Source organism: Brachypodium distachyon, chromosome 3 (genome assembly GCF_000005505.3).
Source record: "Brachypodium distachyon strain Bd21 chromosome 3, Brachypodium_distachyon_v3.0, whole genome shotgun sequence".
NCBI classification, from domain to species: Eukaryota; Viridiplantae; Streptophyta; class Magnoliopsida; order Poales; family Poaceae; genus Brachypodium; species Brachypodium distachyon.
Genome location: NC_016133.3, coordinates 58229491 through 58290597, shown reverse-complemented (window position 1 = coordinate 58290597; position 61107 = coordinate 58229491). Strand labels below are relative to the sequence as shown.

The 61107-nt window shown below is 46.7% G+C and overlaps 7 protein-coding genes and 1 non-coding gene across 13 annotated transcripts; 3 read left to right on the top strand and 5 right to left on the bottom strand.

Moving 5' to 3' along the window:
• Positions 1-405: 405 nt before the first annotated feature.
• Positions 406-3252, top strand: LOC100833394 (HVA22-like protein a). Of its 2 annotated transcripts, XM_024461231.1 has the most exons (7): positions 448-501; positions 585-681; positions 1424-1450; positions 1538-1660; positions 1959-2199; positions 2722-2868; positions 2977-3252. In XM_024461231.1, the coding sequence occupies exons 2-6, from the start codon at positions 620-622 to the stop codon at positions 2839-2841; spliced, it is 573 nt and encodes a 190-aa protein (XP_024316999.1). In that variant the 5' UTR covers positions 448-501; positions 585-619; the 3' UTR covers positions 2842-2868; positions 2977-3252. The 2 variants fall into 2 exon arrangements, with proteins under 2 accessions (XP_003570651.1, XP_024316999.1); XM_003570603.4 differs by having other exon boundaries at positions 406-681.
• A 256-nt stretch (positions 3253-3508) lies between these two features.
• LOC100833081 (AP2-like ethylene-responsive transcription factor PLT2) lies at positions 3509-8572 on the bottom strand. Of its 2 annotated transcripts, none has more exons than XM_014901079.2 (9): positions 8129-8572; positions 7325-7953; positions 7111-7193; positions 4705-4713; positions 4529-4617; positions 4383-4456; positions 4258-4308; positions 4090-4166; positions 3509-4010 (listed from the first exon to the last, which is right to left on the bottom strand). In XM_014901079.2, exons 2-9 carry the CDS (start codon positions 7900-7902, stop codon positions 3853-3855), a joined length of 1119 nt encoding a protein of 372 aa, XP_014756565.1. In that variant the 5' UTR covers positions 7903-7953; positions 8129-8572; the 3' UTR covers positions 3509-3852. The 2 variants fall into 2 exon arrangements, with proteins under 2 accessions (XP_014756565.1, XP_003570650.1); XM_003570602.4 differs by having other exon boundaries at positions 7325-7957; positions 8129-8571.
• Positions 8573-16254: 7682 nt separating this feature from the next.
• On the bottom strand, positions 16255-17655 carry LOC100832248 (transcription factor ILI5). The gene is made up of 2 exons (XM_003570600.4): positions 17239-17655; positions 16255-16994 (listed from the first exon to the last, which is right to left on the bottom strand). Exons 1-2 carry the CDS (start codon positions 17350-17352, stop codon positions 16839-16841), a joined length of 270 nt encoding a protein of 89 aa, XP_003570648.1. The 5' UTR covers positions 17353-17655; the 3' UTR covers positions 16255-16838.
• A 3058-nt stretch (positions 17656-20713) lies between these two features.
• Positions 20714-21003, top strand: MIR7737 (microRNA MIR7737). Its single transcript, NR_127023.1, has one exon. It is a non-coding gene; the product is annotated as a microRNA MIR7737 (primary transcript).
• Positions 21004-25064: 4061 nt separating this feature from the next.
• On the bottom strand, positions 25065-29216 carry LOC100831957 (RINT1-like protein MAG2). Its single transcript, XM_003570599.4, has 4 exons — positions 28788-29216; positions 28586-28690; positions 27192-27289; positions 25065-27112 (listed from the first exon to the last, which is right to left on the bottom strand). Exons 1-4 carry the CDS (start codon positions 29077-29079, stop codon positions 25247-25249), a joined length of 2361 nt encoding a protein of 786 aa, XP_003570647.1. The 5' UTR covers positions 29080-29216; the 3' UTR covers positions 25065-25246.
• Positions 29217-32416: 3200 nt separating this feature from the next.
• On the bottom strand, positions 32417-35887 carry LOC100832557 (F-box/kelch-repeat protein At1g74510). 2 transcript variants are annotated; one of them, XM_003570601.4, is made up of 2 exons: positions 35556-35887; positions 32417-34214 (listed from the first exon to the last, which is right to left on the bottom strand). In XM_003570601.4, the coding sequence occupies exon 2, from the start codon at positions 34133-34135 to the stop codon at positions 32852-32854; it is 1284 nt and encodes a 427-aa protein (XP_003570649.1). In that variant the 5' UTR covers positions 34136-34214; positions 35556-35887; the 3' UTR covers positions 32417-32851. The 2 variants fall into 2 exon arrangements, with proteins under 2 accessions (XP_003570649.1, XP_010236116.1); XM_010237814.3 differs by having other exon boundaries at positions 35561-35887.
• Positions 35888-45552: 9665 nt separating this feature from the next.
• LOC100831647 (uncharacterized protein At3g28850) lies at positions 45553-49570 on the bottom strand. Its single transcript, XM_003570598.4, has one exon. It carries the CDS (start codon positions 47004-47006, stop codon positions 45798-45800), a length of 1209 nt encoding a protein of 402 aa, XP_003570646.1. The 5' UTR covers positions 47007-49570; the 3' UTR covers positions 45553-45797.
• Positions 49571-49726: 156 nt separating this feature from the next.
• LOC100831043 (putative ribosome biogenesis ATPase nvl) lies at positions 49727-60205 on the top strand. 3 transcript variants are annotated; one of them, XM_003570596.4, is made up of 24 exons: positions 49728-50402; positions 50499-50623; positions 50693-50787; positions 50859-51092; positions 51523-51610; positions 52624-52675; positions 53484-53549; positions 53958-54109; positions 54192-54262; positions 54443-54640; positions 54723-54764; positions 55312-55419; positions 55622-55711; positions 55849-55924; positions 56629-56725; positions 56817-56886; positions 57006-57182; positions 57807-57929; positions 58566-58649; positions 58795-58979; positions 59066-59204; positions 59295-59354; positions 59460-59531; positions 59612-60205. In XM_003570596.4, the coding sequence occupies exons 1-24, from the start codon at positions 49951-49953 to the stop codon at positions 59723-59725; spliced, it is 2970 nt and encodes a 989-aa protein (XP_003570644.1). In that variant the 5' UTR covers positions 49728-49950; the 3' UTR covers positions 59726-60205. The 3 variants fall into 3 exon arrangements, with proteins under 3 accessions (XP_010236115.1, XP_003570644.1, XP_014756572.1); XM_014901086.2 differs by having other exon boundaries at positions 50261-50402; positions 50746-50787; XM_010237813.3 differs by lacking the exon at positions 53484-53549 and having other exon boundaries at positions 49727-50402.
• Positions 60206-61107: the final 902 nt, after the last annotated feature.

Here is a 61107-nt window from a genome sequence, read left to right as displayed (position 1 = left end):
TGCAAGAGTCAAGCTAGCTAGCTGCTCTATATTTCTCATCAAATTTCTTTCTTTTCTAAGTGTGGTTTTTCATCTGAGTTTTTTGCTGCTCTGTTCGGGAATTTTGATTTTTAAGATTGTTTGTTCGGTGGGCATGACCAAAAGATTGCAGCCCGTCTCGAAAATTCTCATCGAAGCCCAAGCGTCCAAGGTTTCGTTTAGTCATTACTACCCAGACAAGATTGCAGCCCACCTCCAAAATTCTTCAAGCCCAAACGTCCAACGGTTTCCCATGATCCACATGGGCTCCTTCCACACAAACTAACATGGGCCCGGCCCAAGTCTCACGCGCTTGCCCGTCGGCCGGGGAAACTCCACGCGTTCTGATTCTATAAAAAAAAAAAGAACTCCACGCGTTCTGACTTCTGACAAACGTACACCGGAAAGACAGTCATCAAATCTACCAAGGCGTGGGTCGGATGCTGGAGGAAGGGTGAAGGAACAAGAAGACGAAAAAGTTTGGTAGGTGGCCTCCAAAACCAGACCCCGCGGCTCGAAGAAATCAGCGTTTCCTTCTATCTACTTCCGCTTTCCCTTCTTCCCAGATTCGCTGTTCCGGAGAGCAGGGTGTGCGGCAGAAATGGGGTCCGGATCTGCATCTTTCCTCAAGGTGGTGGTCAAGAACTTGGACGTTCTTGCTGGGTACTGCTTCTTTTCCTGATCTGGTTCCTTTCTCTCTCTCTCTCTCTCACTCCCCTTGGATGTTCTTGGGCCGATTAGTTTCGATTTCTTGGTGGGACTGATGTGCCGTGGTGCTATTTCACTCGGGAAATTCCTCCTCTGTGCTGTGTTGAGATGGCTGGGGAAAGCGTGCGCGGATGGTTGCTTCGCACACTTGAATTGTTATCCAAAAAACAGTCTCGCTCTAAATCTTGAATTGTTTACGGTAGGAACTTCGGTTGGGGAGTACTTAGCGGGGAAATTTTGCATAGATGGTTGGATTCAGGAAAAAAAAAATTGATGGAAGGGTTCAGGGTTTTTTGGGGTTTCAGACATCAATTTTTCTGAAGGGATCTGGATTATGTAGATTCTTTGCTCAAATTCTTGTGGAAAGATCGCTTATAGTTCCACAGCAACGTAGGATGCCGACCTGGCATACAGTTCACCTTGGACGAAATTTTCGTACCATTCTACAAATGGAGCTTGCTCTTTTGTATTTATGATTTTACATTTTACCTGCATAACCTACTGGCATTTTCCAGCATAATAGTATTATAATCAGGATATCTTTGCATTACATAAAACACGAATCTGCTATCTACTGAATATGGGTAAATAATGATTAGCAATGCGATAGCGCTTTAGCTGCAGTTAGCATTATTTCTGTTTGTTATAAGTGCCAAGCACTGAGGTGAATACTGAGGTGCCTTTTTTTTTTTGGCAGGCCCATAATTTCACTGGCTTATCCTCTGTAAGTTGATGCATTCTCTTATTAAATAGTACACACTTAGCTGTTCCTTCCATTTTACAAAACTGTTTTTCTGTTTCATGTTTACAGATATGCGTCTGTTCGTGCAATAGAAACAAAATCTGCTGTTGATGATCAGCAATGGCTCACTTACTGGGTGTTGTACTCGTTTATCACTCTGTTTGAACTTACATTTGCTCCAGTAATTGAATGGTAAATGGCATTTCCCTATTTTCTGAGACTTTGTAAAAGAAGTCATTTGGTATTCCTTGTTACATAGGATTATATCTCCGATCTTCTTGCTATATTCAGCCGTGAAACCTTGATTTTTTAGAACCTTTTCAAAATAATGATAGGAAGATTTGTCATGTTTGTCAAGTGAATTTATTTGCTCTTTACCTTCTCTATTTTTTTAGCGCACTTCATGATTTGAGAGATTTATGTTAAGTACATCAATAGAAGTATGTATATGATTACTAGTTTACCACAGACTAATCTTTGTCCTTTGCAGGCTCCCTTTCTGGTCTTATGGAAAACTGTTTTTCAATTGCTGGTTGGTCTTGCCTTACTTCAATGGTGCTGCGCATGTTTATGAGCATTTTGTGAGGCCAATGATTGTTAACCAGCAAGTAGTGAACATTTGGTATATTCCCAAAAAGGAAGATTCAAGTCAATCTGATGATGTAATCTCAGCTGCACAGAAGTACATAGAACAAAATGGATCAAAAGCATTCGAGACTCTTGTTAACAAGGTATTATCTATTTTTTTGGTGAATTCTCCAACTCTCATTTGGGAATATAGTAGCAACTAGGAAGTTAGCAACAGTTCCCCTTTCTAATAGTTTGACATAAATTTTTGTGTTGGTCTTGTGTATCCGGAAGGATGGAGTGCTTGTCGTTCTGCATTTCAAGAGAACCTTGTAACCACTTTGCCTTGCATACCCTCTTTGGCTATTTCCAGTGCCATATGTTAGTATCGCTAGAGTAATAAATGACCTGATAAGGAGTGAAATGCAGTCATTTCTACATGCTTTGTCATTGAATTGTAAATTCCTAAGACATGATTGAGTACAGTACTTTATATGGGATGATAGATAGAGTGGAAATAATTGTTCCTTAGTTTATATTTTCTTATGCAATTAAGATTTTTTTGTTGACACCAGAGATCTGTTCGCTTTTGAAATCAGCATGCTATTTGTTCACACCAGATACTACAGTGTGCTTGCGTGGCTTAATCTAAAGCACATAATAATTTTCATGTATCACTCGTGCAGTTTAAGGCTTCCAACCCGAGGCGATCAATCTTGGAGGAAGTAGAGGTGGAAAGGAGGGCCAGGGCTCAACGAGAATCAGAAGCACGGGATGTGAATCCATTCTTCCACCAAAATTACTGATACCAGACTATTTTGTTCAGACGTCAGGTGAGCAAAATGTCTCTTCCCCTGTTAACCTGCCCGTTTATTTTAGCTTACATTTAGGTCTTTGTCCTTGCATGTTTGTGTAACGTCCACTTCATTGTCTCGATGCAGGAATTGACAAAGACCAACTTGAAGGGAGAAGTCTAGAGGATGATATTTAGGTTTAATATTATGTAGCTGAAAAATCATGAGATGTAAATAGGTTCTGGCTTTGGATGGTTGTAGGAGTCTGGGTTCTGTGATGTTCATGTCATGAATCTGTTAGAGGTGACTGAAATTTCAGTGTGCATGTCATTGATTATTTGATCTCGAAGGTTCGTGTTTCAGTGGTTGCTTTACCGTTCAGTATTTGTAAAAAAATAAGACCTATACCTGAACTATAGCTCAGCGTGTCAAGGAGTGCCAGTTCTGTGCAAGAAACTCTTGCTGCGTATCCAAAAATACTGGAAATGGTCTTTGGTACTCCGGCAATCAGAACCAATGTTCTGTCTTGCGTCATCTGAGGATGAGTGACAAAATGAAAGTAATGGATTTAAGAGCTGGCTCACGGGAATGATTGAATGTGACATTAAAAAACCAAGCATTAAAATATGTTCCAATGGCCGAACGAGTTATTTTCCAGTGAGACCAGGACACGATGCCGTTGAGCGGAGCATGAAAATTGAGTTGGCATTCCAGTAGAACATTTTCCAGCAGAACTCCAGATTACGGACCCTATAGATACATGAAAATTGGGCTGGCAACATTTTCCAGCGGAACTCTAGATTACGGACTCATATAGCAGTAACAAATGCTCAAAATCTTTTTCTCAAAACAAAGTTTACTAATAAATCAAATTTCTCTCTTAAAAACTATAATTTGAAGAATTGTAAAGCAGCAAATAGTGACAGGCTGCAACCATTTCTCCTATCTGTATGTACCACTAATTCCAAATATGGCTTGACCAAATCTGCTCCATATAAGATGCCACCGAAACAAAATGAAGTTCTATTCTGGTTTTGTTGCCAGCAGCTTCAAGCCCGCCCCTTCTATACAATGCATGCCCTTGTCGATGTAGTTGTTTCGGTCGAAGTTGGTCACTGCATTTTTGCCACGTATCTCAATGGCAGCAATATCATAGGCTTCTGCAGCTTCCTCCTCAGTTTCTAGTTCAAACAAGAGAATATTCATCAGGAAAAATGTCTTTCATGAGAGCTAAAATGGGTCAGAATTAGGCATGCATACTGAATGTTCCAAGGTAAATGTCTCTAGTTCCAGCAATCAGTCCTATGCGTGCTTGCCATCTCCCATCTTTCTGCCTTCTATAATAGGGGCATGGTTACAGGTGAGTTAGACTAGTTTTAGAGAGGTAGCCCTTTGAACAAGCTGAACAAAATGAAAACGAGAGTGCACCTTGTAACTCCTCTATACACAGAAGCCCCTCTTGAGAAGCAGCTACTCCTCCTGCAGGACAAAACAATTCCCCAGGACAGTCATTTCTCCATTTAGAACACTGAATGAATATATTGGCGATGTACCTTCTCAAGTATGTCACGCATTCCTCTGGAGACATGTCCTTTGTTTCCTCCAGTTCCTTTTCGTATTCTGAAATCTGGAAAACATTGGCTCATAAGATTATCATGAACCAGGAAGCAGAATGAAAAAGGTAAGAAGAAAGACTAACCGAAAAGTTTAGCTTTGTATTTAGGCCCCAGTACTTTAGAGCGGCAACATCATATGCTCTGGCAGCTTTTAGCTCGGTATCATAGCTTCCTGCATAGTAGGAAAGTCAGAAACAGTAAGACATGGGTACATAAGAAACTCAGGCATAATGACAAAACTGAAACAGATAATGCTTACCTAAATAAACTGAACCACCACCATATGGGAACATCATTGCAAGAAACCATTAGTAACCACTCAGAAGAGAAAAACAACAAGGCTACACGACCACAGATCAGAAGAAGTAAATTGAATGTGGAGAGATAGGTGATATTGGTTAAACCACTCAGAAGAGAAAAATACGTGATATAGGTTAAACCATCTTACGGTTAGGACAATGAATGCACAGCCTAAATTGAATCATTTCAACCAAAGGCCCTTAGCGATCTTTAATACTTATTAACAAGATCCCAGCCCAGGCATAGATTTAAAGCTGGAGAAAATGGGAGATTTTGTTGTGGAAACCAAGGTTGGCAGTATACCCAGTCCTGCTCATGCAATCAAATTTTTAGCTAAAAGTTGCAAAAAAATAAATGTAGTTAGCTCATTGAGTTGGTACTGAACCCCACACCTCACACTTGCAAGGGAAGTGCGCTTCCAGCCATGGTTTTTAAGGCGTCGCCTAGGCGTCGAAGCGCCCAGCAATTTCAAGGCGTCGATGTCGCCTTAGGTTTCGAACTAAAGCATCCAGGGTCGTCGCTTAGGTGCTGAAATCATCGTTTCGTTCGTTTCGGGACGCTCTCGATAGGAGATCGAGCGGGAAACAGCATTGCGGCGGGAGAAACATAAATTGGCAGGAAAGGAAGAGAAATTGGGCGCCGATAGAGGGGAAAACAGAGTCCGGAGAGAGAGAGGGGAACACGCCAGTGGTTCCAATCAAGGGGAAAAGAGAGAGAGGAGCTCTCTCCTCTCAGCCGCCAGGAAGCTTCCCGCCAGATCCCATCCTCCTCCACCGGCCTCTCCCTCTCTGGCCAAGCTCCTCCTCCGCTGGCCCTTCCCCTCTCCGGCCAAGATCTTCCTCCGCCGGCCCTTCCCCTCTCAGTCCAAGCTCCTCCTCCGCCGGCCCTTCCCCTCCCCTAGCGCTTTGCAAAAATTGACTAAGGCGTCGCCTCGCTTCGCGCTTTGAGCGCCTAGGCGTTGAGCCCCCCCAACGCCTTAGAGCGCCTCGACGCTTTAAAAACCATGCTTCCAGCTGACCGACACACCTTAAAGTGACGTCCAAGGCAAGAGAAAGCTATAATCTTTTACAATTATTATTATTTGACAGTTCTAGAAATTGTTTCCAAACTAAAAACAATACTACAACGGCTTGTAGCCTCAGCGACTATTAAACATGATAGTAATATTTAATACTTCTTAAGGAGACCCTCTCCTAGTTTCCACAAAAAAAAACGATCTCCTAGGCTTCGATTAAAAACCATACCAGAATGGCGATTTTGCCAGGAGAAAACAAGGCTGGCACCATACCAAGTTCATCTCACGCAATCCATTGTTCAGAGATAAAATGACAAAAATAATTTTTGGTTCCTGGAGTTGGTACCTATCCACACCTCATGCTCGCAAGGGAAGAACACTTTCCCGTAAAAAAAGGAAGAGCGCCTCCAATCTATCTACGCCCATTGACATGACATAGTATGATACGAAGCAAGAGACAACTATAGTATATATGATCTTGTTACAACTATTATTACTAGACATTTTAGACATTGTTTAAAAAACAAAACAAAAAAAGGTGTTCAAATATAACTACTTATAACTGCAGGTTTGACTATTAAATATGTTTAACAATCTTACAGTTAGGACAATAATGCTCTGTCTGATTTTCAAACAATTCAAACAAATGCCCTTAGCGATATTTAATACATTCCATCTAGGCATTGATCTTAAACTGGAGCAGATTGGCGATTTTGCTGGGAAAAGACCAGGCTGGCACCATACCCAGTCCATCTCACTCAACAGATTGTATGAGATAAAATGCCACAAATAAATTTGTAGTTCGTTCACGGAGTTGTTGTCAAAGCTCACGCCTCTAGTTCATAAGTAATTATAATACAGGGTACTATTAACCTCTTATGCTTCTCTCTGTATACCAGCAATTCCTGGTATTTATACTACTTCAGGAGCTATTAATTTTTTTTCCTTTGAAATACATCTTGTCCGCTAGTAAATTATACTACTTCAGGAACTATAATTTTGTTTCCGTTGAACTACATCTTGTCCGCTAGTATTAATTATACTACTTCAGGGGCTAATAAAATGAAACTATTCTAACTCGATTATAGTAGTACTGTTTTTTCTTACTTTTTTTGTGAGTCAGCGGATTTTATATCTCGAATTGTAACTTGCAACTCCTATATAAGAAAAGGTCTTCAACAACAAAGACAAGCAAGAGTTATAAATCCATCTATTTATTACTCATGCAAGGCTATAAGACTTAGCCATGCAACTGCGGGACTACGCTATTCAGGAACAGGTCGTGCAATAGTCAGAAAAATGTATATACTCCTGCTTTGATAGCTCCACAGTAAAAATAAAAGTATATACCTTGCTTTCCTTTTCTTCTCCGTCCTTCAACTCTGCAAGAACTGTCCCACAAATGAGCTTCATATTTCCCACTCCACCTATGCCTGCACGACAGATGATATTTTGGTAGGCAGTTCCATCTATGAGTTGCTCAGTCAATAACTTAATATGGCAAAACAGATTGTTTTCTTTCAAGAGATGAACTAAAATTGTAAGGACACAGAACCGAGGTTACCTGGTCACACCATGGAAACAAGATGACCGGGAGGCAGCAGGTCTCACCGCAGTAATTCCAGAAGTAGAACCAACCGCACCCTTCTCCTCTCTATACCCCGCAACTGTTACAGGATTAATAGAATTACCAATCTCCTCCTCAGACTCATCCTTCTTGACAACACTGAGAACTTGAACTCGCTTATGATCACCGCCACCATCAGCACGCCCTTCGTTATGCAGCGCATTTACCGAAGCATCCTTCTCCTCAATACGGTTCTCGCTATTCAAAGGTTCCAGTAAGTTGTTCCTTACATCCGCACAGCCCTGAACTTCACCTTCATCAACCTTTTCATTCTTTGGGACCAACTTCTGATCAACACCACTGAACCCATCTCCATTCACCTTGCTTGCATCATTGCCTCCTGACTCCACTGTACTTTGCAGGACTCCAACCTCTGTTGTGCCGGCAGCCATTGGTGGCAACGAATTGAGATTGATAGAAGGGCTCCGCTGTATCTTCCCCTCATCTCCTGGTTCCCCCGCAGCCTTCTCCTCCAAAGAACGGTCCAAGTTAACTTCTTCCCCCGATTTCATCATCTATGACGGAAAAACAACTCCCAGAACCCTAACCACCACCCTATTCACAAACTATCTGAAAAAAAAGGACAAGAAAAACCATCGCAAAACAAGAACAACAATCGTACAGTTAGATCCCGACTACACAATAATCATTCCGTCGCTCACGGAAAAACAAAACCTATGTCGTTGTTTCGCTAGAATCGGAGAAAATACGGAAGCGGCGGTCACCGGCAGCCAGCAGTACCTTGAGCCGCCGCCGCCGCCGGCAGCGATTGACGGCGGTAAGCGAAAGATCCGGGAGTCCTCGGAAGATCGAAACGCACGCCCCAAGACAGCAAAGAACAAATATCCGGGGCACAGGGCGGGGCGCTGGCGGATATTAACACGGCCAGGCAAGAAAAAAGCAACGAAAAAAGGCTGGGAAATGGTGGTATCCTTGGCAAGAAATAAATATCGAGGGGGGCGGCGAATTTCGGGAAGGAAACGACGAGAGAACCAGCGCGGGCTTAGTGGGGAGTGATGCCAGGAAACACCAGACTAATCGCTGGTGGGGAGAACAAAAAATTTCCTGGACAAATTAATCAAGCGAGGAAAGCAAAGAGACTAGAGAGGGGAAAACGCGGATATTTTCCCTCGATCTTTTTACTGCTCCTCCTGCCTTAAGCGGCCGCTGGTATTAACACCGTACGTAATACAGTGCCTGACCGGAGATTTGCTGGCGGTAATAAAACTTGGCAGGTAGTTAATCCTCCTGCTTCGTGGGCGGCGACGTCCTCGTGACGCGTGCCAGCCTGGACGGCGGGTCCGGAGTCACTCTGTGGCTGTCGCGAGGAAAGCTGGACGGCTGTGATGGAGTTGCTAGTTTAGCCACGTGGAAGATCTGGGCCGTTGGGCGTTACGGCCCTACGAGCGGGCTCGCTGGAACGTCCTACAGGCTACAGTACAGCACACTCTCTCTAGGTGATAACGGCAGGGAGTTAATCTCGAGGCCTGTAGAGTCCGCGTTGGACGGCTGGGAGAGGCGGACTGTTCGAGGGCGTCTAGGATCCTGCGGCTGCTGCGTTTTTGCTAGTTTAGCACCTTTTTTTGTGGTACACGTCAAAAGCTGTTTAAAAATGCATAAGTCAAACTTATTTTCTTCAATGAGAAATGGAAAAATAAATAAAAATCTCAGTGATCCGACCTTACTTTTTTTTTTGCCATGTTCAAACCTTTCGGTTTTTTTAGAGCAATGTTCAACCTTTCATAGATGTTCGTTTAGTTCAGATTAAATGTTTTGGATCAGGCCATAGGGTGACAGGAACTTCCAGTGGGCTTTTTCTTTCTCTTGAGAAGCCACGAATGGGCCTTAGCTTTTCTGTAAGAATCACACATGGGCCTAGATAGTAATACATCTACATAACGGGCTTTGGGCTTGTCGCCACGGCTCGGTGGACTTTGGTTTCTTGTTACGATTGCTATACTTTACTCTCTGGGCCCTGCGGTACTATGGATATCGGTGGTAAGGCTCGATGGAAACAAGGTTGTAGTGCCATGGGCTTACCGCCCCTTGAGCCCATCTAGGGAGAGACCCTATTCCGCTAGCCTGTGTAGAGTTCCGCTAAAAAAATCTCGAAAAAAAAGTTCCGCTAAAAAAAATACTGCCTCCCATTCATATTGCTTGCCTCGAATCTACTCAAATATGAATGTATCTATGTTTAAAAAACGTTTAGATACATACACTATTTTGACAAGTAATTTCGGCCGGAAGGAGTATGTGCAGAGTGGATTTTTGGTTCTGGCATACCAGTGTTTCCAAAAGATAACTTTTAACCTCTCGCGGAAACTTTTTAAAAAATCCCCACTTTCTGGACATGGAGCAAAATGGAGCACAATAGTAGAGTACATAAAGTAAGAGGCATTTGCAAACGCAAGAATCTCACCGAAAATAAAAACACTTAACCTGGGCCGAAAACTTTTAAAAAATAGCCCCCAGTTTCTGAGCGCAGGTCTTGAGCTACAGTACAACACACAATCCGCGGCCGGCCCCAACAGGCGTGTCTGCGGCCAGCACGTTCACGGCACGAAGCGAGCACAACAAGGGAAACCGGAAGTCAAAAAACGACGGTGTTCCTGCAACGAGCCCATCACCGGCTGCTCCTAGCACATACGGACCCTGTGGATCAAAACGGGCCCTCTGCCGTCAAAGATTTCCCCGGTGTTTTTATTCCGTAGGCAGCCGAATCATGTGAGATCTTCCTGCAGCAGGAAACCGGTCAGGTTGCGATTGGGGAGCAGCAGGGCATGGAAGTTTCGGGTCCGTTACCTGACACGGAGCCGGCACACCTCGACTGGCTTATTTTTTTATCGGTTGTACCGACAGGCCAACGTGACTTCCACGATGTGTACGTGTGTGCGCGCGTGTTGACGTGCTATCTTTCGAGCACGACGATTGATCCGGTTCCTATCCCCGGCACATGCATAGGGAGATCGATGGTACTATGATAACGGAGAAAGTTTGCAACGTGCAGCCGTGCAGCACCGAACACTTTGCATTGCCCCAGAAGCTGCTTAGACCATACTACGTGTGGTGTACTTTCCTTTGGCAGTACGGCATTACCGCAGTGCCAGGGAGCATTCCGTATAACTACTCGTACGGCATTACCGCTCCCCTTTTACAGGTTCCGGAATCCGGATCCGTGCGTACGCACAGCGCGTTGCAGTACGTGACAGTGAAACCTTTCGCTGTAGCAGAAGTTTTCAGGCGAGACTTGGTCGCCGGCCTGCGAGACACCGGATACCGCGTGCTCTGCTTATTTACACAAGCAGGACATGACTGACTGCAGCGCAATAGCCTTTTTTCCTTTCGTTTCTCTACAGGGTAACCCCGTTTAAACTTCGTCCCGGTTCCAGTTCCACCCCTGCGGGTCTCTAGCGGCCCGTAGCCTTTTCCCGTGGCTGTCGCAGTAGCCGGTAGGGGCAGAACCGGCCACTCGAGCAGAGCAGCAGTGAACTAGTAGCGCCATGGGACGCGCAGTAGTACTCCTCCACTTGTGGTTGGCGGACCAACAGCGAACACAGCAGAGCGCAGGGCACGTACTACGTGACCGGTCGACCGGCGGTGGTTTTAACTTTCAATTGTGCTTGGCGGCAGGCCGTTAAGAGTTCTCTCGTGTGTACTGGGGGGCGGGGGAAAGCTGCCCGGTCCTTCGATCTCCCGCGAAACATTTTACCCGGCCGCTGTTCCCTGGCTCCCACGATCCTACTGAGCAGAGGAAAGTGAAAAGGAAAGGAAAACGCCTGGGGGCGCCACACTAGGAATTGCCAGCCACGGACCAGCCTGCCTGCCACTGTCCTAGATAGCAGTAGCACCTGCAAGCTGCAACGAACGTGCTAGTACTACATGCGAGAATGCGATGCAAGTACTACGTATCTGCAATGTGTAAGAGCGTAACGTACGTGTATACGCACATGGATATGCCCTTGTTGACGGACACGTTGCGTGCGTTCCGATCATGTAGGAAGGCCCGGGCAGCGATCGTCGACGCCCGGTCGGTTGTCTTTGTTGGGTGGTGTGTGTGGGGATGCACAGTAACACCCGTGTACTGTAGCTAGTCGCCTAGTCCAGTGGTATGGGAGTAGCTAGCTACGTGGTAGTGCCAGTACGTTGGTTGAGTCAAAGTATGGGCAATCATTTCTGGTTTTGAAAGCTGCAGCCTGTGCGCATGCAGGGGGGTGGATCATGGATATAGCTGGCGTCAAGACTTTTTATAACAAAACTGCCCCCCTGTGTGTCAGGAATATCGTTTACAGCTGCTGCATGCGATTGCGTATGCAGATTTTTGGTTTTTGGGGTGAAGATTTGATACGACGCCGCACATTTGTGTATATAGCCCGATCGATCTGCTTGCTATTCGCGTGCAAAGACCGGCCGTCTTGGTCCGATTCGACGGATATATATATAATACATACATGTCCTGTCACGTGTGTAAGTTTGTGATAGGCTGGAACCCGGAAGGGACTGCTGAACTGCAGCTGCTGCTACTCGACGCCCCTGAAATCTTTGCGGACTCACCGTGTTGAGTGCACTGACGAAACATGGACGGTACGACTATAGCTGCCTGATAGGTGACCTAATATATGTGTGTACCTGCAGACAGAGATTTTTCTTTTTCCTTTTTGCCCTTTTACTATACCACTACACTTTCTCATGTGAAAAGATGCCTCTGGCATGCAGTGGTGGTTAACTTTGTGTGGTCAGATCTTGACTAGCTAGGTGCAGCAACGCTGGTCGTCCTTGTCATTATTTTTGACCGTGCGGGCCGGCCGGCCAGGCCAATCCCGCGTACGTGCAATAGTTCTATTCACTCGAGATGTTACGCACGCATGACACTAATATATACATGCTTCGCTCCTGATTAACGGCGTACCGCGTACGTACGTGCATGTGTTTATGGATCCGATCCAAGTTCTGAATTTCTTTTAGTAATTTATTACTCCATGCACCGCCCTCTAGCAATTAAGCTAGCTATATTGCTGGTCTCTAGCTCGTACTTGCATCGGACAACGCATTATGCAATGCACCGGCCGTGATCCATGTGGTGTGGAGTGCTAATTTGGCTTACCTATAGCTTCCAACAAACAAAGCAAGCCCTTGGTCAATAGCCGTGCCATTCCACTGCTACAGAGAGGCTTATTAGTAACGGTCGAAAAACAACATCAGTAATGGTTGGGGCCGTCGTTGCTAACTTCGTGTGTATATATATCAGTGGCGGGCGGACCGACACGACCGTTACTGATGTAGCCATGTGTCACCTGGCATGAAGTATTTCCATTCGCGAGGAAGTCATGCACGCAGGTCAGAAGCGCTGCTCTCATCGTGAAGTACTCCCTCATGTTTGCGTCCCAAACCACTCTGCCAGGATTCCAAAGCTGCTTCAGATCATCCTTCACTAGCTGCAGATACATATTTATGTCAGCTCCCGGCTGCTTTGGACCCTGTATGAGCATGCACATGTGGATGTACTTTCTCTTCATGATTAATCATGGAGAAAGGTTGTAGACAAACAAAATTACCAGCCATGTGCTGTGCTTGTTGTTCATGTTTCCGAAAAGATTTATCCCGTCAGTGCTGAGACCTAGCCTCAGGTTTCTGGGCTCTACCCCGAAATCAAGAAATGCCGTGTCGAAGTTCCTTTACTGAGTCCCATCGGCAGGGTGTCTTAGGACTCCAGCTTCCTCCAGATGGTAATACCCGTCAGGATCGAATGCAGCTTGCGCCGGATCGTGATAGACGAGATACCTCGTGTCCTTAACGTTCTGTATCCAACACTCAACTCGGCCACCTGCCGTAAGATACCAGACAGTCTTTGCCGGCCTACCCATCGTCACTTCTTCCCCATCGTCTTCGCCAGCTCTGGCATTTTTTTTCTTGTATCTCGATGCACCGCATATGTGGCAGCTCTCATGGTTCTCGTACTCTCCAATGTGTAGCATGCAGTCGTTTGGACATGAATGATGTTTCACGCAATCTAATCCAAGCGGGCATGTAATCTTCTTCGCCTCGTATGTGCTTTTACGCAACTTGTTTGGCTGTGGAAAAATCGTAGCAAGGTAACTCAACAAGTTCGTGAAGCCCTTGTCTGACCAGCATGATGCTACCTTCAGCCTCAAAAGTTCGAGCGTCACTTTGAGCACGTTGTTTTCTTCGCCAGCTACATCATACAAGCGTGTGTTTGCATCCTCCAACAATTTTTTGAACTGAGCAGACTCTGCCTGATCTTCAAGGTCCTCCAGTTGGTTCCGTAGGTACAGGTCATCTAGCCTTTCGGCAATCCTGCCACGTGGAGCTCTTTCACCTTCCACATTAGCCTCCTCATTGACCCTTGTTTCTTCCTCGGAATCATTCGCCAGATCATACCGCAGGACATCATCATCTTCGCTACCGACATCAACCGCATCCTCCCCGTGACAAGTCCAGCGAGAATAACTTTTCACAAAACCCGATGCAAGCACGTGCATCTGAACATCTTCAGGCTTCATCATGCATGTGTTTCCACATTTGCGACATGGACAACACATCATCACAAGTCTTTTTCGTTCCATATCACCTTTCGCGACTCCAAAAAAAACCATCCATTCGGTTATCCATCGAGCATTGATTCTTTCCTTGGCGTACATCCAAGAACAGTCCTTCGATCTACAACACAATACACAAGAAAACAAACAAAGCAAAATAGTTAGCCTAATCATTGACAAGGGGATTAAGGTGTTAATTAACCGAAGCTAACTAAAAATTTGAAATTAGAGACGTTCGGAGAGAAATTGCAGGCCGGTGAGAAAGATCGGGAGGGAGAGAGAGCTCGCAAGGGAGAGGGAAGTTTCGGGCGACGATGAGGAGGCCGCATTTTGGCCGGCGGCCGGAGCTCAAAAATTTGAAATTAGGGAACTTCGGAGAGAAATTGGAGGCCGGCGAGATAGATCGGGAGGGAGAGATAGATCGAGAGGGAGAGGGAAGCTTCGGGGTCAAGAATCGGAGCTCGCCGGCCGGCTGTCGGCCATGGAAACGGCGGCCGCTGGCACGGGGGGGGGGGGGGGGGGAGGGGAGAGGAGGAAGGGGGGGGAGGAGGGGCTACCTGGGCGGCTCGCCGGCGGCCATGGCGCCGTCGGGCAGTGCTTCGCTGTCGCTGGAGAAGAAGGGGCCGCAGCTGGTCTGTTACGACGCGCAGCGCGACCAGTTGCGGCTCTGCTTTTCGTATTTAAACCGCAACGATCATCAGTGGCAGTTGGAAATTGGGCGACCATTACTGATAGTAGTGGGTGCATCAGTAACGGTCGCGTTAGAGCGACCGTTACTGATGCGTGGTTCATCAGTGGCGGTCGCGACCGCCACTGATGTATCTTGCGAGGTATGATGGTTCATCAGTAGCAATCGTCCCGCGCGACCGCCACGAATGTATGGCTGGGCGGGGACGGGCAGACCCCGCTCTGTTCATCAGTAACGGTCGCGGCCGCGACCGACCCGTTACTGATGTGCCGTTGCATATAGACCGTTTTGTAGTAGTGTTTATTGCGGCAGGCTACTTAGCTTGTACCCAATGGCCCCACAAGACTGAGAAGAGATGATTAAACAGAGCGCTACGGCCGGCGGGCTAAGCTAGACCGGCATCCATGCAGTGTGTACGTATCATATACTACTGTTCCGGGGTAGCATAAGCAAATTAGCATGCATGTGGGTTTCCTTGCAGAAGCTAGCAACGCTGTCCGCCCCATCATCAGCAATCAAACGAACCTAGCCCAGCTACCCGGCCGGCTGCACATTGTGATAGATAAGGGCACATGTATGTGCGTGACACCTTTGCCCGAGAAGCTTGCACAGGCAGATGACTGTTCGTGCAGAGGATCACGCTTCCCTTGGCCGCGCCCAATGCACGTTAGGCTGTTGCTCTAGATATGGGCTAGCTACCTATAACTTAGCGTGCAGAGTCTATACATACTACATATATACTGATCGGGAGCCTGCACGGAGTCAAAAATCTCACGATCGAAGTTGTCGCGGTAAATTAAACTCACCGAAAGTCATATATAACAAATTAAGTTGAGTTCCTTTGTAACTGCAGGAATTCAAACACCTAAGCAACATACTCCCTCCGATCCGTAATAGGTGTCGCTGATTTGTACTAAATTTGCGAAACTTATCATGGATCGGAGGGAGTATCATTGAACGAGTATCATTGAAGCTATAGAAAAGGTGACGACTTGATCGGCCGCCCAGCTGGGTCGTCGTCTGATGCACCGATGGAGATATATATATATATATATATATCGATTGTAACATGCATGTGGGGTGCGCGGGTACGTCGCAGAGGAAAGAGAGATAGAGGATCGACAGCATCCACACACAGACACACGGCGGCATTAACAGACGGGCGAAAACAAAGGCAGTTGACGGGAACCTTTTCCTGATCCGATCCACTCCTCCATTTCTTACGGAACTAATTAAAGAAAGGACAAGCCCAAGTGGAGACACACATGCACTGGCGCCCAGAGAGAGATCGAGACCGGATGGCTCATGGCTCCGGGCTAGCCAGCCAGCACGCTTAATTGTCACAAGTCTGTTGGCTCTGCCGGCCGTCGCAGTAATAGTAGTACTTTCGCTAGAACATAGCCGGAGCTAGCACAACTGGGCCATGCATTGCATGCCAAGTTCTAGCTACCAGTACTGGCTCTTCCACAAGCATAGCTTAATCAGTTCATTACAGGCAGCTTCTTTTTTATCTCATGTAAAAACTCCACCGTTGCATATCTTAATTAACCATGTCAGCTGAAAAAAATTTAGTACTATACGAGTAGTACGTAGCCCAACAACGTACAGTACTAAATTAAAGTAAAAGCGCAGGAACAGTATACAATGATGATGATATTAATTTGCTCTAGGTAGGAGTACTCCCGTAGTGAGTAGTAGTAGTGGTCGGTCGGTTGTCTATAGAGGACACAACTCGATCCAAGGCCACCAACTAATTAAAAATTAACAGATCGAGAAAGGGACAACAAAGAAGCTAGGGGGGAGACAGGATGAGGAGATAGATCGTGCTAGCTCCGAGCTACTAGCTATAGTAGTAGAGAGTAACACATGGAGGAGCTAAAGAACAGAGAGACGACGTACGTAAGAGCTGAATTAGCCAGGATAAGCTTTGATTTGGCCCTAAGCGCTAGTACTTAATTATGCCCTACTTACCGGGTGAAGCCTTGATTAGGATATACGCGTGGGCGTGGCTAGCAGTACATTTTCTCGATCTAGAGAGACGATCAGATCTAGGCAGAAAGGCAGAAGAGAGGAAAAGGAGGGAGATAGTACACATTTAAATATGTGGATATATATACCCTAGCTAGCTAATTTAAGCTCTCTCGTGGCTTGCCGGAGATCGATGGAATGAACTTAAGGCGCTGCCGTTTCTCGATCGATCGATCGGTGATCATGAGCGGAGGATGCTGCGGATGATCTCGGCGCCCGGGCTGTTGTGGTCCATGGTTGACATGAGGTCGGATAGCCGGTCGCTCAGGTCGTCCACCTCCCTGTGCAGGCTCTTGATGTAGCTGCAAGTCTCCTTCAGCAGCTTCGTCGTCGACGCCTGCATTTCATATTCCATCCCACTGATTAATTGATGCTCATACTAGCTTAATTGCTCGTTCGACCATTTCGTTAGTTGAGTACTATAAAAACTTTCACAATGCAACCACCTACGGAACGAATTGGAAGGATCACCGGCCGTGTATATATATGTGGACTGGAGTAGCTAGCTGGCAATGTGCGTGTGTATCGACATCGAACCTTGTCTGTTTGCAGTTGGTGAGTGAGTTAACTAGTTACAGTACCTGGCTGGAGCCGCGGCGGCGAGCGTTGGGGAGCAGAGACTGGAGCTTGGAGATGAGCTCGTTGATCTCCTCCTCGGAGATGGCGCCACGCGACGACCTTGATCTGCTCGACATCGTAGAGACTCGTTGCCGTCCGGGATCGATGCGCGCGCGTGCGAGCTCGCTCAGAGGCCGGCCGGCCGGCTAATGAAGAAGAAGCTAGCTGCGTAGAGTGTCTATGTGTTGCTCAAGAAGCAAGCTAGCGCAGGTGAAGTACACACCGGCCCGGCTGGATGGTTGATGGAAGAAGCTCTCTGGCTGAAACGAGCTGCTCAAAGGGCACTTGCTACTGGGTGGCTAAGCTCGATCGTTATGCAACCGCTGGATGGGAGTGTGTGTGAGGGAGACAGAAAGGGAGAGGGTGTCTTTATAAGGAGGCGGATAGATGGCCGGGCGAGAGAGATCGTAGAGTAATTGTAAGCAACACCGGCCGTAGCTGCAGGAACTTAACGGATCGAACAGACTACGGGGAAAAAAGGGAGCTAGTGGGTTGGGCTGGGCCAGCGGGAGTGTCTCTCTCTGTCCCATCGGCGCGGCCCACAAGGTAGGCAAAGGCAGCTGCTCGTGTGGGCCCTGCTTCGTTGAGTAACAGGCGATGACCACCCGCCACTTGCCACGTGCCAATGCCGGCTCTAAAAGTTCGTGGCAACTGTTTTTACCGGCAAAAGGAAACCCAGCTGTTTTGCTTGCTTGCAGGCTTGCAGCTAGCCTCGATCGCGGCCATGTTGACTGAATGAGATGGAATATTACGTCCAGGAAATCGAAAAAATCCTCCGTTCCGTCTGACGTTGTGAGTGATTTGATGCTACCCAAGTCACTTTCCCTGGGATCGGTCACTTGACACGGGCTTTTGATGCTAGTACGCTAATAAGCACGCTGTATCCACAAAAGATTAACTGTAGCTTAATTAGCATTGGGTATGATGAGGCCATGATGACAGACCAAACCCCTGTCATGTGTCAGCATTGCCTACTTAGCGCACACATGTGTATGTCGATTAGTCCAATCTGATCATTGGAGTTAAACCTAGCTTAATTAGCTCCCTGCATGCATAGAGTAAAATAAAACAGGGGACGATATATACTGGATCGATGTACACCACCGCTTATCTTGCGCATATCTTTTCTTGTACTCTTGTGGCGCAAACGGGCAGGAACGACAACTATTGTATTCCACACATACGTGCAGTACAACAACTCTAATCAGCGGGGAAGTCTTAAATTAATTAACCACGCCGATCGAGCGTATATACAAATCAGAAAACAAGTCTAACAAGACTGAAAGATGCCCTTGTCCCCGGCCGGCCGGTTCCCCCGGAGACGATCGGGAGACCGCGTATGTTTACATGCATGCACACACACTCCGTCCCCTTGTCCTGTCTGCGCGGTGCCTCCACAGTGTCATGACAATGATGCAATTAACGAGAAGAGTTTATGTTTATGTTATGATCAACGCACCTAACACGCCTGAAATCTCCTCACGATGATTGAGGGATCGAGTCGGGGTGTAACACGTACGCGAACTAATAAGTTTGTTTACGCATGCATAAATTAATGCATGGATTAGCAGGAACAGTGGCTCCACTCAAAAAAAGAAGAAGCAGCTGGAACAGCGGTTAAGAGTGTGGTTTGTGCATGCAGCCGGGTCGGGTGGGCTCGATTTGGCCGGGTGTGTGTTTACCGGACGTATAATAGGAGGTATAGCAGGACGCAAATCTGGGCCGAATGCATGATGAATCGATGACGCGAGCGGATGGAATGGAGCCCGGTGCGGCGCTGCCATGTCGGAGATCGGGCGGGGTATCCACCGGACAGCCAGACAGCGTGCGCCAACCTTCACGTGACCGTCGCGTGTTTAAGTCCTGGCCTCGCGCCGTCGATCCATGTGATGTCTGCCCCGGCGGCCGGGATATAGTCGAGATCACCGATTATATATCGGATGATCCTCGACACGCGGGGCCTGTCATTCGGTGGTCTGGTCTGGCACTCGGCTGGCTGGCCGTATATATGCATGCCCGTGATGCGACCCACACCGTGTCCCATCCAACGATCGACATCCGATAGGGCGCGAGTGCATGTATATATACTGCATGACTATCGATCTAGCTTGGCTGCCGCACAGGAGCGTCCATCGTGATCCGGTTAACTAGCACGCGAGCAACCGGCTGACACACGGCCGCGACATGCATGTAGTGTTGGCTCGGCTACACGGCTGCTGGCTAATAGTTCGGCACGATTGAGATGGCGAGATAGGTGCCACACGCAACAGACCAATCGATCGTTGTATGTAGAAATGCCGCCGGCGGAAGTTGTGAGGCGCGCGTTTTGGTAGGGGGGCGATCGAGAGGTGAACGGGCCGGCCTAGCTAGCTTATCATGCCGTGCGATTACGTTACACGGCGCGTACATGTGCCTAGTGGCGCCGGCCGGCCGATCTATTATTAACAAGCGTCGCTCTTAGTACTTGGGAGTACGTGCGTGTGTGCAGACTACAGAGCGAGAGCTTCTGCGGGCATGTTTATTGCTGACTTTAGCCCCGGTCGGCCGGCCGCCCTCCCTGTACAAGCTAGCTCTCGAGTCTCGATGCAGCAGCTCGGTGCCTCGACCGGTATCTGTCCGTACGGTATCGTACTGCAGCTAGCTAGTGATAGGTTACACTGCTGCATGCTTGTACTACTGTTGCTCCTGCTTGCTTAGTAGCTAATCTGTTATCGAAATGTTACATGTATTTAGACATTTTTTATGAATAGTTACATTCATATTGGGTAGATTTGAGACAAGAATTTAGAATCGGAGTGAGTAGCGTCGATCTCCGTTTCCCTCTAGCATCTCTGTATATTTCCATGTCCGCTAGCTCTCGTGATCGACATGATGTGACCAACCGAATAAACGGCCGATCGTTTGGCAAGCAGATGTAGGAGTAGCTACTAGCTAGTACTCTTTCGTCGAAATTAAATGGACATACGGAACCACGTGTATAGGCCGGCCGCTCATGGATGTGAAGATATCTAGCCACAAACATGCATGTAATTGATCATGACCAGGGGTCCAGGCCCTGTTTTTAACAAAGAAACGGCTGGCTGGATCGTAGATGTAGCTGGGCGCGCGACGGCTATACTGGCTCCTCGATCACAGGGCAGGCCTCCAACAAGCTAGCTATATAGTGGCTGTGCTGTGTGCTCCGGCCGGCTTCGGGGGATGCATGCCGGCCGGTACGGGTGCTTTCTGGCTCCTATCCTTCTGCTGTTGCCAAAACCGGCTTTCGGGCAAGTACGTACGTCGCGCGCGGCGCAACCTGTGGCTAGCTAGCTACTCGATCGATATTAGCCTATAGCTCATCGATCGGGCAGGGATTTCTTCTGTCCTTGCTTTTATAAATTTCGGAAAAACACACAGTTTCTTGGTCTGTTGTTTCGAGTTTTTGCTCATTAATTTGTCCGCGGAACGATCCATTTTCGGTCAATGTATTTCAAGCAGTCCAAATCACTGATTTAAGTCTGTTTGACATGATTCTTTACAAGTGGATCCCACCCGTGAGGTGCCAGGCCGACCTGTTAGCCTGCTTTGCCCACATCTATCCCCCCTCTCCCTTGGTGGGGTCAGGTTTAAGCCGACGTGGCATCGACAACGTGAGGCCCATCTGTCAGGAATTTTATTAAACAGGCTTAATCCAGTATTTTGGTACTACTTGAGACGGACTGTATTAAAAATGAGTGGTTCCGCGAACAGCTCAGAAAACGGTGGTTCGTTCCTTTAAAGGCAGGCGATCATCTCTTGTCATATCAGTAAGTGCTGGGCCTAGTACTACATAGCACTAGGTAGCTAAACACTGGAGAGAGCTGGGGGTACGGTAAAGTTAAGAAACAGTCGCGGTTGAACATGTTCGACCCATTGTCCTCGATCGATCACTGACAAAAGCTTCAGAAAAGCTAGCCGTCCTGCAGAAAAAGAAAAAGAAAACTTGTAGCCTCGCAGGAGCTACTCCACGTAGGAGCTGGTGATTGATATCTTGGCCTAGATTGGTACCGCGCGTGCATGATATCGAACCTGCAGCCAGGGATCGATGATAAATTAAAGCTGCATGTGCATCATGTAAGTACGTACTAGTAGTTCGTAGGACTGGGCAGGCAGCTAGACAGCCGTTTTGCATGTTGTTTAAGTACGTGAGATCGATCGTACGTCGCCGTTGCGGCCGGTGTTTATTGCTGCAACCCCACATGTGCCTCTACCCGACGCCACAGGCAACCAACTCGATCGTCCCAAGGATCGGCGATTCGGCGCCCTTCGCCGCGCGCGCATACGTAACGTTATTAACTACAGCACACATGTCCATGCATGAGCCAGCATTTGTACGTGCGTACGCACACACCTGTAAACGTGACTATGTACTCCGTATATGTCTCGATCGACATCTGGGCTCGGCACAGTCCGGTAGTTAAATTGGTTTGTGTCTCGTCGGATGCCGGCCCCAGGAGCCGGCGGCACGGGCAACGTGACAGGGTATCTCTCGATCCAGTCTATACTTAGTTCTTATCTGACCGAGATGAAGGCGCGCGGTAATAATGAAGGGTTTGGTCGCAAGTGCGTGCACTGTGGTTCTTGTCATGGAATCTTGTGAGGTCACCGCTGACTCGATCAAGCCAGCGTGAGGTTTCGTTTCGTTTCATAAGTAGGCGACTCAAACATTACATGTAATATTTTATCACTTAAATGAGACGAGTACGATAATCGAGCACGTAGGACTACAGTAATTTTATGAACGTACGAGCGCATAACCAGCTGCTTGGGCGTTTGATCCAAGAAAAATTGTACTCCACTCCGCTTTGTCTTCGGTTCCGGGGAGTACGACTCTAGATTATTCACGGGAATAATCAACGGACCGGCTGGCAGCAGCGTCGAGTAAAAATAAGTGTGTGAATCCGACCAGACAAATACACGGTGCCCCGGCCCACTTGACTCGACCCCTCTGAGCACTATGTGTGACGACTTCCAGCGAGCTCGGTGCATGCATCTGAATTTTCGTCATGTCATCTGACTAGCCGACCGTGCATTTTTCATACTGCAGTGCTTTTATTACGCCTGTCTACTTAACTTAACCTGCTAGATACTTAAATAGATGCGACCATGTTCAGGATAGACCGTACGTACGTAGTACGCGAATCCTAGGCAGAGATGCAAGATAATATTGGTATAATCCATCATTATTATTGATGAGTAATAACACCAACCATGCAACAACTTGTTTCGCGCAAACACATATTCATAGAACAACGTGAAAATTGGGGCCATGTGGTAGTACATCAACTTGGACTGAGGATTGAATTATGGTCAGAGAGGCTTCAGATCACCATGTGTCACTGCCAGCGTGGCAAAGTTGTGCGCCATGGCTTGTTCATTTTTACAAAATAAAACCTTCGTTCAATGAAATCGTACAAAACAAACATGTAATATGGCTGCAAAACGCCTTTCTTCACCCTCCCATGCCATGGCTTTGTTCTATCTCTGAATTTACAAAAAAAAAAAGTCGTAATTTGGCCGCCGTCTTGTTCGAGGTGGGAGAGAAGGGAAGACGGAGAAATGATCAGGAGGACAGAGGAAAGGAGAGGATACGAAGGCGTACGGAAGGAAATTGGAATATAAAGAAAACATGGTTTCTTTTGCATATTTCCATCGCAAAGGTCGCATGGGATGTAAACCAAAGACGTAAAGCACAAAAAGACATACTGCCTTAAGATCCAGTATGACTGACACGTGTCGCAATTCAAACTAAATCGATCCCTAATCACCCAATTAACAAGTTGATGTACCAAATGGTCTCAATTTTCAAGTTGTTGGATGAAACTTCTCGCTTGAGACAAGTTGTTGTATGTCCCATGTTATTACCTCATTATTGATTATGATTTGTTGGCATAAAATTCTGTGCTGGCCTTATAAACTGGACGGAGGAAGTATTACATATATTGAGGTTTTGGCAGATTTTTAGGTGTGACAGCCGCCGGACCATGCCATACCGGTGCGTCCACCATGGAGCTTATTCATGTATTTTTGGTTAACTTGTCCACAACCTCGCTCTCTCTACTCATTTGTTCTCCGTCACAAGTCACAATGTCGAACAATCGCACACGGCAAATTTACCAGACAACTAGTAAATCTTTCAGGTGGGAAGATCAGAAGATGACAGTAAATTTGTGCGGGTTTGTAGATTTCACGTGAATCAGATGCACTGACGTACTGTTAGCATATCATGCATGGAACGAGGAAAAATGAAATCTCTTCGCTGTATACGTTGACAGAGTGACAGACGATCGAAGAGATCTAACGACAATGTACAAGCTAGCTAGCCATGCCAGGACCATGCATATGCGTGCAGACGCAGGTGATGTTTTGTAACGACGTACGTGGCTCTGCGAGAGCTGCAGGAACTTAACGAGCAAAGCGCACAGTACCGTGAAAACACAAAATCTTTGGGCAGCTGGAGCGGCAGGACCAGCCTCGGAGATCTGCTGGTCCTGAACCTATGCTACACTACATATGTGTCTAATTTGGTTCGGTCCCAAGATAGGAAGCTGCACGACGGCCTTTTCTTACTTTCAGTGGCGTAGTAACGAATCATTAACCCTCGCAATGCAAGCTCGGTCGCCAGCTATAGATGGATGGCATGACATGAACGGTGAAGAGTCAACCGGCGTCAGAGCCAATCACGAGCTTTAGCGCAGTTATCAGGCTGTCAGGCCACGATTTCGGTCGGTTTCGGACCGGCGCTGGTGGCCTCTCTGACTGCACGGACATCTGCGCGTGCCGTGCACCCTACCTTTACCTTAACTTAACCCCTGCATCCAGCCATTCCACCCCCACACAACGATCATGGAGATTAGGTGTGATCCAAACGTCTCTCTCTCTGGATCACTCACTCGTTAATCTGTGTCGAGGCCCAGGGGTTAGGTAGGTGGCCTGGGTGACAGCGTTAACTAACCAGAGAAAGTTTGGGGCCGGGGTCGAGGGGAGGCACGCAGGCAGGGGCCGGGCATGATTGAGTTACAGCTGCGAGGGATTTGATTGTATGGCCGGAAATTTGCGGCCATCGAAAATAAGGTGGGTGCCGCCACTCCCTCATTAACGGTTTGGTTGCGGGTGATCAGACAAGCATGCCCTCCTACGCTGCGGGTGAGAGGAAGCAAAGCTACGCAGGACGAGTCTGATCTGGGGACGGGGAGCTTCACAATAATCGCGGGTAAACGTTTAGGTCATACGTCACTTAAGGTTATCGTCAAATAAATTTGATTGTGCATAAATGTACCGAGGTTTTAATTCTTAGCAGAAGAAGAGTCAGCCTTATTCCGGCCCTATCCGATCTCTCACTTCAACGTTATTTGTTCCGTTCCAAAATACTTATTGCTCGGCAAATATTCAAATAAAACCACGGCCGCAACGAGAGGAGCACAAGAACAGAGAAAAAACGAGCCTGCGTTTTCAACGGAGGAAAAATAACGCACGACATGAACGAGTCGTAAAGCACTCGAGTAGGCCTTTCAATAGATCACGAGATACAACTGTTGCATTCAGGGAACGACTGGGGAGGACCAAGAAAAGGGAAAAATGCACGGCTTCCAGTCTGTCCGAGGAGCAGAGGACCGAAGCGCAGTGGTACCGCTTAGCAGGCTAGCAGCTCTCCTGCCAACATTTTCAGAAGAAGAAAAAACAGTGGTAAAAAGCTGCTTTCTTGGTCAAAAGTCTGTCAGGTAGGCGGCGGGTCAGTTTTTCTCGTACAAAAGGGCAAAGAGGCAGAAGCTACACAATCTCATGACACAATCAACCTTCACGTACTTCTTGGTTGTAGAGTACAACAATCGACAAGGATAAATATGTAAACAAGAATGACACAAACTTGTATAAAGGAAAAGAAGTGTAAACTCATTCCAGTTTGACAATCCAATTTTGATCCTCAAGCCAGATATCTACCATCTCATGTAATCATTCATCATACACCCTATTTTTTATTATCCTTTCAGCCTCAGCAGCTGTCAGATGCCTAACACCAAGCTCCCTTAGCCAGTTTTTATCTGTAAACGATCTATCTATAAGATGCTTCTCATCAACCTTTAGCAATTTCAAAACTTCGGACAGTCTTGGGAAGAAGCCTTCAGGCCTCAGACACCAGGCTGAAAATACGGCAAACAGAACACTCAGATCAGCATGAAGCTTTTCGACCCCACCATTACTGAACTTTGGGCTTCCTGTGAAAATTCCTGCGAAAAGCAGCTGGTCTACTCCGTTTGCCACAACTCTCCATACTGATACGAAATCCAGGACATTTAGGCTATCTTCAAGCTTAGATAGCCTCCCCTGCATGTAGCCTGAAGATTCTATGATGGCCCTGGACGGTCCTTCTGAATGCTCCTGCCACTGCCTCTTATTTCTCAGATAATCCCAGGAGCGAGCATCGAATGCCCTAAGAATGACAGTCGAAATCTTATCAACCCATTCTGCTCTGAACTCTTTCAATTGATTTATCTCTTGTTGGAATATACCCCCACCTTCACCGCTTAGTGGTAGACTTTCCATTTCAAGAAAGAACATATCCTCACACCATTCTGTCAATGTGGATTCCAAGTATCGAGCTGCATTAATGGACTGTGATACTTTGAACACAGCATTATCATCTGCCAGAGCAGTTAGCCCCTCTGCTTCTTGGCACCTCCGAAACATGCAACCGAGAAATTCTGATATTACAGGTGAAGCAGAAATCCTAATGAATTCTGCCCTAAGTGAAATGTTAGGAATGGGCCTAGCACGATCAATTAGCAAAGACAAGCCTTGTTGAACAGCACAGGTAATTGCTGGAGATTTGTAATCCTCTGATCCATACTCAATCATTGTTCCTTCAATCCTCTTACTCCAATTTTTCTCATTCTCCATTGCTGACTTCAGGTTACCAAGAGTCTCGTGTCTCTCAATCTCTGCCCATATTTCAAGCCAGTCTGGCCGATCACAGAAGACAGAGAGCACTGAGATCCTTTGCCAATTGTCATCATCCTTTACTGAAAATTGCAGTCCTGTACTCGAGATCAAACCTTGAGTTCGCTTGTCAAAAGATATCATTAGATCAACAAGATTAAGCCATGAGACTCTAGCCTGAAATGGTGTGCCGCTTGCATCGTTTGAGCTGCTCTCTTCAAGAAGTTCAATCTGCTTAGGAAATATCTCTTTCGCCAGATATGTAGACAATGCAATAACTATTCCCGAAATCCACTCCTCTCTGCAACTATAACCTACAAGATTTGCCTTGTCCACAAGGGGCTGCAGTATCTCATCCATGGAATCAACGAAATCTCTTGTTATCTTGTAAGCAAGGGCAAAAACCAATTCAGGATTCTCAACCCATTTGGAAAAATGACGCTGTGCAGCAGCAGATAATGGATTTACTAACTCCTCAATCACCCATAATGGTTGACGTAGTTCACTATTCACATTATGCCCTTGTAATTGCCTAGTTTTTCTGCGTTTCTGTAATTCCTGTAAACTGCATAATGAAAGAAAGCTCTCTGAATACCTCTTTGTCAGGTCACCCCTCATTGAAAATAATGGGTTCACAATCTCTGCTGGTTTCCTGGAATTACTATCTGAAATATTTGTTCCAGCAATGGAAGGAGGCCAGCCAAGGGATGATAGAAGAGCTCGATGATCAACAATGGCTTGTGGTCTCAGTAAAGCTAAAGATCTGTCTACTCTGTGATCCACTGCAGATATAAGACGAGCCCATTGTGGTCTGGTCCTTGTAACTGAAGCTAAAGTATCTTCTATCGATTTAAGATATCCAATAGCAACATGGTGTGTTTGCTGGAGTAAAAAGATTGTGCCGAAATTAACAACCAACAAGTTAACAGTCCATACAACCACAGTATGATGTGAATCATACCTCTGACTTTCCTCCACGAGATATAAGTTTTCCAGTCACAGAAGACGAAACGGCATCTTCTACATCACCGACCAAACTGTCAAGCTTTAGAGCCGTTTCTGTATATGACAACCTACCGTTAAGAAACCATCAATTGCAAAAAGTCAAACATAAAGAATCACCCATACAACATTACTAAACTAGTAACCACAGAGAAAGGGTGGGGCAGGGCAGGGAATGAGGTTCAACAGTCAGTAAACTAGCTTCCATTTAATCCATCATCCTGATGGATTTGGTACAGTAACTTAGGTGCAACCATCTTTTTATTCCAAAGGTTTCATGAGATGTAAGTACCTCTAATTTCTAGGTCTCTAGCATAAGACGTAGGAAGGGAACAATGTCAATGGTGACCGGAGGGTTTAGTTATTATTTTCGAATGATTATTGTGAGTTTACAGCCAAAGAATAAAGAAGACAATAAAATACATGCCAAAAACTTGAATAACAAGTATAAAGTGACTATGTTCATCGCTCCAAACTAAAAGATTAATTACAACATAGATGGTTAAAAAAACATGACATCTTTCAGCCTAAAGTTAGTCCCGATATATCCTGGGGACAGCTACAAATTGTGAACTGTGGTTAGGGGTGGAAGAGCAGGCTCAAAAGTCAAAACACGAAATCTGGGTCAGTTCTTAATGAAATTGTAGTTGCAAACAGAGGAAGGAAATTAGGAACGGTAATTTTGGATCATGAACAAAGAAATCAGCCACTTGCATGGAAACCATAACGAAATGACCCCATAATTTTCTAATTATTTACAGGAAAAAACATAACACATAACCCCACATGATCAAACTGAGGCTCCTTTCGAGAGCTGCCAGGTCCTATGTCAAATAATTGAGGGCCAGGACATATATAATCATCCATCCAGCTATATTGAGGTAGATCTGTACCAACAAACCTAATTATTAAGCTAACCAAACAGCAGATTTTATCACCACAAAACCAGCCTACGCATGAACACACACTAAATAACACATTTCCCATCGCTATCAACTATCAAGCACTTGAACAGTATGTTGCCTAAAAGTAAATCAATCTTCACACTGACACTGGCGTACCATATCAACACCAGCATAATGCTAAATCATAATAATATAACTGTCGGGTTTAACCTCAAACAGAGGTCATGTTTCCCCACATGCGTACCAGAATAGCTCAACCTATAGTTGCACTGTTTACAAAGCAGGTGATGACCTCAACTTACACGACTTATGAATTATACATTATGCCTAAAGAGACATAACCACCAAAAGAGGAAAATAGACAATGGAAAATTGGCAATATAGTTTACTGCCCAAATTTTTAATCCAAGCATGGAAAACAAGACCAAAGGTAGCCTCAGATACTCACCAGCGTAATCTCTGACCATGTCGACTCTCGCCACGTCGGTGGCCAGGGGAGGGAGTTGCTCAAACAACATCTTCTCGCTCCCAACCTCCACATTTTCCCTAACCCCTGGTAGAAAACCCCAAGTAACAGAATTACAACTTTGCAGCAGCATGCATCAACTTGACAAATTCGGCAGTTTCATGAGCATCATTGCTTAAGGTACCTGTCTGGGCGGTGGAGGATTTGAGGGCGTCGAGGCCAGCGCGCACGCCGCGGAGGGCGGAGCCAGCGGCCTGAAGAGAAGAGGAGTAAGCGGAGGCTGCAGCCGCGAGGCGCACGGACAGCTCGGAGACCGAGGACTCGAGCTCCGCGCAGCGTCCGCGGATCTCGGCCTCGACGTCGGCGGCCGCGGCGAGGTCGGCCGGCGAGCGGAAGCGGACGTCGAGGAAGCGCCGGAGCTCCGGGGTGATGTCCGGATGTCTAGGGAGCGGCGGAGCCGGGGCTGCCGCTTCCATGGCGGTAGCGGATCCCCGCGGCTTAGGGTTTGGATCGGGGACGGGGAGAGGAGTGGAGATGGGGGAAGCGGAGGGAGGAAGACGACCGTCAAAGCAACAGAGTGTGTGCGAGCATGCCTTGCTTTTTTTTCCCTTTCCGGGCCTGGAGATCTTGGGCGTTAATTCGAGCGGGTAACGGTTGATCGAGCGATGACGCGAGTTTTGACAGAGAAGAGCTAATATGGGCCGTGGGTGCGCTTGCGAAGTCGCGTTACAGGCCCAAGAAATTGGGTGCTAATCTTGCTTAGCATCCATGCTCTATTGCCTATTGGAGGCCCCATGAAGTTGTTGTGATCATCTGAATACAGCCCACCAACTGTTCAGCATCTTCAAGAAAAACTTGTTACTGTCGGGTGGAGGTTATTGATGCGAATACGTGATACTCGCTGGCGGGTGCTCATATCCGCCGGCTGCTACCACCTCGCTCTCGAGTCTGTCATCGTTAAGTTTGAGCACTGCCACGGCTCACAGGGAAGCAAACTGTGAACTAGATCGCCTAGCGAAATTAATGTTTGCCTACCCTAATGTGGATGGACCCACCCACAGGCCTTGTAAAATTCCTTCTTGAGGATGTAAATCTCTTTAACAAGCAATAAAGAAGGTCTTTTACTGTAAAAAGAATGTCTCGCGTAAAAAATGGCTCGTAACACTCATTTGTGGGCTCTACTTTCATGCCAACATATTATTATCTTCTTGCCTTAGTAGTAACAATCGATCGGAGAAGTTGTTACTATCAATGCAATAAAAACAGGGCATTCTCACTTTTAAGGACACTCTTATGGCTCAACAATGTTGAGGCCACGGAATAATCTACAGCTACAATCAAACTCGAACAGTTGGCAGGATTGTACACTATCATTTGTCTCTCTTCAAAAAGAATGTTTGTTCAGAGTGTTTGCACCTCGGATTGACATGCCTATGTGATTGTGCGGCATGTCTACCTCGCGTGACCTTACCTAAAAGATGAATCGGAGTAAGAAAAACAGATGCCATCAGCTCATTCCAGAGTGGAACAACAGCGCGAGACAAAGAACGAAACGTAAGCAAAACAAGGACAGAATCGCCTAAAAGGAAAACTCATGCAGGTCGAACCGCCGGATCCATCAAACTCAGTATCCGTACTCACACAGAGAACTCGTAGTAGGCTGGTACGTACGGGCTGTACGTCCGATCACAAAACTTCCGCGTGCAAGATAAAATAAAAAGGACACAGCAGAGACACCGAAACCACTTTGCCTCGTGGCACGATATACAGTCCTGACCCAGTCCGGAGTCGTCAGTCAGTCAGGAGCAGACGAGGCAGCAAAACAGCTTCTCCAGCAACGAAGAGGAAACTGGAAGATGCTCTGGAGAGCCGAAGCATCAGCCAGCCAGCCAGCCACTCTCGCTCGAAAAGCAAGGATGGAATGTGCGCTGCAGGCGCAGGCATCGATGCCCTGCCCAGACCGTGTGCCTGAAGCTCTCGGCTCCCGTGCCGCTCAGACAGACAAGCCGAGAGACCTCTACGAGGGTGATGCACTGCAGTTTCTTCAACTTCCAACTTCCATTGCTGCAAAAGTCTGCACCTGCGTGCAGTGCTCGTGCAATAATATACCCCAGTGACAAAATCCGTCCTACGTCGGCAAGATACTGCCATACGTCTTACTCTACGTACCCAGCTGTCCCGGACCCTACGTATCTCTCGCCGGCTGAAATCAAGGTCGTCTCTACTCGCCGTTCTCTGAAAAGGGGACCAGGCCATTGCCCACGGGCGCCTGCAGAGGCCTGCCTGCATGCGCTACCGTATACTGGCAACGACTGTGTATCTGTTAGTAAAAGGCAGCACTATATAGTACTCGATCTAGTGGGTAGTAAATGGAACTGCAGTCCTGATGCATGGCAACAACCTGGACTCACTCGACCCACCCAATCATTCGCGGGTTCCGTTTCAGAATTCACAATTCAGATCAACAACAACCTCCTCCCCCTGTATTATAGTATTGCTAGCTATGCTATCCTACGCTATGCTCGAAACTGTTTCTCGTTTTGTTTGTGCTCCTTTGTAGACTATCGAAGGAACAAAAGTCGGGACGCTTTGCACGCTTTCCTCTGAAACAAACAAGATCTTAGCGAGAGGCCGGTGGCCTACGCTGCTACGAGCCGGGGAGGCTATGAATTAGTAAGCTCTGGCGGTGTCGACGCGTTGCTGTCCTTTTGGTAACTGACGGGATAACCAACGCTCGCAGGCCATGGTTATTCCTGATCAATTATCATCCAGTTTTATTTTAATAACGGGGAAAACAAGGGCCGGAAATCGGAAGCATATTGGCCAACAACAAGAATCAGAACAAACGGCCGTCACGTCTGTTTCAGTTGAAGAACATTCAACTAGCAAATGTGCCATAGATCTTATACCCAACACACAAAATCTGCACAAGCTCTTGTAGGTGAGGCCTGACAGATCTTATTGCTAATCTTTTCGCATGAATGTTGCCTTGGCCTTATACTACTCCTGTATCCTATAGCCACTTCATAAAATTCTCAAATCTCAGCCTAAAACTAACAAACAAACCGACAAGAAATCCATCAGAACTGATAGAACACAGGGCTTAGAAGAAAGGAAGTCACCACGAAAGGTACAGAGTGAAAAAGAACGGGAGATGTTGCTGCGAAATGATCGGCAGGAACAAACTACTAATCAACACAAAATGCACGCAATGGGTCGACAGCATGGCGTGGCTTTCCAATTTCCACGACGTTAAAGCACGAATCGGACAGCGATCCACTGATTAGCTCCCCGGTTGTCGCCTCCTGGAAATATGATAATGCTAATAATAAAGTGGGCGCCCGCCCACCCTAGATGATAACAATATCCCATATAGGCTGCTACCTAAGCAGCGCCTAGTTAGCGTGGAATCCCTGCTGCTGAGACGTAAAGTGGGAGGATTCGGTGCTTCACCCAGCACCAAGTGTTTCGAAGGGATCAAAATGCCCATGCCGGAGACATGGACATCTGAGGCGCCAAATATCGCCTTGTCCAATGTGTTCTGATGTTCCATATGAAATGATTGAGCACACCTGAAGGAACGGTTAAGCTCGGCTGGGGTTGATTTTGCTGCTTACGAGGGGTCAGGTACATTCACGATCAGCTCAAGGTTTCCGCTTATACCATCAGGGTAAAAATTGTATGTGAAGAGGAAGCAGAACCAATTAGAATGTTTTGAAAATGTATGCTTCCTTCTTATATTATCATCAAGCATTCCAGCTACCATTTAAGCAAATGTTAACCATGCCAGGACACACACACAAAAGAGCCACATTGGAAATGTTTATAGGGGAACTTTTATAACACGTTCTGTCTTTGTTAAGAGGCATTTGCACATGAGTACTATGAATCTGCCACCATTCAGAACCCAATACAATTGTACAGATGCAAGGCTACATCAATTACAGTTTGTCACCTAGATGCATCCATCTCAGGAAACACTCATTTCGACATAGTATATGGACCAGGTACAAATCGCCAACTGAAAATCGAATAGGCGGAAACAGAAACCAGCCAGTAACTGTTAATGAATACACGGGAGCAACTACTCTGTTGAACATTGAGTAAAATCTGAAATGTCCAAAGGAGGGGAAAAAAAGATGCAGAGATTACCAATCAGGCAGAATCAGTGCTTTTATGCCATTTGAGAAACCAATATCACAAATCTTTCCTGTTGACGGTATGTTCGACAGTTGCGTGGCGCAGAAATCAGCACCCCATGACGGCACAGTTATAAACAAAGTTGCCAGAAGGTTTGCTTCCGATCATGTTCCATTGCAAGGGCCCCTCCCTTGGGATCCACGAATGGAGCTCAATCATCCCACCACCCAGAACTCTTGGTCCACCAATCACCAGGAGCCGCTCTCCACATCCTCGGAATGCAATACCCCAGCCGTTCACAGCTTCTGGACGCTCTGGTAACTCTCCCAGTGTTGTCCATGTGTTATCACTTTTATTGTACTTCCTTACCAGTTTTCCTGCATATTGAGCCGCATACAACTCATTATCAACTACAGCAACCAAGGGAGGAGCACCACTTGCACCATTGAGTCCCTCTGACATGTTCTCTATCACCCTCCAGGTACCCTTATCTAAATCATACTCTTCACCACAGGTCAGTACCTCTGTATTACTACCGGCCATTCCACCAATAACATAAAACTTGCCATCCATGAAGACTCCGGAACACATTCGCCTAGCCTTGTTCATGCTTGTAAGTGTTGTCCATTTTTTAGTTTCAGAGTTGTACAGCTCCGCAGAGCGAAGCACTTGCCCGCTAGCATCCATGCCACCAGCTATAATTGCCTTCTCCCCAAAACTAGCTGACCCAAACAAGCATCTAGGGGCATTCATTTCAACACCTCTTGACCATGAATTTGTCAGAATGCTATAGCTAAGAACAATATGTGCAAGAATCTCCTTGCCAAACACCAGAAGTTCAGTGCCCACAGCTAGTGACTCCTTGTCAGAGCACATGAAACACTCATTAGGTGGCATCCTTGGGAGTGTCATCCACCGTGAACGGTACGGGTCATACGCCTCCCACTCCTGTACATTGCAGGAGAAATATACCCAGTGTTCTGCAATCCCTAACCGCCGCCGTTCTTTGTACAGTCCGCCGTCACGGACAAGAGAACGGAAATTCCGGTTGAGTGATGCAATGGAGCCATAATCTGACCGAGAGCAACGGGCAAGACAATTGATTGAGTTATCCCTGCCAATGGAGCTTATCAGGGTGCTAGAATCAGAGTAGCCCTGACCATTACTACCTTGACAGTCCACCGGCTCATCATTGTTTTTATCCTCAGACTTAGGCCGCTTTGCCGACACTGCCACTACAGCAATTCCGTCTTGCTCAATAGCCAGGACCCCAGATGGGCGCTTAGTCCTCGTGATCTCGAGGAGGTGGTAAGTCATATAAGCTAATCTGGATTCCTGCTCACTGGAGGTAGGCAGCGACCTCGAGATCAGGCAAGATTGGCCTTCCAACATTCCGTCAGAATCTACAAAAACATCTCAGTAGAGAGGGACCTATACACAAGACCGCAACCCCTCTGTAGGCATCTTCAATCTGCAAGAGATCAACACTATGTTAGCAGGAGCTCTAATCAAATAAGACTACTTATCTACCTATGCAAATTGAGGTACAGCTGAAAAGGGCATCTGTGTACATAGGTGTACATAACAAAATTTGATAGAGAACTCCAAACGTGTCTTAGCTTAACCAATCAAAGGTCACATATGATTCCAATCCAGGAAAAAACCCCTCACCAAACTACAAACGCCGATCAACATTAGAAGTTTGAGGCTGGTCCATATTGATTACAGAATTTACAAAACAGCACAGGAGAAGCTCAAGATTACTGACTACCCATGTGAATAACTTGACCTAACATCGAACTAACAACTGTAACACGGATAGATGAGTGAAAAAAATAACTTACTTACCCAAACCAACCTAAAGCTACAACCTATAAGTATTTCCCAGTAACATGTCACTGTAACATGCCATGGAGGACGAAATCGACCCAAAGCCTCACCTAGTCCTCCGTACTAACAGATAGTTCTTTTGACAAAAGGCCTGCAACTCACGAATTAGAAATGGACCCTTCAACAGATATAGACGACTTATTCAGAAATAATCCAATCAGAGGCAAAAAAACATAAATCATAACTAACAGATCAGATACACACTTCCCACCCTGAAACCACTCAGCGATACCAGCAGAAATAAAACTAAAAAAAAAAGTACGATATGTATTGCGCACAGATATTTAGAAATAAATTACAACTGAGGTAACATAGGTATATACGTATGCAGGCATGCCTCTCGCGGCTTTACTGTAAGAAATGGCATTCCAAGTTGGTGACAGCTATATATACTGACACGAACAACTTACGGATGATTGGTGAATTTAACAGCGACCTACCATTCCAGGACCGCAGCGAGCGGAGCATATGCAAAATCATCACCTTAAACAAACAGAGATAAATCCTCAATCCAGTCCATGACTGACCAGGATCGCGATTCCTACTGAGCGGCAAATCAGAAGAATTCACACGACGCCTAACGAGTTACACAAGATCTAATCGAGCAGCAGCAACAAAGCAGGCCGGATCGATCCTTTAATGCGAGTCTAGATTACACCGCTTTTCCTCCTGAAAGCAAAGACGGCAAATCTGATCGGGTTTTTTTTTCCTCGCAAACGGTCTCGTCGCCGCGTTGCTCCCAGCCAAACCTTGCGTTAGCAAAGCACTACGAAACGACTATCGGTCGTCGCCTTTCGCAGCCGCCCATTACGAAGAACAAAAATAAAAATAAAAGTATAGTAGGAATAATTCGAGAGGGAAAATAAGCGTAGCCTGGTAGGAGGAATAAACAAGGATCTATGCTGGCCAACAACAATCGCACCTCACCTCAGGCCTCGCCTATCCGCGCGGCGACAGGATAGGGCGCCTCCTGTCCTCCTCCCCGCGGCTGGCCTGGCCCTCCCGCCCGCCGTAGAGTGGATTCCGGCGAGGGCGCTGCAGCGGCGGGAGGTCACGACGCCGGCTGACGGCGACGAGATCTGGGCGGCGCGGCGGGGCGGGGCAGGGCAGGCGGAGGACCCCCGCGCCGGCAGGGCAGGTGGGATGGGATGCGGGTCGAGATTGAGATTGGGAGGGGCGAGGAAGGGAAGGGGGAGAAAAAAAACAGCGGTGCGGAGGAGTAGTTATGGGCGAAGAGCGAGGTGCGCTGCGAGGGGCGGGGGGAGAGTTATACGGGACGGAACGGAACGGGACGGGGAAGGTGGGCTGCGTTTGCGTGCGCCGGGTTTTGACGTCCCTCCTCTTCTTTCTGCCTGGTCCGGTGGGGCCGGCGGCGTCGCGTCTCGGACTTTTTCCTCGGTCGCTCGCGCCGGAAGGGAAGGAAAAGAAAGAAAAGATGATTGGGATGAACCGCCCCGTGCCGCTCACGTGGAAAAGGAGTTTGTTTGTGGGGGGGAACGAAACGAAACGAAACGAAACGAAACGAGACCAACAACTGGGGGCTCGGTCGCTTTTGGAGCGGGGCGAGCGGCGGCGCGGGCCAGCACGCGGTAACCATTCGTGAGTTTTACCCTGGTGGTGCGCGGTGGTGGTGACATTGGAGAACGGATCAAATCCGCACATTTCGAATTGACCCGCCGCCGTTGCTTTCCGGAATATTTTTTTTGTAAACTCAAAAAAAAAAAAACGAACGAATGAGCTTGTGCTTCCTGAGCCCGATCTACTACTACTCTTGTGCTCTTTTCGTTTACCTCCCCTCCTGCTGCTGCTGGAGCCTGGAGGCGAGTCTGTCAGTGCCCAAGGGCTCAATCGGCCGGTTGTTGGATTGGACCGGCGGCACTGTAGCTGGATCGAGCAGCACTGGCACTGGCAGCCGTTTTCTTGGCCTTCTTTCTTCTCAGCGTTTTCCCTTTTTTTTTTATCTCACGCTCTCCCCGGCTCTTTGGGACTGCCAAGCTATTTGATTGCACGGAGATGGCTTATTTTACTACAGCGGCCAGAGAAGAAGAAGGTCGCGATCTGGAGTTCGTTTTCTGCGCGTAAACCCTGAGCTGTACTCTTTGGAACGGCCTCTACTCCCACTCTCCCTCTCTCGATCTTACACACACACGCACACGCACGCACAGCTGTTTTTAATAATTTCTGCAACTTCTTTTGTTTATTCTGATGAAGTCTGGACGGCAACGGGTTTGGGTCAATTGCTTCACTGGTGGATACGATATCGATATGGATCGGTTCAACGGGCCGGCCGGCGTATCAACGCGCAGAGACAGACACGCACCGGACAGCCTGCGCCTCTCGTGAGACCGTGCTCCACTTCAAGCCTTCCGTGGCAGAAAAATACGAATGCAGACATATATGGTTGGTGTTTTGGACTATGTGTATGCACGCGCTGCGAAGGAAGGAATTGCGCAAACTTATTTGCGTTGGCCCGGTCAAACACAGTCAACGACCAAGCGCATGGTCAACCATGCCATTCGCCGGTCAACATAGTCAACGACCAGGTGAATGGTCAACCATGCCAATCTGACATGGTGGAAGCAGTGGCTGAGCCAACTGTGAAGAAACTGAGGCTCTCAAATTAGGAGAGACACCCTCCATGCATGCAATTTTACTGTGGTTGTATTCATTAGATAATTGCATATCTGTGTACTCCCTCCATCCAACAAAAAATGTCTCAAATTTGTTTAAATTTGAATGTATCTAAACATGACTTAGTGTATAGATGCATTCAAATTTAGTCAAAGTTGAGACATCTTTTGTTGGACAGAGAGTGTACATATATACTCATCTTCAACCGACTTTCTTAATTGAATTTTTGGTTGAGAAGAACTCCTTAAAAAATGACGAGGATTTTCCAGATCCCGTAGTTATCACGAATCTCCCTTCCCCTTCCACAGGGACAAAAATGGAGATCCGGTAACTAAAACTTTGAACAATACACAAGTTCAACCGTAGCATTTTTTAAAATATGAGGACTAAATGAATGGCTGTGTGCATCGATTGATGCAGAGGCCGGAGGTATTTCCTCCTTTTCGAAAAAAAATAATGAGGACTAAATGATTCAAACTCCAAAGTATAAGATATACTCCCTCCGATTCATAATAAGTGGCTTCGATTTAGTACAAAGACACTTATTATTGACCGTAAAGAGTACTATTTATGGTATCTCATTCTGATAAAATTTCCTCTCCACCAAACCGAGTTGACCGCCTTGATTGCTTTCGGCCAGATCGGAGGGCTTAAAACGAGCTAAGAGGGAGAGCCGGCCGGAGAGGGCTGAGGAAGTGGCTGCCAAGACCATCTTACGCAACTTCAGCACACCCAGGCTTGATTCTTGCAAAAACTGTTTGATTTGTCCAAAGTCCAAACTCCATGCGCGCTCTTGCGCACTAGTAGTAGTTGATTGGCGTGTCAAAGCACCATTGATAGCTAAAGTATAGTTTCAAGAAACAACCGTGTGAGTCCTCTGACTCGTCTCGTAACAATATCGGACCAAATCAAACAAACCATGCATGCACGCACGCACGTACGTGTGCCAAACGTCTCTCGCCTCTCTTGTGGTTCTCCGGGCCGCTACGTGTACCCACGCCAGCTTGCCCAGGACCCTTGCAACTAAACTGCCAGTGTTGTCGTGAAGGAACAGATCGAGCAGTAGTGCATCTAATGTCTGCTTGGTCTTTCCGGCCACGGTTCAGTCCCTGGTCCAAACACGTCTCTTAGGCGTAAATTCGTCTTCTCCTCTCGTCACTTTGTTCCAATCTTCTGTCCCGTGAAAGGATAGATCGATGATGCTCTCTAGCTTTCCTGTGAAGGCTAACCCACGTTCTTCACCAGGGAGAAACAAATAGACGTACGGCAGGCAGGCCTAATTAACTGTTGGGCATGGGAGAATTGTAACCATCTTAGGCATGAGTGGTTTGCCCTTTTAATCTTCTAAGGCTGTGTGGTGTATTGCATGGTGACACACGGCTTGCTCGAAACGGGAACATAGAATAAGTTGAGGACTGCGATTGATGGAGAAACCCCGTTGTAATTTCAGCAAAGCACCCGATCGACGAGAAGAAAGTATGCGTCCGTGGTGGATCGTCCTTGGGCTTTCTGATGCGGACATACTGAAGAAAGCTCGAAAACGATTAACTAACCACCAAAATTAAATGAAACTTATTTGCTCTGCCCATCGTGATCTCCACAATTGTTTGTTTGACATCTGACTTTAAAATGTACTACTGCTAACATAATTTTTATATTTTCCATCCGGGCTGGTGATTTGCCAGCTTATACAGACGTGCTGCATGAAGACCTTTTAGTATGAAAAATCATCAGCTGGCCTTGCATTGTGACTGTGGAGCGTGTGCGCCTATAATTAAAGAGCAATAATCTTATCTATCTTCTTTCACGTTGAAGACAGCTTACGTAAGCTCTGCCGGCCAAACAGGCCGGCTGACCGTGTCGATCAGCGGTGCGGGAAACCTTATAAAAGAGGGTCAAATTTGATGACTGGGTTTGTTTTCTCTTTGACAATCACCATGATTCGAGGGAGAATAAGTTAGGTGTACGAACGTCGCTTTTAAAACTGCGTCTGCCATTTGTCAATTCTGACTTATGGAGATTAATTGGGAATTGGTTTATATATAAGAAATAAGCAATTGACAATTGAAGAGTTAAGGCTGATTTATTCAACTAAACAAAGTTTGGGTCAAAGCGTATGATTTAAATTCAGAACATATTGATTGGTCAAAAGGAGACCTTTCAGTTCTTCATAAAGCGAAAAACATTCCAGAGGGTGCGCCGGCCATGTATCCGCGAGTACAGAATACTACTGGTACTCCATTACATGTAGCTTGAATATTGATGCTCCTAGTACAATCTATTCTAAAAGATATGAATTTCAACAAGAAAAAAAGTTGGCAAGAAAATGAAACTCAACCATAGACCTATTTAATTAATGGACCTCAACCGTTAGATATATTTATAATGCGTCTGAACAGATTACAACCGATACAAATCATGGTTGATGGATCATTGTAGCTGTAGTGCTGTACACAAAGCTATCATAAACGATACATCTCCATGTAACTGCATGTACTTAAACATATCTGACTACCAGAGCTGATATGACATATCTTAATATTGAACCTAACACGATGGACCCTTAACACAACGTACAAACGACTCCTTGGCTTGCGATCCGAACTTCATAATTAGATCGTACTCCGTACTTACGTCTTCACAGGCCGTTAACTCTCATGGAACAACTGTTCCTGGGGTGGAAAGAACGTGAACTTACCGCCTTGCCTAACTTGTCAACTCAGACAAGATACATTCAGTTAATTCTCTAACGATAAAAACGTGTGTATCTGTCGATTCGCGCGCGTCCCATGCATGTCTTTCCCACAATTCCACGCACACGTACTTGTGTTTTGCGAAGTATGGGCGGAGAAGAAAACAAACAAACAAACAAGCACAGGGAGGCCGGGCCGGGTGGCAGTCCTCCGCAAGCCAGTATTTCTCCGCTGGCCGGCCGTTTCGGCGTCACATTCGCAATGATAGAGCCGAGGCCGGGGGGAGAGAATTTAGGGAAATTTTAGTTGGGCACAAGTCGGTAGGTCATCATCATTCCATCGATCCATGGAGACATGCGTGGCAGCTTTAACGCCCCTTGTATGGCTAGCTAGCGCTGCTCGATTCCTCCCTCTCCAGCATCTTGATCATTCCCGGTTATTCCACATATATGCACGTTTCTGTTTGGGCAGAGGGAGTGCATTTCCATTCCGTGCGTGCTTTCGGCTTTACCTCCGCCCGTCGGTTTTTAATCGGTATATATGCGAATGCGACGTGTCATCGAGCGTCGTCTTGTAGGATGGCGACGTCGTCCCAACCTATATATCAACGCTCCGGATTAAACAGGTTAGTTCATCATCATGGGCAGGCCCGGCTCGGCCCGGATTCTGTGTGCCGGCGAGAATAATTATTCATGAGCCAATATTGCTAAAGTCTAAAGGAATAATTATATTCTTTCTCCAAGTGCATTTAACCTGTTTAGGTTTGATCATGAACTACCGAGTGCATCGAGACGCAAGCTTTTGCGTTTTTTCGAGAAGAAAAGCGAACCACGGAGAGTAGCAATTCTGCTCAAGCAATAGTCTAGTACATAAAAAAAAATAAGAAGAGGAGATTGAACAGAATCAAAACTTCTAAGGTTTCTTATGAACATAAAAAAAAAAGTATCCGGGCACAACCGGCGCAAAAGTCGCTTAATTGGAAGAAACAAATACCAAGGAACTCGAATTAAAATTTTAGAGAAATATAAAAACGGCATTTAGGGAACTCAACATTAATTTGCAAAGAAAGAAAAGAAAGATTCATAAGGAAAATAACAAGAAAAAAAGGAAATAAACACCCGTGAGAAAATAGAAATTCTACCTAACAATCTTGAAAGAATATAAATATCAATGCTTTTATGAATTTTTATGGAATTTTGTATGTACCGTTTAAAGAACTTGAATATGTAGTAACTTGCATTGATTTCTTTTTATTGCTTTCTTTGTTTTTTTCCTTTTTGATTTTTCTTGTGAACCGATTGGCCAGAGTAATCACAAAAAAACGCTGCCATGGGTCCCATGCTCCTACGCGCGCCGTTCTGATGGCAGAAAACGGGGCGGTGACACTGATATGTGTCGCGGCACGGTAGTTAGGTCTCTTAGAGTTAGGGTTTGGTTCTTCAGCGTTGGAGCTTTGGTGGATAAGAACAAATTTTCCTCAACTCCTGATTCGGTTGCTGCTTTTTTTTGGAGTAGTGGATTTGGTTATGTCTTCTTGTTTTTGTAGATTGTCTTTGTGTCTTGGCGGCTAGTTTTGGCCTCGTCGCAGAGCTGCTGAGATTAGGTCTTGTAGGATCCTGGCTGAATCTAGGGTGGTCATCCAACCCTGTTTATCGTTTAACAAGGGGAGGGGGAGAGGGGTCTTTACAGAGGTTGATTGGCCTTGTCAAAGAAAACAAAAAAGTTCATATGCTCTAGAGTCGAGCTAGGCACACTTCAGTAACTTTGAATCAAAGGTTTCAGTTTTTCTGTTGATGCCTTATTATTGCGAGATGCAGCACTAAATGTCCAGCCATGACCAATTCAACCCCACGTGCGTCACCACTCCCCAGCTGAGCCACAGAGACCGGAGATCGAACGGGTCGGTCGGCCAACGTCCATCTTGTCAAGCGCGATCGCCCAGCTTTTTCCTAGAGGCGACCAACGCCCCATCGATCTTCTGATCACCATCTCTCTTGTCCGTCGCGGCGTCGCCGTCCGTCGTACTCAAATACGACACGGCGTACGATCGGTCCATCGGTCGAGCCTTACCAGAGAGAGACCAAGAAGCGAGCACGCAACGCGCACCGCGTCCTAACCCTTCGTCACGCACGCACGCACGACTTGATCAACTCACTGATAGCACGCCGTACGTGCATGACTCGCCGTGACTCGTGAGGCACAACACACGGCGGAAAAATTATTCGGCCGGGGCCGGGGACGGACGGAAACTAAAGGCAGCTCGGCTCGATTCCATTCCACCAGAATGGCGAGAGCACTAGCGATGTTATCCGGCGGCAGCAAGCAAGCACGCACATGTGCGGCGAGACGAGACTAGCCCGCTCGTCCTGGTTGATGCGATGCGATGCGATGCTTATTGCTGGCCAATTGTTGCGGCCACGCCTCTCGCAGCGCTAAGCCCCGGCCGGCTCCCCTTTTTTTTCGCTCTAGCGGGGCTTCCTTTTTCCTTCTCTCGCTTTGCCGTCTCGCTCTCCTCCTCTGCCTTCTTCCTCCCGGTAGTCTTTTTGCGGGATCTGGAAGACGACCCAAGTGGCGGGGGACGGACGGGGAGCTTAGCTGAGATGAGATGAGCCGGGGCTCCACGCCAACCTCCCCCAACTTGATGGACAACGACGGGTGATCGATCGAAGCAGGAGTGCGGCGAGTACTTAACTTACTTTCCTACCTATCTAGTATCACCAGTTGGGCCAATCACTCGCCTGGGAAGAAAAATCTCCAAGCGTACAGTAACCCCGTACTACAGAAAGCCAGACGAAACGCCTGCCTGCCTGGCTGAATGAATGAATGAACACGGTACGTAGACAAAAATGTCTGATATATGCGTTCGTCTGATTGCTCTCGCTCGCTCGAGTCTTAATTACCAGCTGTCGATGGCGCGTGTTTTTGTTGTTGTCGTTGTTGTTGTTGTTGTTGGCGACGCTAGCTGTTGCCCGCTGCTTACTTACTAGCTAACTGAAACGATATCATGGTCGTCGAACAGTAGGCCGGAAAGGTAAATCCCAACGACGACGGACGGCCCCTGTATAAACTGAAAGCTGCTGTATCATTTGGTCGGTCAGTTCTTTAAGCGAGCAAGTACTACACGGAGTGCGTACGTACGTACGTACGTAGAGCAGATTTAAAAGCCGGCCCTTCACTATCTTCAGTGTGTGTAACATTTGCACCGCCGGAAAAAGCCTTTCCCTGACAGCGAGCGGTTGCCGGTTGCCCCCTTTTCTTCCCCCTTCTTTAATTTAATTTATCAGATTATCATCATCTCTCTGCGCTCGCGTCGGATTGGATTTGGACTCGTACTAACTCCCCGGCCTCTGGCTAGCTGCCTTTCACTCTCTCAATCGTCTGTTGGCGTAGACGAGATCGCAACATACGCAAAGCCATGCAGCAACGCGCGGTCGAGGCCGGCCACTAGCCATAGGAGCGACGACGAGGATCGGAGGATGCATGCCATGATTTAAATATCAATGGAAGTTAACGTCTCGGCCTTCCTGCTCTCTTTTCCTCTGCCTGGGCCGGAAAGGGATAAGAAAGGGATATTATGTTGGGGGCAGTTAACGTTCCACAATCCCCCACAACAGGCCACAGCACTGAGGAATAGACAAGGTGGCCGGTGTCTTTACACGTGCTGCTTAACACAGCTGCCATTTGCAGTTGCATGGTAGGATGAATGGATGGCGGGAACAATTGGAGCCGAGGGTTGCACAACTTGGTACCAACCAGCGTTCTAGATGGCCAGCAATATCTTCCTCCCTTCCTTTCCTTTTCCCCCCCTTTTCCTCCTGGTGCTGTTTGTGACTGGTTTACGGGTTAATTGGAATGCATGCATGGAGAAAATGCATGATTACGAGGCAGACATTTTGCCATCACCAAATATGATTACTAGCTCCCACGCACACACATCCATCTCTGTCAGCGTTGTCTACGTACTACAACAGCGCAACGAGAGAAAGAGAAAAGAGAGCAAGCGGGCCACCAGTTGTTGGTGTTACTTCTCATTGCCCCCATATTATTGCCCGACCCGCACAACTGATCTCGACGGGAGATCGAGTGATTAACCGTAACTTTCGTTGCAGCAAAGCTAGAGCCATGGATCGGGAAGTTAAAAAAAGGAGTACGTCACGTACGATCGGATCCATGACGCTGACATGCTACAACTACTCTTTTTTTCTTTCGAAAAAGGGTTCTCCCCGTCCTCTGCGTCCAAACTACTAGGTGCTGTTCACGAGCTGAGCTGGGGGGCGCCCAGGTTCTGGTCGATCGATCTGTCTGGTGTTTACATGTGCGCTTTGACAGGTTGTTGATCTCGTCTTGATTAGGCGCGTGAAATGGACCGGATTTGCATTTTTTTTTTCTTGAGCGCGTGGGTTGGCCTGGATTTGCTACGTGCGTCTCGGTTTGATAACCGAATTATGGCGGCGTGGAGCGGGACGAATCAACGAGCTGCTCGATCGAGGGGCTATCTGAATTATGCAGCATGGAACTCACACTTTTGGTACTCCTTCTGTTTCAAAATACATCTCATTTTTCTCATGGTATCCGCACCCGACCAATAACTAGTCACATTTATTTATTAGTAACCCAATATGGGTGTTCAGGCACTAGACGAGTCCGTCTTCGGATGATGGCCGCCCTGCCGCTAGAGCTTTTAGGCCTTTTGGCTTTTGACGTGGTTCTGCTTCGTGGGACAAAAGTTTTTTTTCTAGAAGATCCACAAATAAGGTTTTGGGCAGGACTTCCAGTACAGAAGTTTGGGCCCTTTGAACAGGCTAGCGGGCCTCCGGGAAAAAAACTGCGAATGTACTTTTGGCCCAATACTATTATCACAGCGGGCCTCCGGGAAAAATCTGACAATATACTTTTGGCCCAACACTATTATCGCAGTGGGCTTCCGGGAAAAAAAGCCAGTTCTATGTAGAAATGAATAGTTTGACGTAGACATTAGGTGTTTTGAAATCCGTCTCATCCTTTTTTGTTTGAGGGACGTATAATTTGCCCTCCCCAGTCCCCTCCGAACAGAAGGCAGCTGCAAAATTTGGGAGAAAGCCCAGAACTTTGCTGCGTAGCAAGCCCATCCCAGTTTCTGTTGATCCTCCATGGCCGATGGCTTCCAGTTCCAGGGCACTTGCTCCTTCACACGTCGAAGCCGACGTGGACGCCTCTTCATACCTCGAAAAGAACTTTATCTGTCGCTATTCGGGAAACTGGAACCAGCAAGCAGAGGTGATGTGTGTCGGTAATCACTGTTCTGGAAGGACGCTGATGTCTAGCAAACTATAGCTTGTCCAGGCAGAGTCGACGGCGTGCAAATCTTTGACCAGGGCACAAAACATGGGACACCTCGCCTTCCTTCCTTCCTTGCTGACATCTTCGTCGTCCGGTTCACGCATTTCCGTGGTTCAGATGGCACATCACGCGATTAGCCGATCGATCGATCGATCGATCAGACCGGACGCCAGTTTCAGGGATTGCGGGACGGGAACAGAGCCACACCCCACTGCACTTCGATGATTCGAAGACTTGTACTGTGTGGTAGTACCAGTGTTGTTGTAGCTCCTGATCTTACGGATTCAGAACTATCCTTGTCCATCAAATTGCAGTCGTTTCTGCTCTTACACTTCCAATTCCAATCCCACTGGGAAATACTAGTAAGAACATTACAGGAACATGTTACTTGATCAGTCCTAAAACGTAGTAGAACTACAGAAGTGTACTCCACTTCTCTGTACAACAAATCATCCGAACTAACAAGGTCACTCATCAGAAATTCCAAAAGAACCACACTACGGAAGTAAGTCCCAATCCCGTTACAAGCAGCAGAGAGGGCAGCGCACTAGCCCGTTCTCGTTGCACTCGGGGCATCGCCGGAAGCTGTCGAGCTCCTCGAGGAACACCTTGCAGCTGCCGGAGCACTCCTCGCACGGGACGAACCGGACGCCGCCGCACCCGGAGCACGCCTCCAGCGCGACGCCGCCCTTGCCTCCGCCGCACCCGGCGACGCCGACCGACGGCGACGTGTCGCAGCACTCCAGCGCCCTGGAGAGCTCCCCGGCCTCGTGCAGGCGGCGGATGTCGTCGGCGCCGCCCAGGTGCTTCCCGTCGACGAACACCTGCGGGAGCCTGCCCGCCTTGGCGCCGAGCGAGGCGTGGAGCTCGTCCTTGAACCCGCCGTGCAGCGACAGGTCGCGCTCGTCGACACGCACGCCGTAGCCCTGCAGGATGCACTTGGCGGCCCAGCAGTCCTCGAACGTCTTGCGGATGCCGCGCAGGCTCGTCAGGTACAGCACCACCTTCCGCTGGCTGTCCGGCGGCGGCGGAGGCAGCAGCTGCTGCGGCTCCGGAGGCGCCGGTGCCGGCGCGGGCACCGGCGTGGCGCGCGCCATCTTGGCGAGCTTGGCGTCGATCCTCTGCTGGAACGCGCTGACACGCGCGCGCACGATGCCCGGGAACCTCTGTATCTCGCGCTTCCTGATGATCACGCATTCGTCGTCTTCGCCCTTGTCTCGTGGCGGGGACACTTCCTCGCCCAGCGCTTTCCGGAACGCGGAGATGATCTCCGGGTCGAAATCCGGGGATCCCGGCTGCGACTGCGACCGTTCCCGGTGCCGGTCGTCTTCGTGCTCTTCGGCGCCGTCGCGCTGCTCCTTGTCGTCGAGGCCCGCCATGAGCTCCCACACGTTGATCACCTCGGGCTCGCGGACCGGCGTCTTGGTCGGCGTGCCAATCACCTGCCTTTGACGTCTCGCCGGCTGCTGCTGCGGGGCCGGCGGCGGCGGCAGAGGGAGCGGCAGCGGCGTGGCCTTCGCCGCCGCGGCGCCACGGCCGCCGTCGGCGGCGGCGCGCCACTTGATCATCTCCTCGTCCCGGTCGAGGCTGAGCGAGCCCAGCGTGGAGGACCTGAGGGCGACGGTGTGGTGGTGCACGGCGGCCGGTCCGGAGGCGCTCCGCCGGTACGACCGGCCGCCGCCGCCCTTGACCCCGCCCCGCAGCGCGTGCCTCGACCCCGTGCAGCCCATCCGCAGCGCGCCACGATCCAAACCGCAGCCAAAACAACCACGAACTTGGCACCGCTATCGATCGTAATCCCCCCAACAATCCAACGCAGAAGCGCTCAACGCGGGAAGGGGACGGAGCAGGTCAATGTGGCCACCGCCCGGCAGCTGGGAGAGATTGGGAGCGCCGAACAAACACGGATTGGGGCGGCCAGTTGATCGTCGGTGAGGGGAGAAGTGGGGAATTGAAGGAAGTAGGAAGTACAAGAAGCTGGGGGTGTGTGGGCGAGATCTGGGGTGCCTGCGACGGGGGGGGAACGGGCGGGGGCGGAAAAAGGGGAACGCTTTTATTATGGAGCCGTGGTGGAAGCAAAGCGAGGGAGGGAGGAAGGAGAAAGGAGCGTTTCGGGTCACGGGTAGGCAGGCGCCGCGCGTTGTTTGCGTATTAACTCGCGCGTTTTCGGTTGGATAGTACTCCGCATCGTGGTGTTTGGGAGTTCCGGGCCGCGTCAGGCGCCGGACGGCCGAATGAAGTGGACGGAATCATTGCTTCTTCCTGCTTAGAATCTCACGTCGTCTCAGCGGCGGCAGCAGCAACAGTGGTGTTGTTGCCCACTTGCGATGCGACGGCCTGATTCTGGCTGGCTGCAGCTGCGTGCGTGCGATTATCCGCATCGAATCGAGCGACGGAATGTGAAAGAAAACCTTGGTTTGGCGGTTCAAAAACTGGCTTGGATCAAGGAATGTTCGTTTTTTTTTATTGAACTCAGGAGTGTTTGTTGCTAGCAGTGCTAGACTTCCCAATCCAGTAGCAGCAGCAGCTGCAGCAGCCGTAGTGGTGCATTAACAAGCCTTCGGCAACGCATGGTATGGAAGATGGGCCACGACGCGCTGGTAGCGCGGTCTCGTGTGTTCGAACTTAACCAGGGCGCGATCACGCGAACAAACATCTCCGGAGATTGAATTCGGGACAGCGGGCAAGTTTTTGCGAGGAACGATGATGTGTCGCTAGCGGAAGGCACTTTGACTTGTCCCCGTCGCAGCAACAGGGCACCCGTACTAGCACGTCTTTCCTCTTTCTCCACGGGAGAACTCCGCACTCAAACCAGGAGACGTCGGGGTCATCAGCAAGGAACTGTACTTGTGCGCAGTCCAAGCAACCGACCGACGTCCACCGGCGACCGGAAAGCCCCCGGAATCGGCCAAAGCTTTTACAGAGTCCAACAACCGCGACGTCCTTCTCAGCTGGAGTACCACCAACTTCTTCTTCTTTACCATTCAACCGGCGCATGGGTTCGACGCGTTCTGAAGCTGGACCAGCGCCGACGCGATATCGATCGAGCGCGAAGGGTTTGAATTTGAGCCTTTTCGGGAAAGAAGTCTCGACTTATTTCGACCTCGTTGCTGGTTGGTGATGACTCACTGGTAGGTGCGAGGTGATCCGTCCGACGATCGGATTATCCTTCCGGGTTTTGTTTTTTGGCGCGTGAGTGGGTGCCATGTCAGTGATATCACTCGCCTCGCCTGCTGCTCGTCTCGTCGTCCGGGTCGGTGGTTTGTCGTCCGATTTGTGTAACTCCTGCTTTTGTCTTTGCGTGGTGCACGGCACTTCCCTAATTAAAAGCCTCTTGCTTCTTCCTCGTGCTCGTGTTTCGGATCAGACGGGCGGCCATTCTTTTTTAGAGTATTTATTACTCGTTGGTCAGGGGGCAGGTTGGGTCCGGAAATGGCATCTGCCCGAATCTACCGATCGAATTGGGGATTGTGATTTTGATGGGGACGGGCGATCGGGATTGTTCTTCTCGCCGTGCAGGGTAAATTCCAAACATGATCGTACGTACGTGCCGAGGCTGCGATGTGTTCCGCGCTGACTGTTGGAACTGCAATTTAGGTTCTTATTGGTAAGCGATGTGGATTACAAACAGGGGGACGTGGACGCTGTAGGGCTAATAAATCCGGGCACGAGGACATGTTCTAAACGCCGAAACCCGTCGCCTTTGCCAGCTGCCATGCACCCCTCATTTCTATCAGAACCCATCGCACGTACTCTACTCGAGCGAATTGTGAAGATGATTATTGCACTGCCTTTTCTCATTAGCGGCTCCCGTACTGAATCTAGAAACGGAAATGATGTTTGCCGAAAAGTTGACGCCTAAAGTGGACTGAGAGCAGTGTAGTACTCGACCGTGTGGGCAACCACTCGCCGCTACTACAACTCACTAATTCCTTTCCTTTCCTTTCCAGCTCTGTCGGCTAAACTACGCCTCACGATCACGAGCCATGAACTGCTAGCCTGCTACTGCACTCATGGTATCGATTCCGAGGCCGTCTTTTTGCCGGCTCGTCGTGGCGTTCGTCGGATCGCCGTTCGCAGCTTGCCTTTTTCTGTTCTTTTCGACGAGCGTCACCAAGCAGACGTCTCTTTTTTATTTTTGAGAAAAACCAAGCAGACGTGCTCCATGGACCACGGCGAATGGTCACCAGCTTGGGCTGCCCGTGTCGAGATTCTAGAATCTCACGCCGTACTATAATAACACTGGACCACGACTGGGCCCTGAAGAGTACTGTTTGTTATTTACTGGGCCATTTCATACCGGGCTTGCGGTCCACGAACTCACGGACACTAGGCTTAAATTGTGTTCAGCCTATGTGAAATGCGGCCCAGCCCAGAGCCCCCCCACGACGCCAGGGGCCAGAAGCTCCCAACTGCACACGCAAGAGAGCGGCAAGGCGTGAGAAGCGGATTAGCCGACCCGGGGTTGCGCCGTGGCATCTCCGTCTCCTTCTTCCTCCCCTCCGTCGCGGCCGGCCGTGGAGCGCCGCCCACCGTCTCCGCCACCCACCCCTACACACAGGCCTGGCTCCAATCTTCCCCACAGCGCGCCATTCCCTCCTCCTCGCACACACCCCTAGCACCGGCGACCTAATAACGCCTCGCCTGAGCAGCCGCTTCGGGAGCTGCCCCGAGATGCATCACGCGATGCGGCTCCGCTGCCTGCTCCAGCACCCGCCGCTCTGGTGCAAGTGCAATTCCCTAGGCATCTCCACGACGGGCGGCGGCGGTTGCTTCGTCAGGCGGTTCAGCGCGGTCGGGGCGCCGAGGCCGTGTGACGCGGGGCGGCGGCTGTGCCGGTTCTACAGCTCCAAGGGCGGCGTGGGCAGCGCCGAGGCCAGGGGCGGCGGCGGGGCCGCGGCGGCGGCCGCGGGGAGCAGCGGCAGGTGCAGCGAGCAGGAGCACGCGCGCCTCGGGGAGAGGGACCAGCAGGAGTGGCTCAGCGGCGAGAGGTTCCTCACCGACTGCAAGAGGCGGGAGTCGCCGTTCCTCACAAGGCGGGAGAGGTTCCGCGTCGAGTTCCTGCGCCGCGTCGTCCCGTGGGAGAAGGGGAACCTCACGTGGCAGAATTTCCCCTACTACGTCAAGTGAGACGCTGCACACCATCTGTTCGATGCTCTGTTTCAACCAAGCTGACATGAGTATGCTAATGTGTTTTTATGTGTATTGTATTGGATTGCAAGTGAGAATGCGAGGCAGCTGCTGAGAGAGTGCACGGATTCCCACTTGCGGCACAAGGGCGTCACATCAGAGTATGGCTCCCGGTTACCATCCTCTGGAGGGAGGATATTGCTTCAGAGCTCACCAGGTATTAAGCAATAGAGAGGGATATACTTAGTGATATAAATGCTTGAATTCTGAGATTTTTGTAATGTAGGAACTGAGCTTTACAGAGAGAGGTTGGTAAGAGCTCTTGCACATGAGTTGCAGGTGCCACTACTGGTCCTGGACAGCAGCGTTCTAGCTCCATATGTAAGACACCGAAGCCTTACATACAAAATGTGACGGGATAGCCGCAAACCTAATAAATCCCAACTTGTTAGGATTATGGGGAAGATTATTCAGAAAGCGAGGAAGAAGATGAAGATGGCGAGTTAGAGGATGAAGGTTCGGAGTCCGAGACGGAAGGTGAAGGCGACGAAGATTGGACGAGCAGCAATGAAGCTAAATCAGGTGAAAGTGATGACGAGGATGCTCTAAAGTCCGTGGAAGAACTCAAAAAGTCTGTGGATGACCTCAAGAAGTTGGTCCCATGTACTATTGAGGAATTTGCCAAGGTGATGCATTATGTTGGGATTTTTTACCTTGGCAAGATATAGATGTTTGTTTTTGTCCTAAAATATATCATTTACTCATATCATATTTGTTCTTTGTAATGTGCGCAAAGCTGGAAAACCTGAGAATAAGCAATCTCATGTAAAAGTAAGAGTGTAACTGTAACTAAAAATACCATTTGTTGTCAACAAAACTTGCTTTGCTCACTTATTAAAATCTGTTGTTGATTTTGGATTGTTGCTTGAAGTTCCATACTAGCATCTGTGTTGTTTCGTTTTAAAATTATCTTCTTTTCCTTCTGCAAAAACATCAAGATAGGATAAGCCATCACTTTCTGCTTTCTAGTATGTCAGTTGTTCACTCAATATTATTTCTTATTTTTTACATGAGTTTGTACTTGATGATTTTTTTTTCATTTGCTCGTACTTTTAGAGAGTTGTTGGTGAAGAAGAAGGTACAACATCAGAATCCTCTGAAACTGCCAAGTCATCAGAGGAAGACAAAAGGCCTTTCCAAAGGGGTAATGATATTTCATTTCGTGATGATCTTTTTTCTGGTATGCTGACACTAAATCAAACTACAATTTTCCTTACGAACTAGGAACTACACTCTAGGACCATAGAAAATTTGGTCAGTTACATCTGAATGTGTGCGATGTAGTTTATTTTGTGTTATGCTGACACTAAACTTAATTAAATTATTTTTTCCGAACTACTAACTTTTAAGGTCAAATGTACCGGATTACTTGGGAATGTGCATACTATCTTACTATCTGACGATCGATGTGCATACATCTTGCCTACTCTCTTAAAGCAAGTTCCTGTTATGCTCGACTGAATAGTTATTTCCTTTTACTTGCTGCATCCTGTTGGGTATGCATTAGATTAAGTACTTTTGTTGTGATAAGCCAATGCTGCCCATGTTGTAAAAAAATGTTTCTTCATGTTTTAAACAGAAGGATTTTTTCTCTATTAATTGCTCACCTGGTGTAAACTCTGATCATCTTGGCTGGAGCATTAGCCCTTATTTCTAGGATTTTTGCAGTTGTACCGACTCAGTTTGGGACTTTTAAGTGAAGGCTTGTTAGTTTTGTTGAAGTCACAGAGTCCCAGGCCTCAGCTGCATTCCGATACCATCTTTTTTTTGTGTGCGTGTTAACATGAGCTCAAGGTTGGTCACATTTATATTAATAAAAGGGTTGCCGCTGCCTGCAGACAGTACTTATCTATGAGAGCCTGATAAGTGATAACATTGTCTGATTTCTGGCCTCTCTATTGGTTCCACTGTGTATATAGCTGCACCAACTCTACGGTTCAATCTACTTCGAAAAAGAAAATACTCTGAAGTTAAATTAGAAATATATGCTACTACCTCCAATCCGAAATAAGTGTCTCAGTTTTGAACTAGGCTTGAACTAAGTCTACTTCAAAACTGCAACACTTATTTTGGTTCGGAGGGAGTATATTATACTAACTTAAATTTTTTATGAAGATGTTAAAGCTGAATTTGTAACTTTCTAATACTTATTTTCAGGCGATAGGGTCAAGTATGTTGGATCCTCTGCAGTTGTTGAAGCAGATCAGAGGTGATTGTTGGATATTGATTCTCTTCCTATTGATTTGTTTTTCTTGATAACTTCCCATGCTCTGCATGAAGCCATGAAGTACACATAGTGATCTGAATTACCTTGTCTGGTCCATTTTTTATGCCACTAGTTGACCCTTATCTTTGTTGTTTTATTATAAAATTATTAACAAATAGCAGGATGCTTCTCTTTATTTATGTAAGTTTTTTTTTTCGGATTGAGGAGCTCAGCTCCCAATTTCACTAATGAAACCGCAACTACAAAGTCTTCAGGTTCAACACAAATTCAAGCAGAATTTAAAACTAGCTGGACATAGGACTACAGCCATACACCGGCAACAAAAAAACAAACAGGCAGACGACTCGATGTAGACTCCACGCACATGCCTTCCATATGCCTATAAAGCTACAAAGTTACATATTACATGATTCCTGCTTCCAAAGCACAGTTGCGTGTGTTTTTCCCTGCTGGCACAAGCTGCGGGATGGGTTGGGGGAAGCACACAAGTGCACCTATTCGTGTTTCCTATGTCTTCATGCGTGTTGGGCACAGGACATGCTGAGCTGGTTTGGGTTTGGTCTCGTCTGTGTGGGTCAATTTGTTTAACCAAGTGGTTTCTACATGTATGCTTGCATAACAGTATAGTTTCGTCCACTATATTGGTGAAACTGGAAAATACACCTATCCTGGTTTCAGGGGTTCATGCTGTCTGATGTTAGAAATTACACCACTTTTTTTTACTGTGGTTACTTTCTGAATTGAGCTTCATCACATTAACACTGATATGTACCATATATATCATACACAGGATCATTTTGGGGAAAATATCTACTCAAGATGGCTCGAGAAATGCCTATACTCTCATTAGTGGCAGGTGGGTGGGTATATCTTTTCTCACGTGGACCAGGATAAAATGATTTTGGCACTTGGTTGTTCTGAGACCCCAAGGCAACATTGTAACCTGAATGCCAGTGTTTTTATTTCTTTTTGTTGTTGCAAAACGATTCACGGTACATGCACCGAGAAAAAAAATGTCTTGAAGTTACTTAGCCAAATTGGTACTCTTTCTTCCTGTACTACCCTATTTATCTAGAGTGGGGTTCTTCACCTTCGGCATTTCTTACTATGTATGAAATCTACATGAATGCAATCTGTGTTTTCTCTTACTATTAGTTCTGTAAAAATTATTCTTGTGAATTATGAGTATGAGTAATGCTTTTTCTTTTTCTTTTTTTTTTGAACTTGGATGAGTAATGCTTCTAACTTTAGTACTTTACTACAGGACTTTATCAACTGGGCAGCGTGGAGAGGTATATGAGATTAACGGGGATCAGGTAGCTGTCATATTTGACCCTCCTACAGAGAAGCTGCATGATGGTGATAAAGATGAAACTAGCGAGGAAAATGCAACACCATCTGTTTACTGGGTTGATGGTATGCCCCTAGTCTGTTTCATCAACAATTTGATACGATAAGAAAATTCCAGGCACCTTCATCTGGTTTCTTCTTATTTTAGCTCAAGATATTGCGCATGACCATGATATTGAATCAGAAGATTGGCATATCGCCATTGAAGCACTTTGTGAGGTGATTTATCAAAAGATATGTTTGGCATATTTATTCGACTTAAGTTTTTTCTTCTGCATTTTGTGTGTATGAGACCTGGTCCTTACTTCCGGTGTTACATCCTCCTACATTGACAGTTTAGTGCCAGTCTCATTGATAAATTTACCTGTTCATTTACTTGCTTTTTTTTTTTTTGAGTAGGTTCTTCCATCTCTACAGCCAGTCATTGTCTATTTTCCAGACAGTTCCCAGTGGTTATCTAGAGCAGTTCCAAAATCAAGTCGCAGAGAGTTTGTCCAAAGGGTAGGCGAAATGTTTGACCAACTCACTGGACCAGTTGTGATGATATGTGGGCAGAACATGTTGGCATCAGTACCCAAGGACAAGGACAAAGAACCTGTGAGTTTAGAACTCTCACATGCTTAAATTGAACTGATAAAACTTTTCTCTTACTTATTGTTTCTGTTATGGACATGTACAGCCGACACTGATGTTTCAGAATCTCTCTCGCCTGTCTTCACTGGTAATTTATTGACATTTGATTACATGTTTTTCTTTTAATCATAAAATAACTTCTTAACTTGTTCAGCTTTGTATTCCCGTGTGCGTTCTTTGCTCCGCTCCCTAATATTAGAAGGCACAGGATTTTGATATTGTTTCTTTAGTTACATAATTTGCTGTAAAAACATTTTGCTTTGACAGAACTTACAATTGCTACCAAATGTTGACTGTTTTCGATGCAGTGTAATCACAAGATTTAGTTGATGACTTGATGAGAAACATTTGGCTTCTGTGTAGAGTGAGTAGAGAATGTGGGTCTTTACATGATTAGACATAGTTTATGTTAGGCTCTAGACATGTCTGCTTTGGCAGAAATTCTAATTGTGCTACTCAAATGAAAGACTACTTGCTTGTTCTTTATGAAGTATAATCATAAAGCAAATAGCAAATTGGCCACTTTTTTTTATCATTAGCCTTAATTAACCTTGCTTTTATACTGTCTAAACAACTACTTATTGATACTCATATTTGGAGATCGGTATAAACTGATTTCAACTGCTTATATCCAGCCATCGTCGCTGAAGCGCTTAGTAGGAGGGCTAAAGGGACAAAAAGATTCAGGATCCAGTGACATATCAAAACTCTTCACAAATAGTCTCATTGTTCCTGTTCCAGAGGTAAGATTCTTTTGCTAACCTAAATCAAATCTACAAACTTACATGCTTCAAAATTGAGCATGCCTCCATAAATATTTGATGATGCTATAATGGCGTTTTTAGTTAAATCCATGACTAGCACTGCCTAGAACATTTATTAACTACAAGTGTGCTTTAGCTTGGGGGAACTCCTGACTTTTGTCTTTGTTTATTTTAATTACAGGAAGGTGAGCAACTACGAGTTTTCAATAACCAGATTGAAGAGGATAGGAAAATTATTATTTCAAGGCATAACCTTGTTGAATTACACAAGGTTTGGTTATGCACGTTTATCTTCCTGCATATTTTTTAAAGGAAAATTTATTCTTGTAGAAGATATCCTCCTGCTTGTCTCATGCATGATTTCTACTCTCTCATATACTTCCTGTAAATCATGATTGATTAATGCAGGTGCTTGAAGAGAATGAACTATCATGCATGGAGCTTATGCATGTGAAATCAGACGGTGTTGTTTTGACAAAGCAAAGTATGTATGCTCAATTTTTTTAGCTCACGCTAGCTTTGTTTTCATGCAATTGATAGCGGACAATTTATTTTGCCATCTTATACGCATCGTCGTACATAAGAATATAATGTTTTCTTCTTTGGAAAGTTCTGATGCTACGTTGGCTTTGTGTTTGGGGCGAATCTTTCTATGGCTGTTCATGTGAACTATTGCTGTTACCGATTTTCTGCTGTTGCCGATGCACAACCATGCCTCTTCACGACTCAAAGTAAAATTAATCCTGATTTCAGCTAGGTGTCAATGTGTCAGTAACTGGCCTCTCGTTGGTTACCTGCATGGTTATCTTGGTAACATAGAACCTTGTCCCTGCGAAGTCTTTAGCCGGTAAAGTAAAAGTCAATTGGATGATGCATCCATGGGAGTTGTTGATAAGTCATGTGAGCTGTCTTCTACGGAGTATCTATTAATCTAGATTATTTGTTTTTTTGGTAAGACCTGGTTAGGATTACTTTTAACTGGTGTAGCTGGCTGGTTATGGATGGAAACACCTTATCCTTTTGAATTAATTCCTATGCTGGATTTCAGTCGAAAGGGAAAAGTATTAACAGACACTTTTATGGACTAAGAATACTAAATAAAACCTCTTTACGCATAAATTTCCGTCACCGGTCCTAAGATGGAGCTGAGGCAGGATGAGTACTCAGCGAGTGTATTGCACATTGCAGAAGCGGCAAAGGTTGTCGGATGGGCTAGAAGTCATTATCTGTCGTCAACAGTTCTTCCCTCTATTAAGGGTGATAGGTTAATCATCCCACGTGAGAGGTACCAACTTCAATTCTAACACAAATGGTTGTATCTGGTCAATGTATTTTTTGCTGAGCATTTTACTGTTATTGCTTGCAATTTTGTGAAGTCTTGATGTAGCCATTCAGAGGCTGAAGGAGCAGGTTCTTAAAACAAAGAGTCTATCTCAGAATCTGAAGGTATTTCCCCTATTTATATCATAAAGTTAACTTTAACTTTCCCACCTTTCTTTTACCTGCTAGGTTGCTAGTACTACCTCCTGTATTCCTACCTGAACTCACAAGTTCCCTATTTTCAGAATTTGGCAAAAGATGAGTACGAGCGCAATTTCATATCTTCTGTTGTACCTCCTGATGAAATTGGAGTCAAATTTGATGACATCGGCGCGCTTGAGGATGTGAAGAGGACACTGGATGAGCTTGTTGCTCTTCCAATGAGAAGACCGGAGCTTTTTTCTCACGGCAATTTATTAAGGGTACAAGATGCTTTTCTTCTAGACTTGTCATGACTGCTTCACCTTTTTTTGTAGAGATGCCATGGGACCTTAGATATTGCAGTTAGGTCATTGCTGTCTTCTAGACATGAGTTGCTTAATATTGTAAAAAGCAAGGTGGGCAAATTGTTATGCAAAGATTACGTATTTATTCATCTCTTTGTGTTTTATGGCTAGCGTTTATGGTAGTTGCTATTCGAGGCGGAATTGCCTATTCTTGGCATGATTGAAGTTAAATCCACTAAACCAGGGGAGCAGAAATTGTTACCGTACATAGTTACATATTTATTCACTTAGTTGTGTTTAGGGCTAGTTCTTATACTAGTTGCTATTCAAACTGATCATGAAAGCATAGCGAATTTCATGTACATCATCATGAATGCATAACAATTTTTTTGCTCGGATTCTTCATTTGAAAACATCACCCTTGCGGATTTATGATTCTTACTCAAGTTATTGTTTGAGTTCAGTTCATTGAATGTTACAAATTTGCATGTACTATCAATCGCTGTAGCTTTTCATGTTCCTCTTATCAGACATTCTTGATACTTCAACTGGCTTAGCTGAATTTCTCATATGACATCTGTATGCCTGGATCCTTTTCAGCCCTGCAAAGGTGTTTTGCTTTTCGGGCCTCCTGGTACAGGGAAAACACTCTTGGCAAAGGCACTTGCAACAGAAGCTGGGGCAAATTTTATCAGCATAACCGGTTCTACACTAACATCAAAGGTTATTTAGTTGACTTGCTTCTATTTTTGTCTCAATTATTGCAGCGAATCTCGAAAAGATAATGTGCACTACGGTCTACATGTTAGTGGGTAAACTACAAAGACCTAACATGAAGTCTGAACAAATTTCAGAGACCTAATTACTTCATGGAAGTTACCATAATTGGACTTTTAACTTTGTTGGATCAGCATGAATACTTGAGAATCGAAATTCATAGTGTTAGAGAAGTTCAAAGATAACTTTAATATTCTTCTAATTCTTACAAGCCATGTCAAAGTTTTGAAATTTTGACTGAAGGTATATGGCCAAAACTTAACTTATTTGTGGACTGGAGGCAGTACTTTGTAGTGCTCTTTTTGAGCATGGGATGACACAGGATGACAGCATATCATTGTTTAATTTAATACAGTATATGATATTAATAGATCATTGGTAGATCGAACTTGTAATAGTGTCATGTTCCCGTAATGTGCTAAATTGTGAGATTTGACTTTACATGCTGCATCTTGCAACAATAAACAAAGAAAGAATTTGCATGATCCCTTGAAAGATGGGATGATCCACCTTCACTATCGCACACAGATGCAAGCCTATTTCCTGGCCAAACACCTTATTTGTTCTATTTTCTTCAAACAGTGGTTCGGAGATGCTGAGAAGTTGACGAAGGCCCTCTTCTCCTTTGCTAGCCGACTAGCCCCGGTCATCATATTTGTGGACGAGGTATGCCCAGCTAAACAAACATAATTTTTATACATGTATATATTCTTGAAACATTTTATTATTTTGGTTGTTTGGTCACAGCTTACCACTGTCTTGGTTGTGCACATTCTCCTGGTCTGATGCAATTTGGTCTGATATATGACAGGTTGACAGCTTACTTGGCGCAAGAGGGGGTGCGCTTGAGCATGAAGCAACAAGGAAGATGCGGAATGAATTTATGGCAGCTTGGGATGGTCTAAGGTCCAAAGAGAACCAACGGATCCTTATTCTCGGTGCGACAAATCGTCCATTTGATTTAGACGATGCTGTTATACGGCGTTTACCTAGACGGTAATACATGTGTCCATGCTGTTGATTTCAAATAAATTCAAGCTATGCTGATCTAGCAAGGTGTCCATTTGTTTCATGATCTACAGAATATATGTTGGTCTTCCAGATGCGCAGAACCGAATGAAAATTCTCAAGATTTTACTTGCTAAAGAAAACCTAGAATCTGATTTTAAATTCGATGAACTCGCTAATGCCACAGAAGGTTATTCAGGCAGTGATCTGAAGGTATCAAACACATGCAATGATAACCTTTTTCCCTGTTCTGTTCATATTTTTATTATCTGTGTGCAATCATTCTGATTTTCTCATCTGCAGAACCTATGCATAGCTTCAGCATACAGGCCTGTTCAAGAACTTCTTGAAGAAGAAAAGGAGGTAGTTATGCTCTCTTAGTTTTGAACTGTTGACACATGCAAACATTTCCATAATAATAATCAAAATTATGCGACCTCTTATTTCCTCACATGGTCACTATTGCAGGGACGTGTGAGTAGCAGCAGTACCTACTTAAGACCCCTCGTATTGGATGATTTTATCCAAGCAAAAGCTAAGGTACCTTGGGCCCAAATTTTCTTTTTAACTGCCTAAATTTGTGTTTCCTGCCCCTTTTACACTGGCTATTCCCTCTGCAGGTAAGCCCGTCTGTTTCTTATACTGCAACAAGTATGAATGAATTAAGAAAATGGAATGAACAGTATGGGGAAGATGGCAGCAGGACAAAATCTCCATTTGGGTTTGGCAATTGACGTATTCTAGGTTGATTTCCCAACCCAGTGGTTTGTAACATCAATAGATTGCCTATTTAGTGACCAGAAATCAGTCCCCATTTCCCCAACCCACTGTTGTTTGTAACATCAATAGGTTGCCTATTTAGTTACAGGAAATCAGTCCCCAATTTTTTTTTCCAACCCAGTGTTGTTTGTAACATCAATAGGTTGCCTATTTAGTGACTGGAAATCAGTCCCCATTTTTCCCCAGAGCCCATTTATACAAGTAGCAAGATTCTAATCGGATGAAGAAAAATTATACGAGCTGTTGTTATTGGATCACCATTATTAGAAATCAGCTTGTAATCGATTCCTAGACAATGTGATGCTGAGCTACAAATTACTCCAGCTCAGCATAAGCCTGACCAAGATGTACGTAGCTCCAGAAAATTCCAGTTCATGTATGCTACTAATTCCTTGGATTTGAGCTCAATAAAGTTCTTTCCTAAATTATTGTAATCTTTTTTACTGTACGAACTGTTGCATGAATTTTTCCTTTGATCTCGTGAGGCTCAAAGTGTCGACATAACGAAACCAAAAACAGTGGCTGTACGATAATCCTATCGGCATCCACTGGAGTATTAGATGACGGTTCACATCGATTGACCTATCGATTAAACCAGGACCAGAAGTAGTTGGGACATACTCCAGTGTGGGAACGTCGCAACGTGGGGTGACTGGACTCTGCGTATCGCTCCTCATCCGCTCACCGGTGGCTCTAGAGTCTAGACCCACCCAGATCCAGATGGACCGCATGCGTCCTCGTGCCGTGGCGTAGCATAGGCATTTTGCAAATGGATCTGTTCTGTAGCAGTGCACGGGGAGTTGAATCGAGCAGCTGAGCTGCTGTGGGGATCATCTGACGCCACCTGTGCACATGTGCAGTGCAGCGGTGTTCGAGGGACCACCGGGTTTCACTTTCTTTTCGTCGCGTCCAGAGCAATGATCCTGCTGCTCCGCCAGTGGCAACATTGTTTGTACGACGGATCCTCTGCCCTGAAGGTGAGCAGTTTGGAGACGTCCACCGATTTTTTGCATCCAACAACCGTTGTGGTCTAAACCTTACCCTAGTTTACGTGGTAGAATTTGCGCCAACATTACGCTGAAATTCTTGAACATTCAGAGAGTGCAATTAAGCTTAGTTCTGTGCTGCATTAAGTGATTGAGACTCTGAAAATATTAGATTGTCTTAAATTTTGTTAAAATTTAGATGTATCTGGACGTGACTTAGTGTATAGATGCATTTAAATTTAGTTAAAGTTGAGTTGGAAAGAGGAAGTACATGGCTTCCGTGTTCCATCGACCGAAAGAAAAAAAAAACCTTTTCTCTCTCACTGCGTGCGAAAACAAGACCGGGCCAT

Excerpts from the sequence above, each read along its gene's own strand:
- LOC100833394 (XM_003570603.4), top strand. The coding sequence starts at position 620 with ATGGGGTCCGGATCTGCATCTTTCCTCAAGGTGGTGGTCAAGAACTTG. Across the intron at positions 1,451-1,537 it reads ATTTCACTGGCTTATCCTCT|ATATGCGTCTGTTCGTGCAA; the intron begins GTAAGTTGATGC and ends TCATGTTTACAG. Across the intron at positions 2,200-2,721 it reads TCGAGACTCTTGTTAACAAG|TTTAAGGCTTCCAACCCGAG; the intron begins GTATTATCTATT and ends TCACTCGTGCAG.
- LOC100833081 (XM_014901079.2), bottom strand. The coding sequence starts at position 7,902 with ATGATGAAATCGGGGGAAGAAGTTAACTTGGACCGTTCTTTGGAGGAG. Across the intron at positions 4,457-4,528 it reads ATACAAAGCTAAACTTTTCG|ATTTCAGAATACGAAAAGGA; the intron begins GTTAGTCTTTCT and ends AATGTTTTCCAG. Across the intron at positions 4,167-4,257 it reads GTGTATAGAGGAGTTACAAG|AAGGCAGAAAGATGGGAGAT; the intron begins GTGCACTCTCGT and ends CCCCTATTATAG.
- LOC100832248 (XM_003570600.4), bottom strand. The coding sequence starts at position 17,352 with ATGTCGAGCAGATCAAGGTCGTCGCGTGGCGCCATCTCCGAGGAGGAG. Across the intron at positions 16,995-17,238 it reads GCCGCCGCGGCTCCAGCCAG|GCGTCGACGACGAAGCTGCT; the intron begins GTACTGTAACTA and ends TATGAAATGCAG.
- LOC100831957 (XM_003570599.4), bottom strand. The coding sequence starts at position 29,079 with ATGGAAGCGGCAGCCCCGGCTCCGCCGCTCCCTAGACATCCGGACATC. Across the intron at positions 28,691-28,787 it reads ATCCTCCACCGCCCAGACAG|GGGTTAGGGAAAATGTGGAG; the intron begins GTACCTTAAGCA and ends GTTTTCTACCAG. Across the intron at positions 27,113-27,191 it reads CTCGTGGAGGAAAGTCAGAG|CAAACACACCATGTTGCTAT; the intron begins GTATGATTCACA and ends TTTTTACTCCAG.
- LOC100832557 (XM_003570601.4), bottom strand. The coding sequence starts at position 34,135 with ATGTTGGAAGGCCAATCTTGCCTGATCTCGAGGTCGCTGCCTACCTCC.
- LOC100831647 (XM_003570598.4), bottom strand. The coding sequence starts at position 47,006 with ATGGGCTGCACGGGGTCGAGGCACGCGCTGCGGGGCGGGGTCAAGGGC.
- LOC100831043 (XM_003570596.4), top strand. The coding sequence starts at position 49,951 with ATGCATCACGCGATGCGGCTCCGCTGCCTGCTCCAGCACCCGCCGCTC. Across the intron at positions 51,611-52,623 it reads CAAAAGGCCTTTCCAAAGGG|GCGATAGGGTCAAGTATGTT; the intron begins GTAATGATATTT and ends ACTTATTTTCAG. Across the intron at positions 55,420-55,621 it reads TCATTGTTCCTGTTCCAGAG|GAAGGTGAGCAACTACGAGT; the intron begins GTAAGATTCTTT and ends TTTTAATTACAG.